The 72,089-nt window shown below is 41.2% G+C and overlaps 1 protein-coding gene across 1 annotated transcript; it reads left to right on the forward strand.

Annotated features, from left to right (window-relative positions):
* Positions 1 to 18,677: 18,677 nt before the first annotated feature.
* BUB1 (BUB1 mitotic checkpoint serine/threonine kinase) lies at positions 18,678 to 55,960 on the forward strand. Its single transcript, XM_007537507.2, has 25 exons — positions 18,678 to 18,770; positions 23,461 to 23,520; positions 23,600 to 23,738; positions 24,544 to 24,740; positions 25,368 to 25,411; positions 26,631 to 26,731; positions 31,474 to 31,526; positions 31,616 to 31,800; positions 33,914 to 34,065; positions 36,171 to 36,412; positions 37,950 to 38,008; positions 38,953 to 39,081; positions 39,189 to 39,299; positions 40,768 to 40,867; positions 42,296 to 42,377; positions 43,033 to 43,207; positions 44,592 to 44,676; positions 46,918 to 47,153; positions 48,633 to 48,776; positions 50,192 to 50,307; positions 51,626 to 51,787; positions 51,933 to 52,090; positions 52,205 to 52,376; positions 53,114 to 53,220; positions 55,739 to 55,960. Exons 1-25 carry the CDS (start codon positions 18,745 to 18,747, stop codon positions 55,932 to 55,934), a joined length of 3,231 nt encoding a protein of 1,076 aa, XP_007537569.1. The 5' UTR covers positions 18,678 to 18,744; the 3' UTR covers positions 55,935 to 55,960.
* Positions 55,961 to 72,089: the final 16,129 nt, after the last annotated feature.

A 72,089-nucleotide genomic window follows, 5' to 3' on the forward strand; every position in this document is an offset into this window, starting at 1 on the left:
TCCAGCAGATTGTATGTAAAGATACATTTAAAAAATTGTTGAGGGGCCGGGTGGTGGCACACATGGTTGAGCGCACATGTTACAACATGCAAGGACCTGGGTTCGAGCCCCAAGTCCCCACCTGCAAAGGGGAAGCTTCGTAAGTGGTGAAGCAGTACTGCTGGTGTCTCTCTGTCTTTCTTCCTCTCTATCTCCCCCTTCCCTCTTGATTTCTGTCTCTATCCAATAAATAAATAAAGATAATAAAAATATTAAGAACACTTCTTTTGAGTTAAATTACAAGGCAGTAGTTTAATCTCTCAAGAAGCTTTAGAGTAAATCTGATAGCTGTTAAATGTTTAAAAAAAAAGAGTAAATCTGATAGTTGTTTAAATGTTTTTAAAAAATAACCCTTTAATTTTATGCCACTTTTTTCCTTTATATTCATGAAACTATCATGTATGAACGCATCATTGTCAGAGGGAAGTTCAGGTGGCAGGGGTGGAAACTATAAAATGAGAGGATCAGAAGGAATTAAAGGAGGAGGCAGAAAAGGAGGTGGTGGAGGAGGAAGTGGGAGGGTTGGGAAGGAGTGTCTGCTGTAGCACAGGAGGCTTTTGAAAGTCTGGAACTACAGGCACAATGGGGTGAAGGATGCTCCCAGTTGGCAGGGAAGAGGGTAGAGCAGTGGCGGTGTGGAGAGAACATCTGACTTCCACAATTCTCACAAACGGGCAAGGGAACTGGGGGGGGGGGGGGGGGGCCTCCACTGTGGTGGCACAGTAGTGGAGGTGAGAGAAGGGCTGAAGTCTCAGAGAATCCTCCTGAGCAGCTGCAAGTTGCAAAGCCCACAGTGGGAGATAATGGGCATTAGGACCCAGAGGAGGAGTATAAGCAGTTTCAGAAGTGAAGCAGGTAGTTTGGATCTTGAGTTTGGTGACCTTTGGGAGCTTGTCGTGAAAGGAAGGGTTGTATTGGTCTGAGAGCCAGAGGATAAAGATTCTAGGTGTGAAGGTGTGAAATCCATGAAACAAAGGAAAAGATAAATAAAGGAAAGGCCACTAGGAGTGGTGGATTTTGAATGCAGGCACAGTGCCCTCACTGAGCCCCAGCACTAACCTTGGAGATAAAATAAAATAATAAAATAAAATAAAAACCTTGCAGTCCTCCATCCAATTCCAGAATGATTTACAGGAATACTCCTAGAATAGGAAGGCTCTAACTTGCCAATAGGTGCCCTCTGCCCTGTCCCAGTCATGACCTTCCTCTCCGAAACCTTGACACAGAAGCTGAACCCTGGCCCAGGGAAGAGCCCTTCACTTGCAACTTGGTTTCCCACTGTGCCGGCCCCACTGCTCCTGTGAAGGTTCACATTAGCTTCCCCTTTCTCCATCAATATGAGGGTTAGCCTTATTCTGGAAAAGTCAGACTGAGGACAGTACAAGAGACACAGAGGAAGCCAGAGCAGCTTGCAGCCCCGCTGGGTGTAGAGGTGGTAAACAAGGGACCCAGAGTTCTCTGCGCTCACTGTTGCTTGACCAGTCCCACCTGCCACTCTCAAGCCCTTGGCAAAATAAATAGACCTTGATAAATGCTCAAGTCAGGATGTACACATGCACAGAGGGGACAACGCAGACTGCTTCCCTGAAATGCTGGGAGAGAGACTAGCACACGCTTTGGTTTACCTTGAGCTCTAGATGCATAGAGACAGGAAGAGCAGAGAGCAGAGATCCTCATCTCTCAGGCTACATTTCTGCTGTCTTGGGGGCTGGGGATTGGTAACCTTGCACTTGGTTGTGAAGACCAAATCTCAAACCTAGATAGTATAAATAAGCAAAGTCACTCCGATGTCTTCATTGAACAGGTAACTGGATTTTTTTTTTTTTTAACAAGGATTTGCTTCTTCTTGCCCTTAAATAACAAACATCCAGGCTCAGTGCTTGGAGCTTGGAAAGTCCAAAGTCAACATGCTAGTAGACTTGGTGTCTGAGGAGAATCTGCTGCCTCCTCCGCAGGCGGCTATCTTCCTCTGGGCCTTCCGCTGGAGGAAAGGGTCAACTTCTTATTAAGATGGATCCCACCCCTGAACCTGTTTGTTGACAACTGTGACCTTTGTCTTTCCTACAGTTACTGGTGAGGTGACCGTGACAGTCACTACACTGAGGAAACAAGTGCATACAGTTACCAGTAAGTGTACTAACCTCCACTCCGCTTAGCAGCTATGCTTGTCTGATGTGTCTATGACTCGGTTTTAGAAGCTTATTTATTAGCAGATTTTACAAGGTGAGAGAGAGTGGCAAGAGAGAGAGAGAGAAAGACAGAGAGAGAGAGAGAATCAGGCACAAAGCCCAGATCAGACAACAGTCTGAGCTTCTGATTTGCAGGCTGAATTCTAGCACTGAGCGATCCTAGTAAGCGAATTTCTTACCTTACTATCTTTCCTTCATTAATACATCTCCACTAGTGAGAGGGAGAGAGAATACCACACTGGCATATGGGATCCCAGGGATTGAATTTGGGACCTCATGCTTGAGAGTCCAACACTTCATATACTATCTGGATTTCTCCTTAATTACCTCATTATTTTTGGTTGTTTTACCAGAGCACTGCTCAGCTCTGGTTTATGGTGGTGCAGGGGATTGAACCTTGGACTTTGGAGCTTCAGGCATGAGAGTTTCTCTGTATAACCATTATGCTATTTACCCCCACATTTAACTCATTTTTAATAATAAAAAAAATTGCAACCATAATCCAATTCCAGGGAAATTTTTATGAAAATCCCTGATTTAGGCAGGTATAATGAAGCACAATGCCTTTGAGGGCTTGAGACTTGCAAATGGGTCCCTCCCCCCTGCCCTGAGGTACACAAGTCTCTTTGAAATATTGAAGCAGAGGCTGAGCCTGGCCCAAGAGACAGCCACTTGGTTTCCCATGTGACTGGGGGCACCTGCTCCAGGGTGGCCTCCTGCACTAACACTAACTTCCCCCTTTCTCTTTGACCTAAGAGGGTTAGTTTTATTCTGGAGGAGAGGAGCGAGACAGAGGACAACACAGGAAACAAAGAAGCCAGAGCAGTGCTGTAGCGCCTGTCATTGTGGCAGATGCAGTGGGCCTAGAATCTGAGGTTTCCAGCACGCACGCCCTGTACTCTGCTGCTTAAGCTGTTTCAGCTGTCACTCTTGAACCCCTGACACAAATAAAATTTTGAAAAAATACTCAGGGCAATAGGTGAATACATAACAGAATAATGAACAGCTGAGCATGTCCTGGGCCCATCCCGCCTGCAACAGCTGGGATTGTGATGTTATGTCACCACCTTGTGGCCATGCAATAGAATGCACCTGAGCAGAGAAGCCTTGTGCTCCGCAGCTTGAACTGTTTTCACCTGCCACTCTCGACAACTTGACATGAATGCAAGCTTGAAAAAATATTTAAGGGATTGGTTTAAACACCATCGAACAAATGGACAACTGAGCAAAAAACAGCAAGCCATTCCATTGAAGGAAGGTCATGTAAAGTGTGTGGATTATAGTGTTGTGTCTCCCTCTTGTGGACAGGAAGTATAATGCACCTTAGCAGAGAAGACTTCAAAGGCCGCAGGCTGTGGTGCACCAGGTACCAAGTTGCAGGGATCCTGGCTCCCCACTAGCAGGAGGTCCGCTTCACGTGTCTCTCCCTCTCCCTCTCTCCCTCTCTCCCCTCTCCTCTCTCCATTTCTTTCTGTCCTACCTAGTAAAAATTAGGAAAAAGAGTAAGAGAGAGAGAGAGAGAGAACTTCATCAAATTTAAACGCTGACTTTAGATGTATTTAGTAGGCATGAAAATCCACCAAAACAAAAAGACAGTAAGGAGGAAGCTCAGTGGTGGACAAGACTTGCTTGTATGAGATTCTAGCTTTATTCCTACTCTACTGTAGATTTTTCTGCTCCTTTTCTGCTCTTTCCTAACTACATAAGAATCTTTCTAAACTTGAATATGTTTGGTGTGGGAAACAATGCCTTTCGGTCCCTCTCTCTACTACCACTGGGTCGCTTCAACAGCCTTTTGTGGGCCCTCTCAGGACCTTGGCTCTACCATAAAGTAATGATGGTAGTGATAACCCCAGTCTCTGAAGGGAGGCTGGCGATATCCTGCCCTGCCACTTGAAAACAACTGGTCCACTTGAAAACAACTGGTCCTGAAATGAGTGCAGCCTGCAATGTTCCTCAGATGTGACCATAAGCTCAGACCAACAGGGACTTAGAGGTTACACAGGCTCTGACGCTAAATATAAATATGTGTTTACATATGGGCCCTGAAGCAGATGGACAGAGGTAAATAGTTACTTTTAGCCACAAAAAAAATTTTTTATTAGAATGGGAGCTACTCCCTTTCCCTAATCCAACTTTCTAGCCCTTTTTTCCCAGTCTGACACCATTCTCTCAGACAATATTCTCATCCAACCTCAGGTTAGCTACCAAACTCAAGCAAAACTACCATAGTTGTATGCCCCCAGGAACATATCTAAAATGGTTCTCCTAGCTTTCTTTTACCCTAAAATCCCTAATCTCAACTGCTCTGATCCTACTTTCTGGTTCCTGTTCATTAGCATCTTGTCTAAACTTAGGTCATGCCACCTTCCAGACACCAAGCTACAGATGCTACCATCACTCCACCCCGACTTCTCTGGGCAGACAATACCTCACCAATGTGTCCTGGACCCTCACATCTCCAGAACTCTGGTCCACTAGAGAAAGATAGAAACAGGCTGGGGGTATGAATTGACCTGTCAATACTCATACTCAGCAAAGAAGCAGCTACAGAAGCCAGAACTCCTCCCTTCTGCTCCCCAGAAACAACCTTGATCCATACTCCCAGCGGGGGAGTAGCGATAGGATGAAGATAAGAGGACTGTGCACTCCAGCTCCATCAGCACCCAGAGAGAGAGAAGGAAAAGGAGAGGGGCATATGGAGGTAGCTACAATGTTATGAGTGCCTCAGAGGGGAAGAGAGGATGGAATCAGAAAAAGAAGGGGCAACTATGAATAAATGTGGACAGACAGTTGCAGAGAAGATGGTTGGCCCATGTCTACAACTTTAGGGGACCTGTGGTGGATAACAATGGGGAGAGTGAAGATTCAGAACTTTGGTGGTGGGAATGGTGTGGATTCAAACCCCTGTCAACATGTAATTCTGTAATATAAAAAATTAAAAAACTAGCATAATAAAAATGAAGAAGAAAAAAAAGAAATAAAATGATGCCTTCCTCCCAAGGAAAACAGAAAGAAAGGACAACACAGCACACCTCACTTTGCTGGGTTCTAGATAAAGAGATCCCAGGCAAGGAGATAAAAATCAGAGTACAGAAGTCCTAATATTTCAAGCTATTTTTCTTTTCTTTTTTTTTTTACTGGATATGACAGAAATTGAAAGAGGGGTAAATAGGGGGAGAGAGAGAGAGAGAGAGAGAGAGAGAGAGACCTGCAGGCCTACTTCACCACTTGTGAAATGACGCCCCCTGTAGGTGGGGAGCAGGGGGCTCAAACTGGGATGCTTAAACCGGTTCTTGTGCTTTGCGTTACATGCACTTAATGCAGTGCACCACTGCCCAACCCGCTCAAGCCACTTTTCTGATGGGTGGGGAAATAACCTTGTACTTGGCTGCAGTAAGCACACCTCAAAGATAGAAGTATCAGAAGGTAGTATCACAGGCTGGGGAGTGCATAATGGTCATGCAAAACTTTCATGCCTAAGATTCTGAAGCTCCAGGTTCAATCCCTAACATCACCACAAGCCAGGACTGAGCAGTATTCTTATATGGGAAAAAAAAAAAAAAAGGAAGCAGTGTTACTCAAAAATCCTAAGTGAACAAGCAAGTGGAATTGCTTTAACCAGGCCTGTCTTTCTTCTTCCTTAAATAGCTGCATTTTATGGCTCATTGCTCAGGAGTCCTGAATCAAGATGCTAATCTAATTGGTGTCTGAGGAGGACCCCGTGCCTCCTTCACAGAGGCATGACTTCTCTGTACTTTAACCTTGAGGAAAAGTACCAGGAGTTTTCATTTCTATGGATGATGCCTTGCATTTGGGTGTTGTTTGGTAGAAGTACTGTTTGTCTTTTGCACAGCCACCAGTTAATGTCCAAATCTCCATTACGCAGTCTGCTCAGCTAGTGTTTACCTCAAATGATTTTTGAAGCCTCTCTTCAAAGAGTTTATTGGTGTACAGATTTTTAACTATGGACAAAGAGATAAACAGAAAGAGATGCTGAGAAGGAGACAGAAGTGAAGTCCAAATCAGGCTCATTGCTTTCTTGTAGATAACAATCTGTGACTTATGCAAATCCTGAGTTCTAGCACTGAGCAATCTCTGGTGGCTAAAATTCCTTCTCTTCTTTCATTTGTTCCTCCCCTTTTTAAAAAAGATTTATTTATTTCCTTTTGTTGCCCTTGTTTTATTGTTATAGTTATTGTTGTTGTTGTTGGATAGGAAAGAGGGAAATAGAGAGGAGGGGAAGACAGCCAGGGGGAGAGAAAGACAGACACCTGCAGACCTACTTCACTGCCTGAGAAGTGACTCCCCTGCAGGTGGGGAGCCGGGGGTTCGAACCAGTTACACCAGTCCTTGCACTTTGCGTGATCACCTCTGCTTAACCCACTGTGCTACCGCCCAACTCCCTCGTTCCCTTTTTTAATCTGCAACCATATATCCAATTCTATGATACATTTTTTTAATTTATTTACTTAATTTTACTTACCAGAGCACTGCTCAGCTCTGGTTTGTGGTGGTGCTGGAAACTGAACTGGAAACTTTTGGTGCCTCAGGCATGAAAGGTTTTTTTGCATAACCATTTGCTATCTTCCCAACCCCTAAGATATATTTTTTTAATATAGGCACACAGTTGCAGGGTGCTTACAGGGTCTCCAAACTGTAAATATGTGCTGGCCCCAGGCATTTTCTTCCTTTTGGAAACATTGAAGCAGAGGCTGAGCCTGACACAGCGAAGAGTCCTTCATTTGCAATCTGGTTCCCACTGTGCTCAGCAGCGCCTGCTCCTGTGCAGGGTCCAACACTAGTCCCCTGGCCCTTCCTTCTCCTAAGAGGTTTAATATTCTTCCGGAGGGGATTCAACTTCCGGAGGCGGAGCTACGAGCAGCAGATCGCTTTCTCTCCTCTCCTCTCCTCTCCCGGATCAACTAGGAATACCAAAGGAGACCACCCGGACAGAAACAAGACAGGACTAGAATGACCACAGAAACCCAGTAAATCACCCGTGAGTACAAACACGCGTGGCTGGTGACAGAGAGGAGAGAGGGGCCTAAGGAGAGATTAAGTGACTGCTAACAGTTCGACAGTTTGTCAGTGGAGACACCACCTCCAGTCTGCTCCACCAACAAGGGGACAGCTTAAGGGAGGAGAGGACTCCCCGGAGACTCACCAAGTGCAACTCTGAGTCTCCATTGCTACTACCCTCAGAATCTGGAGCAGCAACAGGGAGGGACACCAGGGCACAGAGATCTAACCGGGAAACTCAGGAGAAGACCTATACCTCGGTGGCATAGCTGAAGGGCTGTGAAAGTCTCTTTGCATAACCACTGGATTATCTCTGCCACACCCTGCTTTATCTCTTGGTCAGGAGTCATTGATTAAGCCAAGAAGCCTATTGATAGTTTAAAAGCCCTCAGGCTACCATAGCCTACAGGGGAAAAAAAAAAGGCTTTTACACCACTGAACTCCAACTCAGGGATTGAAAAAACTGTTAACTTATATAAAATGGTTAAAACAACAAGAAAAAATAATGGAGACTCGAACCAGGACAAGAGTCCAGCTAAAAGTCCTCCAGAGGGCGAAGCACAAAACAACGAGTTCAACATCCAAACATTAGCTAAGGAAATAATAACAGGAGTGAGTAAATAATTTGAAAAAATTGTAATCAGAACTGCAGGAACAACAAATGAGAATATGGAAGAAAATTCTAATAATCTCATGGTTATTAGAGAGCTGAAAGCTGAAATTGCTGAGCTAAGAAGGCAACTAGCTGAACAAGCTAAAACAGTATCAGAGCAGGGCAACAAAATAGATGAACTCCAGAAAACAGTAGAGGGCAGAGAGAATAGAATCAATGAGGCTGAAGACAGAATTAGCAAGATTGAGGATGAATTAGAGACAACTAAAGAAGAAGTAAGAGATCTCAAAAAGAGACATACCAGCTGGGGCCGTAATCGGGGACTCCTGAGATTCCCAAACAGACTTGATGGGCCTTTATGCTGAGGGATTATTCTGATGCAGTCTCTGCCCCCAGGTTTTACCACGCCCCGCGAAATCCTAGCAGTGCCCCCTTCAACCAATCCTGCCCCCACACGTCACCCCTGGTTGTTGCCCAATAAAAGCTCTCTCACTCCCCCCCCACTCTCTCTCAGTGCTCTCTCTCTCTCTCTCTCTCTCTCTCTCTCTCGCTCTTGCCCAGTGGCAAGGTAGTGGGGACGGCCATTGTCGGCTGACTCCACGTGGCCTGAGCCACCCCCCCCAACCCAATAATAAAGATTTGTGTACCCCACTTGCTCCAGACCTCCTCTCTCTCTTCTCCGCGGTGCAGCCCGACAACTGGGCCACAGAGGCGGGCGGATGCCACTTACCTGTGTCTGGGCGGCTTTTGGGGACCTCAGGCTGGGCCACCCAGCGGGGCGTGAGTGCGGGACACAGGCCTAAAACTCGAATAAATCCCTCTCTCCATTATTACCGGTCATTTCCATCAGGAACAACAAAATAGACCCCTTTGTGGGTTCCCATAGGACCTTGCCCTCAACTTGGATCAACAATGGTAGTGAATGTTCCATCCTATGAAGGGAGGCTGGACAACATACTCTATGATACACCTGAGGAAGATGGGTCGATACTGGAGCAGCTTAGAACATTCCTACTCATGACCACAGAATGTGAGCTCAGATCTACAGGGATACAGAGGTCACATAGGCTCCTAAGCTGAATATGGACCCCAGATCACATCAAATTGATGGGGTTTACAGTCAACAATATTTGTACCCCTTTCCCATATTAGGGAGCTACTCTCTTCGTTGATCCATCTGTCAGGTCTTTTCCCAGCCATGACATCATCTCCCCAGACAATAACTAGGATCTACCTGCATATCAGATTTTAGGCTCAGGCAAAAACAAACAAACAAAAAAACCAAACAAACAAACAAAAAAAAACTACTAGTATAGCTACAGGCCCTTTGAAATATAACTAAAATATGCCTACTAACTATCTACAGAATGGAGGACCCCCCAACCCTTCATCTGCACTATTCCAGACTTTAGGTCCATGATTGTTCAACAATTTGTTTGGCTTTGTATGTTAACTCTCTTTTCAGCCACCAGGTTCCAGATGCTAGCAGGATGCAACCAGACTTCCCTGGGCAGACAACCCCACCAATGTGCCTTGCAGCTCCGCTTCCCCAGAGCCCTTCCCCACTAGGGAAAGAGAGAGACAAGCTGGGAGTATGGATCGACCTGTCAACACCCATGTTCATTAGGGAAGCAATTACAGAAGCCAGACCTTCAACCTTCTGCATCCCACAATGACCTTGGGTCCATACTCCCAGTGGGTTAAAGAATAGGAAAGCTATCAGGGGAGGCGATGGGATACGGGGATCTGGTGGTGGGAATTGTGCTGAGTTCTAGCACTGAGCAATTCCTATGCCCAGTTCCTTCTCTTATTGTGTTCCTTCAATCCTTCTGAGTGTGTATGTCTGTGTGTGTGTGTGTGTGTGTGTGTGTGTGTGTGTGTGTGTGTTTAAGAATCTACTGTTCCTGTGGCTATCCCTCCCCTACACTTTTTTCCTTTTTATTTTATTCGATAGCACAGAAATTGAAAAGGGAGGGGGAGATAGAGAGGGGGAGAGAAAGACACCTGCATACCTGCTTCACCGCTTGTAAACCAGGGTCCTTGCCCCTGAAAATGTGTGTGATCAACCAAGAGAGCCACCATCCAGCCCCCACAAAAATACTGTATTTCTGTTTGCTTATTAATGAGAGAGGGTGGAGAGGAGTGAGAGAGACCAAAGCATTACCTGGAACCTCATACTTGAGAGTCCAACATTTTATCCAACCCCTGGGTCCCTCATTAATTACATATTAAAACAAAAATTGACCAGTTCAGACAATAGTACTCTGGTTAGAAAACAAATGTTACACTGGTTTGGAAACAGTAAATGAAGCTCAACCCTTCAACAACTGGGAGAAAGCCTAACCTCCTTAGGTGAAAAATTACAAAGGGCAAAAAAGGGCAGTAGACCGGCTCACTTAATGATGGCCTTCTTGGTCACTGCCAGGCCACCCCATCACCTGGGGCTCTGGTCAAGGAATCCTTGGCCTCCCCCATAGATACAATGGGCCTAGACCTCTAATAGACCCCTCTCTCCACTATCACTGGTCACTTCAATCAGGAACATCATCATAAGCCCTGTTGTGGGCTTCTTCAGGACCATGCCTTCCCTATGAGGGTACTGCCCCACTATCTGAAGGGATGCTGGGTCATCCTTCTCTGCCACTCAAGGACAACTGGTACTGCAATGAATGGAGCTTAGTGTTCCCGACTGTGCCCATGGATTGTAAGCTCAGACTGACAGGGACTTGGAGGTTATACAGGCTCCTGTGCTAAATATGAACAGATATGGGCCCTGGGTCAGATAGATGGGGTGAATAGCTCGTTTATTTATATACTTTCCTCATGTTTAGAAACTAGTCTCTACCATAATCCTGCTTTCTAGTCCTATTCTCAACTCTGACACCATCTTCCCAGACAATGTTTTCAGTCCACCTGCAGGTTAGCTCTCAAGCTCCAGCAAAAATTACCACAGTCATGGGCCTCTAAGAATACACCTAAAATAGGCTTCCAAGCTTCAATCCACCCTAAAGTCCCTATTTCATCTGCTTTATTCCTACCTTTGGGCTCCTGTTTACCAGACAATTTGTCCTGCTTTATATCTTACTGAATTTCAGCCCCCAAGTTGCAGATGCTACTATGATTTCATCCTGAACTCCCTGAGTAGATGGCCTCACCAATGTGTCCCAGAACTTCACCTCCCCAGAGCTCTCCCTCTCTAGGAAAAGACAGAAACAGGCTGGGGGTATAGGTCAACCTGCCAACACCCATATCCAGTAGAGAAGCAATTGCAGAAGCCAGACCTTCCACCTTCTGCACTCCATGAAGAATTGTGGTCCATACTTTTGGGGGGAGGGGATAAATGATAAGGGGCGATGACCAGAGGGTAGGGGGCTCTGAGCAACTCCAATTCCATCAGGCATCCGGACCTGGAGAGAGAAGGGGGGGGTGGGGAAGAAAGGAAGGACACTCAGAAGTAGAAGTAGTAGGTTCAACTTAGAAAGGAAGAGAAGGCAGAACCATGGGAAAAAAAATGGGCAAATATATAGATAGACAGTTATAGAAATAATAGTCAACCCATTACTATAATCTTGGGAAAACTTATACAGTTTCCAATGGAGGGAATGGGAAAACAGAACTCTGGTGGTGAGAAAGGTGTGGAATTATACCCATTATCTTATAATTTTGTAAATCAATATTAAATCACTAATAAAAAAAAAATAGTGGTCCAGGAGGTGGTGCAGAGGCTAAGGCACTAGACTCTCAAGCATGAGGTCTTGAGCTCAACCCCGGCAGCACATGTACCAGAGTGATGTCTGGTTCCCAATCTCTCTCTCTCCCTCTCTCTCTCTCTCCCCTATCTTTCTCATTAATAAATAAATAAAAATCTTTTTTTAAAAATGAAAAAAATAAAGTAAGTTAATGCAGGGATATATATGTAGTTAACCCATACGTATTACCTTGGGACAACGAATACAATTTTCACTGGAGGGGATGAGGACACAGCACTCTGGTGGTGAGAATGGTGTGTAGTTACACCCCTACAATTTTATAATTTTGTAAATCACTAATAATAAAAGCATTGAATTTAATTTAAAAAAAGAGAGTCGGGTGGTAGCACAGCGGGTTAAGCACACGTGGCGCAAAGCGCAAGGATCCTGGTTCAAAACCCCCCACACACACACCTGCAGGCTGCAGGGGAGTCGCTTCACAGGCAGTGAAGCAGGTCTGCAGGTGTGTCTTTCTCTCCCCCTCTCTGTCTCCCCGTCCTCTCTCCATTTCTCTCTGTCCTATCCAACAACAATGACATCAACAACAATAATAACTACAACAGTGGAAACAACAAGGGCAACAAAAAGGAAATAAATAAGTAAAAAGAAAGAAAGAAAGAAAGAAAGAGAAAAATGAAAAGCTACTGAGAGAGCCCTGGATTCGTTCTGCAACTCCTTAGAGCTAGAGATAATTCTGGTGGCATATATGTATATATTTTTTTCCTGTAACCATAATCTTATTAGAGGGCTTTTTTTTTTCAAGTGAAGAATGGTATTTATTGCAAAATACAGAGATCTCACAAAATCAAAGGACATGAAATCAAATGCAGCTGATCATCAGGGGAGTTGCGAAGAGCAGAACCAGCGGGCTGCCACCTTCATTTCCCTCTCTCGGTCCACAGGCTCTTCTGTCTGATTCTTGTCAGCTCCATTTTCCTGTCTCTGCAGAACAGCTTCCACCTTATGCTCATCAACTTGTAGATGGTTGCCATGACTTTCAAATTATGGGGCCTTCTCACCACCAACTGTCAGCAATTTTCTGTCTTATTTCTAAGTTCTCAGGATAGGATCTGTTCAGCCTTGCTCATCTAGAGCGTGATTTCTTTCTTTCTTCCTTTCTTTTTTTTAGTTTTCACCAATCCATTTTTTATTTTTTTAATTTATTTTAATTTCTTTATTGGGAGATTAATGTTTTACATTCGACAGTAAATACAATAGTTTGTACATGCATAACATTTTTCAGTTTCCATATAACAACAGAACCCCCACTAGGTCCTCTGTCATCCTTTTTGGACCTGTATAGAGGGTTTTGTTTTGTTTTTTTATGAAAAGCTCTGATTTAGCCAGGTGTGCAGAAGCAGGATGCTCCCAAGGGCTTCAAACTTGAAATGAGCATTGTCCATCCTGCCCCCAGGTGCTACATTCCTCTTTGATACATGGAAATAGAGGCTGAGCTCTGGCCTCAGAAAGAGCCTTTGGTTCCCCAATGTGATCACCAGCTCCCCTGCAGGTTACTAAACTAGCATGCTCATGCTCGCTCTCTCAGAGAGAAGCCAGAGCAGTTCTGTGGCAGTGACTGTGGGCCTGAAACTGGGGGCCTCTGGCATGCACCTGCATTCTGCTGCTTGTGCAGATAAGCCTGCAACTCTTGAGCCCTTGACAGGATGGAAAGATTGAAAAAAAAAATCCAGAACTACGGGGGGTGGGGTGGGGGAATACAACATAGAAAATGAACAGCTGAGCAAGTAACATGGGGAGGTCATGTTGGAGAAACTGGCATGCAAACAGCTGGAACTACAGCACTACGTTGCCACCTTGTGGATACACAGTAGATTACATGTGAGCAGAAAAGCCCTGAACTCTGCTGCTTGAATTGTTTGACCTGTCGCTCTAGAACCCTTGATAGATGATAAACTTGAAAAAAAAATGTTGAGGACAATTGGCTTCCTACACTATGGAACAATGGACAACTGAACAAAAAAAAAAGCAGGGCATTCCGTTGGAGGGAAGCATGCATATTGCGTGGATTGTAGTGTCTTATGTTGCCCTCTTGTGGACATGCAGTAGAATGCACACCTCAGCAGAGAAGACAAATCCAAATGCCAGAGAGGTGGTTCAGTGATAGACATCAAGTCTCACCTATGTGAGATCCCAGGTTCCAGCCCATCCCTCTCCTGCTTCAGATTCTCTCTGGCCCTGATATAAATACATAAAGATCACGCTAAAAATGAATGTGCAGTGTGAAAAATGGAGCCTTCCCCCTAAATGTAGACAGGGGAAAGTATATCACAACTCCCTTTTCCCTAGACCATAGAGATGCATATATCCAGGGCAAGGAGTCAGGTGAACAGAAAGCAGTGGCCTTCATGTCTAAGTTGGCTTTTCTGCTCCCTGGATGGGAGGAGCGGAGGTAGAACTGGTGCAGATACCCTTGCACTTGGCTGCAAAGACCACACCCCAAACCTAAATAGTATAAAAAAGCAATGTCAGGACTGGGTGGTGGTGGACTTGGTTAAGCACACATTACCATGCACAAGGTCCCTGGGTTCAAGATTCTGGTCTTCATATACAGGAGGGAAGTTTCACAAGCAGCGAAACAGTGTGTCTCTATTCCTCTCTCTCTCTCTCCCCCATTCCTCTGAATGTCTCTGCCCTATCAAGTAAAAATATACATTTTAAAAAAACAATGGCATTCCAATGTTCAGAGTGAAAAGGCAACCGGAATTGTTTTCAAAGGGCCTGTTCCTTTTTAGACCTTAATTAATAACTGTGTAACATTCAGTGCTTTGGAGCATGTGAAGCTCTGTATGAAGATGCTATTGGGGAGTCGGGCGGTAGCGCAGTGGGTAAAGTGCAGGTGGCTAAAAGCACAAGGACTGGCATAAGGATCCAGGTTCGAGCCCCCAGCTCCGCACCTGCAGGGGAGTCGCTTCACAAGCGGTGAAGCAGGTCTGCAGGTGTCTATCTTTCTCTTCCCCTCTCTGTCTTCCCCTCCTCTCTCCATTTCTCTCTGTCCTATCCAACAATGACAACATCAATAATAACTACAACAATAAAACAACAAGGGTAACAAAAGGGAATAAATAAATATTTTTTAAAAAGATGCTATTGAAAATAGAAATACCCACACCTATGGACATCTAATCTTTGATAAGGGGGCCCAAAGCATTAAATGGAAGAAGGAGGCTCTCTTCAATAAATGGTGCTGGGAAAACTGGGTTGTAACATGCAGAAGAATGAAATTGAACCACTTTATCTCACCAGAAACAAAAATCAACTCCAAATGGATCAAAGACCTGGATGTTAGACCAGAAACAATCAAATACTTAGAGGAAAACATTGGTAAAACACTTTCCTACCTACACCTCAAGGACATCTTTGATGAAATAAACCCAATTGCAAGAAAGACTAAAGCAGAAACAAACCAATGGGACTACATCAAATTGAAAAGCTTCTGCAGGGGTCGGGCGGTGGCGCAGTGGGTTAAGCGCATGTGCCGCAAAGCGCAGGGACCGGCGTAAGGATCCCGGTTTGAGCCCCCGGCTCCCCACCTGCAGGGGAGTCGCTTCACAGGCGGTGAAGCAGGTCTGCAGGTGTCTATCTTTCTCTCCCCTTCTCTGTCTTCCCCTCCTCTCTCCATTCTCTCTGTCCTATCCAACAACGAATTGTGTCAACAAGGGCAATAATAATAATAACCACAACGAAGCTACAACAAGGGCAACAAAAGGTGGGAAAAATGGCCTCCAGGAGCGGTGGATTCATGGTGCAGGCACCGAGCCCAGCAATAACCCTGGAGGAGGGAAAAAAAAGAAAAAGAAAGAAAAGCTTCTGCACATCCAAAGAAACTATTAAACAAACAGAGAGACCCCTCACAGAATGGGAGAAGATCTTCACATGCCATACATCAGACAAGAAACTAATCACCAAAATATATAAAGAGCTCAGCAAACTGAGCACCAAAAAAGCAAATGATCCCATCCAAAAATGGGCAGAGGATATGAACAAAATATTCACTTCAGAGGAGATCCAAAAGGCTAACAAACATATGAAAAACTGCTCTAGGTCACTGATTGTCAGAGAAATGCAAATTAAGACAACATTGAGATACCACCTCACTCCTGTAAGAATGGCATACATCAAAAAGGACAGCAGCAACAAATGCTGGAGAGGCTGTGGGGACAGAGGAACCCTTTTGCATTGCTGGTGGGAATGTAAATTGGTACAGCCTCTGTGGAGAGCAGTCTGGAGAACTCTCACAAGGCTAGACATGGACCTTCCATATGATCTAGTAATTCCTCTCCTGGGGATATACCCCAAGGACTCCATAATACCCAACCAAAAAAAGGTGTGTATTCCTATGTTCATAGCAGCACAATTCATAATAGCTAAAACCTGGAAGCAACCCAGGTGCCCAACAACAGATGAGTGGCTGAGAAAGCTGTGGTATATATACACAATGGAATACTATGCAGCTATTAAGAACAATGAACCCACCTTCTCTGACCCATCTTGGACAGAGCAAGAAGGAATTATGTTAAGTGAGCTAAGTCAGAAAGATAAAGATGAGTATGGGATGATCCCACTCATCAACAGAAGTTGAGTAAGAAGATCTGAAAGGGAAACTAAAAGCAGGATCTGACTAAATTGTAAGTAGGGCACCAAAGTCAAAACCCTGTGGTGAGGGGTAGACATGCAGCTTCCTGGGTCGGTGGGGGGTAGGGGTGGGTAGGTGGGATGGGACATAGTCTTTTGGTGGTGGGAATGGTGTTTATGTACACTCCTAGTAAAGTGTAGTCATATAAATCACTAGTTAATTAATATGAGAGGGGGAAAATTAATTGTATGTCTCAAAGTTTTTAAAACACAGACTGAGTCTTTTTAATATATGGCTGTGTATTTGATATGCGGACTCTCTCAAAAGCCTAGACCAAGTAGATCAGAAGCAACCAATGGCACAGCTATATACAAGATACTGGGTACTATACAGCAAACCCTAACAAAAGGACTTTTCAAAGTTAACCCAATTACCAAATAATGTGATGATAACATTAACTATCCATTGTCTTTTTGAACCCTAAGACAACAGGAACCTCATATCTCCACTATAAAGCCTATATTTCCCCCAGTCCTGGAACCTTAGGATAGGGCCCACTTTCCCGCATGCCTCTTCCAATCCATATCAAATAATATTGCATCTGCCGATCGCAACCTAATCAACACAATGATTGCCACCTCAACATGCTTCAGCTCAGACTGTGTCCAGAGACTTCACGTGTGGAATGACAACCCTTCAGCTTCATTACTCGGGTGAGACCTTTCCTTTCATAGTATTCTCTAATTCCATCCCAGGTGGTTCACTTTCTAACAAAGTCCCAAAACCTAGATATAGACCAGGTTCTGTGAGAGAGAGCATTATGTTCACACGTATCCATAAACTACTGCAAAATATATACCTGAAAGCAGAAGTACACTAGAGTTTGCAGTGATTACCCCCCCTCAACACTTCACCTGCACTATTCCAAGCTTTGGGTCCATGATTGCTCAACAATTTGTTTGGCTTTGTATGTTAACTCTCTTTTCAGTCACCAGGTTCCAGATGTCAACAGGATCCCGGCCATGCTTCCCTGGACTGAAGACCCCACCAATGTGTCCTGGAGCTCCGCTTCCCCAGAGACCCACCCTACTAGGGAAAGAGAGAGGCAGACTGAGAGTATGGACTGACCAGTCAACGCCCATGTTCAGCGGGGAAGCAATTACAGAAGCCAGACCTTCTACCTTCTGCAACCCACAATGACCCTGGGTCCATGCTCCCAGAGGGATAGAGAATTAGAAAGCTATCAGGGGAGGGGGTGGGATATGGAGATTGGGTGGTGGGAATTGTGTGGAGTTGTACCCCTCCTACCCTATGGTTTTGTTAATTTATCCTTTCTTTTTTTCTTCTTTTTTATTTAAGAAAGGATTAATTAGCAAAACCATAGGGTAGGAGGGGTACCATTCCACACAATTCCCACCACCCAATCTCCATATCCCATCAAATTTAACGCTATCTCCATCAAGATCCCAAGCACATTTTTTAGGAGAATAGAACAAACGCTACAAAAGTTTATTGGAACCAGAAAAGACCTGGAATTGCCAAAACAATCTTGAGAAGAAAAAAACAGAACTGGAGGCACCACACTCCCAGATCTCAAATTGTATTATTGTAATCAAAACTGCTTGGTACTGGAACAGGAATAGACACACTGACCAGTGGAATAGAACTGAGAGCCCAGAGGTAAGCCCCCACACCTATGGACATCTAATCTTTGACAAAGGTGCCCAGACTATTAAATGAGGGGAGGTGAGTCTCTTCAACAAATGATGTTGGAAACAATGGGTTGAAACATGCAGAAGAATGAAACTGAATCACTATATTTCACCAAACACAAAAATAAATTCCAAGTGGAATTATACATATACAATAACACGAACCTCCTGTGTTTCCCATTCATGTAGCTAGCCTGCATCAGTTTGTTGCACTATTGGTAAAAACAAACAAATAAATAAAATGTTTTCCTACTAAGAGTCCTCAAACTGGTTATTTTTCACCTATGTTGCCTTCCATAGCATGATACCTTAATTGTGTAGCTATGTAAGTCAGTTACATGTCAGAAGACTGGAAAAAGGAAGGGAGGAAGGGAGGGAGAGAAAGAGAGAGGGAAAGAGAGAGAGAGAGAGAAAGGAAGGAAGGAAGAAAAAGAAAGACAGAGAGAGAGGGAGAGGGAGAGAAAGAAAGGCAGGCAGGCAGAGAGAGAGAGAGAGAGAGAGAGAGAGAGAGAGAAAGGGACCTAGTCACCTAAACCTACCTGGGTGCCCCATATGCCTTCTCACCCCTAAACTCTCCGGTAAGAGCAAGATCAGAGATCCGCTCCAAGCGGTGGAAGTCTCCAAACCTGCAAGCTCGAGAGGGAGGCGGGGCTTTTTGTAGCCTAGCAACGCTCTTGCTGATTGGCTGGTGTATCCTTAGTTGAGACCAATGACCGGGCGCCCTGCAAAGCCTCCTCCAGCCACTGCGGCTGCGCGAAAGATTCGAATCCCGGCGGCACCCAAGCTCGTTGAGTGGAGCGGCTGATGCTGCGGGTATCCCGCCGCCATGGAGAGCCCAGAAAACGTCTTCCAGTAAGTGCCGCCCGGCGGGGAGAGGCGAGAGGCGGTCTGTGCCGCAGGGAAGCTGGGAGGCTCAGATTCGGGACTGGAGGGCAGCCGTTCACCGATTCCCGCCCCTCCCACCCCGCCCCCTTCGGCTTTGGGCCGCTTCCTTTGGCTGCAGGCCGAGTTCCCCCGCGACCCCTGAACCCCCGCTGACCCCCCCCCCCCGGAGCCCGCCGCCCTCGGCCCTTGCGGATATCGGGGCGCATCGTGAGACCCCGAGCTCTTGTTGTCTGTAAGGAACCGTTTCTGTGTTCGGTCCCCGCCGTGGGAGACACAAGGCCAACCCAGAATAAAAACAAACAAACAAAAACAGGTTTGTGTTGTAGGTCTCATGAGATAGCTTCACAAGCTACTTATTTAAGGAGGGAAAAAAAAACAAATGTCTGTTACGATCTGGAGGAAACGTGAGCGTGCTCTCTGAACCATAACCCAGCAGTGACATTTATTTTAAAGGTTTTGTTAGGAGAGAATGAGGAGGGGGGCGGGGAGACACACGCGGCTCCGGGCTGGCTCCTCGGCCGGCCCTCTGTCACGGTGGAAAGGCTTTAAATAGCGGAAAGGGGAAAAGAAGAAAAAAAAAGCTGTGCTGCGGCCGTCATTTGTGCCACCTGAGTGTGAGGCATTTCAAATGTCAAGGAGCTTGTGGGTCCCGCGCCTGCGCGCTGTGTTAGGCGACTAACCCCAGAGCGTGTCGGGGGGGCCTTGAAATCAGGAGAAATCACTGGCGATAGCAAGTAAAAACGGATTTTCCCCGAAATCCTAACTCATTGGGGGTCTGAAGAGGGAACTCTTTTTTTTTTAATTTTCTTTTTTTTTAATATTTATTTTATTTATTCCCTTTTGTTGCCCTTGTTGTTTTATTGTTGTAGTTATTATTGTTGTTGTCGTTGTTGGATAGGACAGAGAGAGAAACGGAGAGAGGAGGGGAAGACAGAGAGGAGGAGAGAAAGATAGACACCTGCAGACCTGCTTCACCGCCTGTGAAGCGACTCCCCTGCAGGTGGGGAGCCGGGGTTCGAACCGGGATCCTTATGCCGGTCCTTGTGCTTTGCGCCACCTGCGCTTAACCCACTGCGCTACAGCCCGACTCCCCCTATTTTTTTTTTAAGTGAATGTGGGATTTCTGACGTTTAATTTTCTGAAGACTAATTGGCTCTAGTGCCCTGGGTGTTTTATGGTAACAGTGTATTTGGACAACAGTGTATCAGAGAAACGTGATTGGCATTATAATATGAAATGTTTAGCCACTCTCTCTGTGTATGTGTAATTATTACCTATATATTCAGGAGAAAGATTCTGACGCTGTTGTTGGAATTTATTTGTTATCAAACAGGAGATTTAGGATTTAGAATTAATTTTACTTTTTTGAAAATCAGCAACACATTTGTGATTAAAAAGTTAGAAAAATATTTACGGAGCTTTATACCTATTTCTCCCACACCCCCTCAAATGAAACCTTCTCTAGTTATTCATTTGTTACTTTTTACAAATTTAAATGTTTATAGTAGTAATGCATATGCATGTCAACATTTTATAATGTATGCATGTGTATCTGTAAAATTCTTGTGGTTATCTTACATCAAATGTAACAGAATATATATACATTATTATTTTTTCCTTGCTTAACACTGCCCTGCCCTTTTTCTCCTTTCTTTTCTTTTTTTTTTTTTTACTACATAATATTTCCATGTACCTTAATTGATCTGAAGAATCTCCTGTTGGTAAGCTTTTGTTACTATAACACCACAGTGGAAAATGAGCATCTGGCATTTTGCACATATGGTGATATATCTACCTTCTAAATTCTCAGAAGTAGATTTGGTAGATCAAAGAAAATTTATCTGTAATTTTGCTATATAGTACCAGTTCCCTAGGGAGGCCTAATGTACTCATAAGTGATAATTCCTGTCTGTATCTTCACTTGTACTCTGCCATTGTTACATTCTTGCCAGTCTGGTCAGTAAATTATATTTTGGTGAATCAGTTTCCTTTATGTGTAGGTTGAATGTTTTCCTGTGGTATGACTTTTGTTCATTGAAAAAAAATGGTATTTACCCCTGTTTTTAGAAGCTCTGTTTTGTTATTCAGTTTATTATTAATTTATTGACTGCTTGGTGTTTTATTTGACATTTATAAACTTGTTTACGTATTATTTACTAGCTTTTTTCTCTTTTGGCTTCTGGATTTTGAATTAGAAGTATTGATTTCATTTGTATACTGAGATGATAGAAGAAAATATTACTTTTCTGTCTCTCTGCCATGCCCCCCCAAACATCATGCAGTTTCTCTGATAGAAAATCTAGTTTTCCTTAGCTTACCACTTCCAGTATCATGTCCTGTGATTTCTTTCTCCAAAATAACCCAGATTCCAGACTTGCATTGCTCCCATCCTGGTCCGACTCACCAACCTGGTGCTGGAACTTGGCCATAGCTTCCAAACATGTTTCCTTCTTCTATTATCATTCCCCACCCTCTTTTGTAGGAGAGAAAGAATGTAAATTTTAAAGCGCAAGTTAGAATATCACCTCCCCTTTTCCTAGCTCAACCCTCTAAGTCACTTGGCTCTTTGGCACTCATCAAATGGCGTGCACACACACACACCAAATGACACACACAGTACCCATCTTTAAATATCACACACACACACACACCACCCATCTTGACTGACCACTATCTAAAAATAATTATCTTCTTACACTCTTATCTTCTCTCCAGGTTTTTATCTTTGTCTATCACCTACCGTTTTGCATGATTTCTTTTATTTATTTACCCCACTACACCAGAATCCCCATGGAGGCAGTCCAAGGAAGGCACCCAGTTGATTTTTGTTATTTTGTTTTTTAAAAAAGTGCTGGGTGTGAGTATGTGACAGTAGGGTCAAGCAGTCCCCTGGGGCTGTTATTGCAGGTTTATGATGGATGCTGTCACAAGTTCTTTCTCAGGGAAGCAATGTTCCACTGAGATCCAGAGCAAACTCTTGAAATCCGGATTGATGGTACCCAAGGCTATCTCAACACACATTTACAAGTCCTCTTCAAGCAGCAAGGGGATGAGGTCTGAGTCAGTGCTTCACCTGGGTGAAGAAAGAAGAGCCGCAAACGTCTCTGATCTCTGCCCCCCCCTTCTGGTGGTAGTGGTAGTGACTCTGAGGATCAGTGAAAAAAGTTGACTTGGGTGGGGGGTGGGCAGTGGCGCAGTGGGTTAAGCACACATGGTGCGAAGTGAGAGGACCAGGACTGACATAGGGATCCCTGTTGGAGCCCCCGGCTCCCCACAGGCGGTGAAGCAGGTCTGCAGGTGTCTGTCTTTCCCCTCTCTGTCTTCCCCATCTCTCTCAATTTCTCTCTGTCCTATACAACAATGACAGCAATAGCAATAATAACAACAAGGGCAACAAAAATGGGGGGTGGAGATGGCCTCCAGGAGCAGTGGATTTGTAGTGCAGGCACTTCTTCTAGCGTTTGCTCTTCTTCCGTAGCCAGTCAACAGCGTCAGATTGAGCCTGATGTAAAGTTTCGAGACCTCCTTTGAATCTGGAGAGGTGGCAGTCATTGACTATGTGGGTCATAGTCTGTCTGTAGCCACAGGGGCAGTTCGGGTCGTCTCTGGCTCCCCAGCGATGGAACATAGCGGCGCACCGGCCATGGCCTGTTCGATAGCAATTGAGGAGGGCCCAATCATAACGTGCTAGGTCAAAGCCGGGTTGACGCTTGCAGGGGTCTGCGATGAGGTGTTTGTTCTTTACCTCAGCTGACTGCCAACTCTGTTTCCAAGAGTCTGGAACAGAGAAGTTCAGTGTAGGCGTAGGGGACCAGATTGGGTGACGAGTCGTCAAGCGTTGGACAGGCTGGACTCGAAGAGCAGGACCAACAGCTTGAAAGCTGTCAGGAGCTTGTTGCTGGCTTTGAAAGTGACTGGGATCCCTGTGGATTCAGTCGGCTAGGAAGGATCGTCAGTTTCCCCAAAGAATGGGTACTCACGGGATGCACCACGGGAAGGTCGATCCAATGCAGGCACTGAGCTTCAGCAATAACCTTGGAGGCAAAAAAGAGAGAGAGAGAGAGAGAGAGAGAGAGAGAGAGAGACTTGGGAATAATGTTGGGGGCCCTCTACAAACTACTGTTCTCTAGGCCTAAGCTCTAGAGTCTTGTCTTTTGGAAAAAGATTGCACTTGGTTTGTCAGACTACTTCTGAGTGAAAGCTCTTTTATCATTTGAATTGATCTTTAAACTTTCCATTTTAAGCAGCCTAGGAAGTAACTCAGTGGTAGAGTACAGGACTCCAAGGCAAGAGCTTACCAACCTATGAGTACCCGTGACACTCTGATCAAGAAACCCATTTTAAGATGTATGAATATTGGGGTGTGGCACACATGGTTAAGTGCACACGTTATAATGTGTAAGGACCCAGGTTTAAGCCCCTGTTCCCCACCTGCAGGGGCAAAACTTCATGAGTGGTGAAGCAGAGCTGCAGGTATCTCTCTGTCTCTCTCTATTTTCCCTTCCCCTCCCCTCTCGATTTCTGCCTGTCTCTATCTGGTGAATAAAGATAATAAAAATTATTTTTAAAAAAATATGTATAAATATTAATACTACATAAAAGAAAGCTTTTGCATCTAGAAATTCTAACACTTCTTGTACTTTTGTTGTTGTTCTAGAATGTTTGAAGCTCACATGCAAAACTACAAGGGTGATGATCCACTTGGTGAATGGGAAAGGTGAGCATTTAGTTTATTTTTTATCTTTTAATCATGTTATATATGGTTCCAAAAATTAATACCTTCCATATTTTTCCAGTTACATGCGGTGGGTAGAAGAGAACTTCCCTGAGAATAAAGAATTCTTTACAACTCTATTAGAACAATTAATGAAGGAATTTTTAGATAAGAAGAGATACCACAATGATCCAAGATTTATCAATTACTGCTTAAAATTTGTAAGTACACTTTTAGATATTTCACATCTATAGTAATATGCTTTTGTTCTATGCCCCTCTACCATGAGTCATTTCATATGCTTATAGTATACTTTTTTAAAAAAGTAAATAAATAAATATATATATTAGAGCCTTTTGTATTGTGAAGTCAGTTTAATTGGAAACCTTCTCTGTATATTAAATCAATAACTGCTATAACAGGAAAGTAGAAACAATTGAATGAATAGGTTATATGAGACATGTTAAGGAAGACACTGAGGTACTAAGTGCCTAGGTCCAAATACGGTTCCTGATGAATTCTTTCTGAATAATTAAAATGTCAGCCCTCATAAATTGAATTTAATATTAAGAAGGCTACCTCAAGTTAGACTTACAATTTGTTTTTGCTTTAATAAAATGTTTACTGATTTATCATTGATTTAAAATACATTGTGGTTGAGTTGGGCATATAAGTTCTATTAATAAAATCACGAATGAAGTGGTAGCTTTGTTCACTAAATTATACAGTACAAGGATATGGGGACTTTATGGAATCAGAGCAAATTCAACTAAAGCAAAAGTGAGGTTAAAGTAATGAGTAATATTAGAACCCACTGTCTTGGGAAAATAATATGAAAATTTGGGGGGACATTGACTATGAAGGAAAGGTACAAACTTAATTTGTACATTTGCTATCAGAGAATTGGAGTTCTTTGTATAGATACTGAACAGAGAGCCTGTACAGTATTTCTAGAAACTTTCAGGGAGGCTGACCCTTGAAGGCGAACTGGACTCTTTGTTCTCATATCTGCTTTGGTTTGTGTAGGCTGAGTGCAACAGTGACCTTCATCAGTTTTTCGAGTTTCTGTACAACCATGGGATTGGCACCCTGTCAGCCCCTCTGTATATTATGTGGGCTGAGCATCTGGAAGGCCAGGGAGAGCTCCAGCACGCCGCTGCGGTTTTCCGGAGAGGAATTCAGAACCAGGCTGAGCCGAAAGAGCTGCTGCAGCATCAGTACAGGTAGTTTGGAAATCAGCCTCCATGTAGCGTTCTCTTCTTTGTGTTATCTTGTCTGTACAGGAAATTCTTCTCATTGTGGACAATGTGAATAAAAACTAACAGTATAGGGAGTCGGGCGGTAGCTCAGGGGATTAAGCGCACGTGGGGCAAAGCACAAGGACCGACATCAGGATCCCGGTTCAAGCCCCCAGCTCCCCACCTGCAGGGGACTTCACAGGTGGTGAAGCAGGTCTGCAGGTGTCTGTCTTTCTCTCCCCCCTCTGTCTTCCCCTCCTCTCTCCATTTCTCTCTGTCCTATCCAACAACAAAGACATCAATAACAACAGCAATAATAACTACAAAAGTAAAACAAGGGCAACAAAAGGGAATAAATAAATATTTAAAAAAAAAACTAACAGTATAAAGTAAATGAAACTTGTACCCCCCTTACTACTTACTATAAAGAAGGCAAAAGAGGGAATTGTAATGTAACTGTGTTGAAGTATCCCTGAAATTCAACTTTATATTTTCTCTTGTCCTCGGTCTTTAATAGTTCCTAATCTCTTGTATTTCATTTTTGCTTTAGTACAAATATGTGTTAACCCTTAAGTTTTTAAATATACTGATATCTTTATGCCTGTTATTTAGGTTATTTCAGGCACGCCTCACTGAAACCCATTTGCCAACTCAAGGTAAAATAATGCTTTCTAAAATGTCTAAATTGCTAATAATTTCATCTCTAGCTTGCATTCCTCCCTTCCTTCCCTTAAAAAGCAAGTCCATCCAGTATTTATTATCTACTCTCGGATAGTGGAGACTTCCCACCCCTGACTATGTGTACTATTAGACTGCTTGCTAAATAGTCCTGGATAGCAGAAGGCTCTGCTTTAGCTCTCTGTATATTGTTATTTGTCATCACCAAGGGATTCACTGCTTCAGGTTGACATTTTTAGGGAGAGACAGAGAGAGAGAGAAAGATACCACAGCATCAAAACTTCCTCCACTGTTTTTGGGGGCTGGACTTGTAAATGTAAATAGGCCATAGTATCAGCAATGCAGGGTGGAGCAGGCGGAGCTGGCTTAGTGCCCCACACCTGGGTAAGTGTATGGCAAGGCAAATACACTATCCACATGAGCTAATTTTCCACCCATCTTAGCACTTTGCAAGTGGCAGTCACAAGAGAAACTGACTGACTTCATTGTATTTATAAAATTGAAAAAAAGAATTCAAAATTATATAAAATAGAGGACAATTCATAATTCTGGAGTCTGTCTGTTCTGAAATGAATCAAAGGTACTTAATGCAACTATAAAAATTTTTTTTAAAAAGGCTATTAGCAAGAAGGAGAGGGAGAGGGAGAGCACACCAGAGCATTACTCTAGCAAATAGGATCCCAGTGATCAAACTCAGGACATCTTGGTTCCAAGTTTAGCTCTCTCTATACTGTGCCACCTTCTGGGCTCTTAATGAAGCTTTCAGAGAAATGTAGTTAGTTTCTCCCCTTTTCGTAGGCAAAAGGAGACTTCATTGTGGGGCAGGTGGCTTAGTGGCTTGATACATTCACACATGTATTATATGTGTGAATGATGGAACATATGTACTCTATCTCACATAAAATAGTTTTTAATTAAAAATTACATATATGCTCTAAGAATTGTCTGTTTTATTTAATTTAAAGTAACATGTTAGATTTTGCATTTTCTCCTTTTGGGTATTTTGAGTTGGTCAGGAAATTGTCTCTATGTGGTCTAAGAGGTGGCACAAACAATTACTAGTTGTATTTTCTGAGGCTGCAAATTTTTTTTTTTTTGTATTGCTTTTTAAGAGATCAGGAGAATGGCTATGTAATCATTTTACTTAGTATGACCTTATCCTTATTTCTCTTTTTTCATCTTCTCCCTCTTTTATAGCTAGAACCTCAGAACCTCTGCATAATGCTCAGATCTTAAACCAAATGATGACATCGAAATTAAATCTAGAAAATAACTCAGCCAACGTTTCTAAGATTCAGGTAATATTAATGTCTCTAGGTTGTGTGGAAACTAAGGACAGTATTATATTGAATATTCGTCTGGCTGCCTCCCACATCCACTTCAACATCATATTTTCCACCTTATTTTCCATGACACTCATGGCTGTCAACCACCTGTGCATGTAGCAGTTCTGGACCATTCATCATCTACTACTGTTCACTTCAAATATTAAAAATAAATAGTTCTCCAGACCGTAACTTCCTGTATTTATATAAACTAGGAACCCCCTCCTGCACAACTTCCTGTCTTCACTTCCTCCCCCAGCAGCTTCTCATCTCTTTTGTTCTGGTGACCTCCATTACACAAACCTAGGAATTTCTACCTTGAGTCACATTCACCTAGAGGACCCTGAGCCCTGCTTTAAAACATTAATGGAACAACTGGATGTTGGTGGCTGTAACCTCAAGTAGAGCTTGGATAACCCTGGGCAATTATGTCTCCAGTTTTCTGGTGCACTGTTTGTTGTAGTCTCATATTCCCCATTTCACTCTCTAATGTCTTACATTGATTTAAAATTTTATTCTCCACATGTAGTTTCCTTTCCCTCAGGAGTTGGTGGGGCGGAGGGCACATAGATAGCTCACCTGCTGCGTGTTTTGAATCAAGGTTCCACATGTGACTATAAGACCATCTCCACTGACTGAAAATAGTTAGGACCAATAGGAACCAATCAGTTTGCAAGGAAGTGTAGAATGTAAATTGACATAGTTTGAGGATCTATCAAAGTTAAAAGTGCATATTCTACTTTTACAAATGGCACATTAATAAAACCTGTTAATGGCTTATGGGTTCATCATCTCTATGTGATAGGTGTCTCAGCTGTTTTTTTTTTCTCCACCATCATGCACCAGGACCCATCTCTCTTGCTGAGTATGTAGCCCTGGATTTAAATTTTGGTTCCACATGGGAGCACCATGGGGACCTAAGTACTATGGTGTCTCTCCCTCTGTCAGATAGATAAAAGAGTGATATGTGCGCTTAACTGGGTGTTCCACTGCCTATCCACCCTTCCCTCTGATAAATAGATAAGAATGAAAACATTTGCCCTGGGGAGTCTGTTCAGGAGACCCTGGATTTGTTGCCTGGTGCCTCATAAAAATAAAAAGGAGCTGGCAAATAGTCACTGAAATACTCATTGAGATACCCAAAAGCATCAGCTATTATTTGTCTGTTTTCTGCACCCAACTCATACAGACACTACATGTACTCGACAATACTTGCAGTGGGGAAAGGTGGCCTTCTGCCTGCTGATTTGTCATTCTCCTTGAGAATTTTGTTCTGAGGCAGTCTCTTGCCTTGGTGGCTTATTTAAAAAAGGGAGTTGGGGTAGTGGTGGTTGATGAAGAAATAGCTCACTTGAGTAGCATGCTTCTTTGCCACCTGTGCTACCCAGTTTCCAGCCCAGCTCATCTCACATTGAATGTGATTGCAAGACTTAGTGCTGTGGTCTCTCTCACTTTCTCTTTGACTCTCTGTCTCTAGCTAAATAGAAAAAAAAAAGTGAAAGTGCTCAAGTTATATCTTAGTACACATGTGCAGGTTTTACTGTAACATTTGTAAAAGTAGAATATGCATTCTTTTTTTAATATTTATTTATTTTCCCTTTTTGTTGCCCTTGTTGTTTTTCATTGTTGTTGTAGTTGTTGTTATTGATGTCGTCATTGTTGGATAGGACAGAGAGAAATGGAAAGAGATGGGGAGGACAGGGGGAGAGAATGATAGACACCTCCAGACCTGCTTCACTACCTGTGAAGTGACTCCCCTGCAGATGGGGAGCCGGGGGCTCAAACCAGGATCCTTACACCGGTCTTTGTGCTTTGCATCATGTGCACTTAACCGCTGTGCTACCGCCTGACTCCCAAAATATGCATTCTTAAGTGGGATAGATTCCCCAAACTTTCTCAATTTACATTCTGCACTTGCTTGCAACCTGATTGCTTCCTATTGGCCCTAATACTATCTGGTTTTAGTCAGTGGAGATGGTCTTATATATAGCCACATCCCCAGGGCATGACATATTGTACCTGGAGTTATAGTAGCACCAGAAAGGAAAATAAAATAATAATGATGCACATACGTTTCTAGGTATTAAATTCAGGACCTCATTGCTTAATCTATTGTATCACTTCCCAGGCTGTAGAAAAAATATATATGTTATCATTTTATTGGGAAGCTAATGACCTATTGTGCAGCTGTTGACACATGGGTATAATTTCTCATCTCCTTGTGATAAGTGTCTGCAGAACACACTTACCCCAAACATCTTTTTTTTTTTCTCACCATCATCAGGACCCAATATTCCCTCTACCCCCTTTTCCCCCAGAGTCCTTTACTTTGGCGCAGTTCACCAAATACTATCCAAGTCTCACTCTGTTTTCCCTTTTTTCCTTTTTTTTAAGTTCTATGTATAAGTGAGATCATTTAGTATTTATCCTTGTTAAGTGACATCTCAAGTAACATGATCCCTTCAAGTTCTATCTCAGATGAGGCAAAGAAGATGACTGCCAGTTTAACAGCTGAGTAGTATTTTATTGAACATATATACCACTATTTTTTAATTTATTTTATTTTTTTATTTATTCCATTTTATTGCCCTTGTTGTTTTTATTGTTGTAGTTATTGTTGTTGTCATTGCTGGACAGGACAGAGAAATGGAGAGAGGAGGGGAAGACAGAGAGGATGAGAGAAAGACAGACACCTACAGACCTGCTTCACCACCTGTGAAGCGACTCCCCTGCAGGTAGGGAGCCAGGGGCTTGAACCAGGATCCTTAATACCAGTCCTTTAGCTTTGCGCCAGATGCACTTAACCCTCACGGCTAACGCCTGACTCCCTACATTTTTATTTTTTTAATTTCAGACACATGTATTTATTTTTTTATTTGTGATTACTAGGTGACAAGATCGTAAGATTCACAAGTCTTAGAAACAGTTTGCTTCCTTCTGTTTTTTGCCACAACTTTCTTAACTATTCATCTGTCAGTGGGCATATTGGTTGCTTCCAAGTTTGGGCTATTACAAATTGAGCTGCTGTGAGCAAAGGTGTACATAGATCTCTCTAGATAGATGTCTTTGTATTCTTTGGATAAATCTCCAGGAGAAGAATTGTCGGGTCATAGGTAAGTCCATTCTAGATTTCTGAGTATCTTCAGTTTTCTACAGGGATTGACCCAATTTACTTTTTGACTAACAGTGCAGAAGATTCCCTTTTTCTCACATCCTTGCCACACTTGTTGTCCTTCAAAATGTACAATAAATATTCTCACAGGTGTAAAGTGGTTATCTCATTGTCATTTACCTTTTGTGAATAGTCAGCGACATTAAGCATTTTTCATATGTCTGTTGGCCCTCTGATCTTTTCTTTGGTTAAAATTCTGTCAGTGTTCTCTCTTTTTTGAAAGGTTTTCTTTTCATTTATTTTTAAGTTTATTTAAAAGTTCTTTATATATTTTGGTTGCTGGTCCTTTATCTTATGTATGATGTGTAAAGATCTTTTTCCGTTCTGTAGAGTGTTTTCCTGTTTTGGTGATGGTTCCCTTTGCTGTGCAAATTTTTTTTACTGTGATGTAGTCCCATTTTTTTTTTTATTTTGATATCCTTGCTGTTGGACTCTAGTCATTGAAGACATTCCTGAAGCATAGATCATAAAGTGTTTTCTGCCAGTATTTTCTTCTATATATTTGATAGTTTCTGGTTAAATGTCCATATCTTGGATCCACTTGGGGTTGAATTGTGTATGGTGACCTGTTTTATGTGGTTACCTGTTTCATTCTTCTGAGCACTTCAACCCAATTTTCTCACACTTTGTTGAAGAGACTTTTTTTTTTCCTCCATTGAATGTTTTTGGGCACCCTTTTCAAAACTAGTAGTCCATGAATGTGCTACAGATATATCTATATAGATATATATCTTTATATCTATATATATATATACAATATTTATTCCATTTTGTTGCCCTTGTTGTTTTATTGTTGTAGTTATTATTGATGTCATTGTTTGTTGGATAGGACAGAGAGAAATGGAGGGGCGAGGGGAAGACAGAGGGGGGAGAGAAAGACAGACACCTGCAGATCTGCTTCACTGCCCATGAAGCGACTCCCCTGCAGGTGGGGAGCCGGGGGCTTGAACCGGGATCCTGATGTCGGTCCTTGTGCTTTGCACCACATGCACTTAACCACTGCGCTACCACCCGACTCCCACTACAGATTTTTTTTTTGAGAGAGAGAGAGAGATACAGAGAGAGAGAGACAGAGAGAAACACCAAAGTACTGCAGCTCTGGCTTATTGGTGGTGCGGGGGATTGAACCTGGGACTTCGGAGCCTCAGGCATGAGAGTCTCTTTGCATAACCATTATGCTATCTACCCCCACCCTACAGATGTATTTTTAAAATCATTTTTTTACTGGATATTTTAACATAGTTGGGGGACAGTCCATGACAAAAAAGATGCTCACCCTGAACCTGGGTCTTCACATTTGGTCACATGTGCTCGATGTTGGGTAAGCCAACACCTGGCTTCCAATTTTTTTTTAATTACTTTCCTATTGGATTTTTTGGCCGCAAAGTTTTTCTTAATAATAATGATGAAATCTAAAGCTTCAAGTTTTGATTGTAGTTTAAAAGAACATACTTAAGTCTACTTGATAACTAAGCATTTTCATGTTGTTTTGTGAAGTAATTTTTAGGTAAGTATATACTTATATTTCTTTTCTCTTTTTTAGGGTCCAGTGCTTTCTGAAGGACAATCATCAGATTATAATAGAGAGTCAGAAAAGTAAGTACAGTCAGTGAATTCATCTCTTAGTTTCTTTCAAGAGCTGCTTTAATACATTTTAGCTAATAATATATTTTTCCCCATCACAGGGAACAAAGATTGATAATGATTTCTAAATCAGAAGTTTCTGCACACTCATCTTTAACAGCCAAAGCTGATGTTCAACAGGTTGTTATGTATTGCAAAGAGAAGCTTATTCGTGGAGAATCAGAGTTTTCTTTTGAAGAACTGAGAGCCCAGAAATATAGTCAACGGAAGAAGCATGAACAGTGGGGTACTTGTAGTCTTAACATATTTGAGATATTCTGACATCACTTAAAATTACCCACATACCTTGAGGAGTTATATTTTTAACAGATTATTGACTGTGCTTAAAGAATTTGCATTAAAGATTAAAAGCATCAGTTCATCTAATCTATATGGATTTAAACTATTTATAGCAATTCTAGCCCTCTTGATCAGTTATTTGTACTAAGAAAAAAAATAAGATCTATAACTGAGAAATACTTTTCTAAGGTTTGCAGCTATATAAATAAAGCACTCGGAAATAGCCTTCTTAATTAAATTCAGCATTTTTTTATGGCTGTATAGCTGGCTGAGTTTTGCTCCTTACTGGGAAACCTGAATGTTAAGACCAGCATATGTACTTAACTTTCTTTGCTGTAATGTGGACCTCAGAGGAAAATGAGCATTTTTTCTTTTTTCTTATTTTTTTTTAAAATTTTTTTATTAAAGCACTGCTCGGCTCTGGCTTATGGGGGGTGTGGATTGAGCCTGGGACCTTAGAGCCTCAGGCATGAAAATCTCTGCATAACCATCATGCCATCTACCCCCACCCCTTTTTCTTTTTAGTAATTTTCTATTGGGTGGGGATAGATAGCATAATGGTTATGCAGAGAGACTCTCGTGTCTTAGGCTCCAGAGTCCCAGGTTCAATCCCCCGCACCACTGTAAACCAGAGCTGAGCAGTGTTCTGGTAAAATAATAATAATAAATAATAATAATAATGAAACTATAAAAAAGAATTTGCTATTGTTTACACCTTTAGATATTTTTATTTATTATTGGATAGAGATAGAAATTGAGAGTGGTGGGGAGATAGAATGGGAGAGAGACAGAGACCTGGGGCTTGAACCCGAATCCTTGTGCACTGTAATGTGTGTGCTTAACCAGGTGCTCTACTACCTAGCCCCCCCCACACATTTTTTGTTTTGTATAAAGACAAATTGAGAGGGGTGGGGGAGAACACGGCACCAGGAGCATTGCTTCACTGCTTATGAAGCTGTCCCCCTGCAGTAGGCACTGGGGGCTTGAACACCAGCCTGTGAGCTTGTAATGTGTGCCCACAACCAGATGCGCCACCACCTGGCCCCCTTTTTAAATATTTTTAATTTTGTTTACTTTTTTTTTTTTTCCAGAACCAGGCCATCTCTCCTCAGGGGGCAGTCAACTTTCCTTAGTCTGCCTTGGGGGGATAAGGCTTCTGGTTTCCCATCTCCCAGGTGGGATCCCAGCAAGTGACGTGAGATCCCACAATGGGGGTCGCGAATTCAGTTCCAACTTCGGAGTTCCTCAAATTTGAAAAAACTCCAAAGGGGCAGGGCGGAGGTAGCAGCTGTCCCAGCTCACACCTTAAGCGGCGAACATTTCTTCTATTCAGGGCTCGGTGCCTGCACTACGAATCCACTGCTCCTGGTGGTCATTATTTTTCCATGGTTGCTGTTGCTGCGGTTGATGGATAGGACAGAGAGAAATTGAGAGGGGAGGGGAAGTTAGAGAGAGGGAGAGAAAGATAGACACCTGCAGACCTGCTTCACTGCTTGTGAAGTGACCCCTCCTGCTGTTGGGGAGCCAGAGGCTCAAACTGGAATCCTTGCATGGGTCCCTGCACTTTTCACTATGTGTGCTTAATCTGGTGCACTACCACCCGGTCCCCCTTTTTGTTTATTCTTATTCAGCCAACAACTGAGAGAACAGTACTCATTGGAGACCTATTTTGTGCCATGCACATATGGAACTTTCTTTTATACTCCTGGATCGTCTCTGTTTTATTGGTATGTGATGTGGTTTTATTAGCCAGTCACTGCAAGTGGGACTATCTACAGTATACTGAGCTTTTAGTGCATTTTACTTATGTTTCTGTCTTGCTTGAGGTTTGGAATTTATTTCTGGTTACTGTCAAGATCTTTTAAAAGATTCATTTATTTGTTGATTGTGAGAGAGACTGCAGCACTGCTCAGCTTTATTGGAAGGTGGTGCCAGCAATTGAAACTATGACCTCTAGAACCTCATGCCTGCAAGTTCTGTGCTCTGAGAGGAAGCATCTCCCAACTCTGATCACCTTGACTTAAACTTTGCATGCAAACCACTTTTTTTCATTCTTACAGTAAATGAAGACAAACATTATATGAAAAGGAAAGAAGCACATGCTTTCGAAGAACAACTACTAAAACAGAAAATGGATGAGCTTCATAAGAAATTACATCAAATTGTAGAGCCACCCCATGAGAACCAGTCTGCTTTCCAAGAAAGATCTAAGGTAGAAGGGTATATGGTGGTGTTGGGGATTGAACCTCAGACCTTTGGTGCCTCAGGCATGGAAGTCTTTATATAACCACTATGTTAGCTGTGCTGTGTTAGTGTTCTTTGCACTTATTTTCCATATTTTGTTGTTTTCATTTGTCTCTCCCTGCCCTATTTTCAAATTAATTTTGATATTTAGCTATTGGTTCCTGAATTTTTAAAATAATTTCACAAATATATTCAAAATGAGAAAAGGGAGGTACAGAATGGAATGTGTACTATGCTTTTACATATCTGCATGTACATATTCGCATGTTAACTATGTTGTCCTCTTATACAATTATACAATAAGATATGTGGGTAGTATATAATGGAATTTCTAACAATTTTATTAGTCATCTAGATATGTTTTGTTTGCCATTGTTTTATGTTGGAAGAGAGGCGATATGGTGAGTGTATTAGAACCATAAATATTTTAACATTACTAATGAATGGAAATTACTAATAAGTGGGTTAGACTTGAAGTAAGTTTATGCTACATTATGGTTGCTGAAATGTTTGTAGTATCTATCTGATTTGGGATACAATAAAGATCAAATATCACTAGGGGGAAAGTTACTACTGAGGACGTTTTATGGAAACACCGCCATAGGAGTATTTGATAACATTGATTATTGTTTCTTTCCCAAAATTAAGTGAAAGAAGAAATTCTTAAAATACTGATAAAGCTATAAGAACAGACTATTCAGTAATTTAGATGTATGAACTGCCAACTGTTCATACATCTTAAGAAGTTGCAAATGAGGGCCTGGATGGCTCAGTGCTACAGTATATACCTTGCAGATGTGATACCATGGATTCCATCTCTAGCCCTGCAAATAGTAGCAGTGCTCAGGTGTCTGTCAGTTATAATTTTATCTGTCAGCGTGACTCAGCGTATAAGTTTCTGCCTTTTATGTGAGACCCTGTGTCTAATTCTCTGACCAGCATAAGACAGAATGCAGAATGTTGATCTGATATTGTGTGTGTGTGTGTGTGTGTGTGTGTGTGTGTGTGTGTGTGTGTTTAAGCTAAAAATATAGCATGGTTGAGGGGGTCAGGCGGTGGCGCACCTAGTTGAGCACACACATTACTGTATACAGGGAGGTAGATTTGAGCCCCTGGTCTTCACCTGTAGGGAGGAGGCTTCACCAACAGGTCTGCAGGTTTCTGTCTATCTGTCTGTCTGTTTTTTTATATTTATTTACTTATTCCCTTTTGTTGCCTTTGTTTTATTATTGTAGTTATTGTTTTTGTTATTGATGTCACTGTTGTTAGATAGAACAGAGAGAAATGGAGAGAGGAGGGGAAGACAGAGAGGTAGAGAGAAAGATAGACACCTGCAGACCTGCTTCACCACCTGTGAAGTGACTCCCCTGCAGGTGGGGAGCTGGGGGCTCAAACCTTACTCTCTGGATCCTTACTCTGGTCCTTGCACTTAGCACCACCTGCACTTAACCCGCTGTGGTACCTACCACCCAACTCCCAAGTGTCTGTCTTTCTCTGTCCCTCTGTGTCTCCCCCTTCTCTCTTAGTTTCTTTGTCCTGCCTAATAAAAAAGGGGAAAAGGGGGGGCGGAAATGACTGCCAGGAGTGATGGAATCATCGCATAGGCACCAAGCCCCAGTGATAACCCTGGTGCCAATAAACAACAAAAAATATACCTTAGTTGATCTGTTTTTATTTTATTTATTTTTTTTGTACTGGATCCTCTGGGTATGCACAATTCCACTGTTCTCAGTGGATTTTTCGGTTTTCTTGGTCTTTGAATTTCAGACAGAAAGTGCCTGGAGAGACACCTCAGCACTGCTCCAGTGTTGATGGAGCTTCCCTTGGTGCTGTGTATGCAGTTCCTAGGTGGTATTGGTGATTGGGGTGTTCAGGTTACAATTGTGAGCTCCACTGCATGACCTTCCAGTCCCTGTGTTTGCTTCACTTCAGAATAGTTCAAGAGGTAAAGGGAAACCTCAAGGGAAAGGGATCTGCTAAAGGCAGATGCTAGTCTTTGAAAAGTTACTGTACCTAGTTAGTACTTTTCTAGACCTCCTGACTTTATTTTTGTTTGTTTCCTTGATGTGAAAGGTCAGTCCAGCATGTATGGAGCCAAGTGTAGGCTCCCACCAGGAACTGAGAGCTTCAGCCCTTCCAGTTGTCAGCCAGCAGACCTCAGAGAACATGGGAGAGGAAGCTCCTCTTGTTCCTCTTATGAAGGATGCTGTTTCTTCGGTGACCCCTGCCTTTAGCCAGAGTATAGCTCCTTCAGTTCCATTGACAATCCAACCAGTGACAGATTCCATGTTTGCAGTGGCTACGAAAGATGCCAGGTAAGTTGAAAGTAAGTCTCTAGATGACAGCCATGTGAATGGCACCAGTTAGATTCTTTCTATGACTGGCAGTAATATCAAGAGCAATATGTCAAAGATGAATGAGTGACTTCTGTTTTTAAAAAGAATTTTTAGGTGGACATGTGGTTGAAAATGAACTTACCAAAACAAAACCCCAGATTTTTCAGACTTACTTATTTCATCTTTCTTTAGGATACTAATTTACTTCATCCTTCTCTCAAGCATTTTCTTTACTTCTTGTTTTATTTTTAAACTTTTATTTTATGTGTAATACTTTGACATGAGAGAATCCAGAGCACCGTTTGGCATATGCAGCACTGTGGGTCAAGCTGTGAGCCTCACAAATGCAAAGTCCTGTGGTCCACCCACAGAACTACTATTCCCCAACTGCTAAATTTAATGACCTCCCCCCAAAATCAAATTTATAAACATGCATTTTCATTCACATTAGGATGATTATGCTGACCTGTATCCTGTATTTTACTGGGTATATAAGGACTATTGTAGTTATGACTGTTCTTCATAGTTAATTTACACAACTATAAAATATCTTTTAAAAAGAATCAACAGCCGTGATAAATCCTATAAAGGCAATACATGCCCAACTACCTGTAATGAGTCAGAGACAAAACAAAAAACAAAAAAAACAAACTACAGTATGATAGTAATGAATGTTTAATTAGAAGTTTTTTCAGTATTTTTTGTTAGAGGCATTTGCATAAACGGTGTGTTTAAAATAAGACTCCTTAGCCTTAAAAGCATTTAGATTTCAGTCAGAAGCACTTGAGATGAACCCTGGGCCTGTCAGGGACTAGTGAGCCCCCTGGCACTGGTAGTCTGAAACACTGGCTATGACAGAGAAAGGCTGCTTTTCTTTGGAAAACTCATTTTTCTTGACAGTTTAGTAGCTAATTATAACATCTGTCATTTGAACTCCATACTTTACAGAGTCCACTAAGGAAGTCATGGCATTATTAATTAGAAAGGGGAGATTTACCACCACAACTGTACTTAAACCATGAAAAATAAATACCTTTCTTGTTCTACTCTTTTGTTTCTTGATAACTGCTAAAGTCTAGAGAACAGTGCACTGTGGATATATTACAAAAAAAAAAAAAAAGTGGTCCAGACAGCTAATCCACATTGGAACTTTGCCATATTGTGACTCTGAATAGCTGTATTGGACACTCAGCCCTGGAGCTGAATGTCAGCTCTTTTGCCTATACAAGAAGAGGAACCATTTGGATTAGAGAAGCTCTGATATCCTCTTGTACCTCACAGAGAAATGATTATCATTGTGTTAAAATACAAAATCACTGTGTCAAGCAATTGTCTACTGCCTGGATGTAAGACTTCTTATCTTCAAAAGAAATACTCAATATAAGAAGTTAAAATTTAAAAAAATTTTAAATTAAACATCCTACTTTCTTAGTGCTATTTTAACAACAAATCTATATTTTGTAACGCCTGTTTACTGCTCTTTCTTGGTGGTTAGCGTTTCACAAAAGTTTTCCAGAGGTATAAATGAAAGCATCCATGAATTCAAGCCACAGAGCAAAAGCATGATAAAGGAAGGTAATGTTCATTTTCAATGTGTTTCTGACCTGCTTGCTAGCCTCTTGCTGATTACTTAGATATATACTTGATGTATTTGATTCTTGAATATTTTATCCCTTAATGGAACCTGGGTGTTAATTTTCCTGTTTTTAGAATGTAATGGTTAGATAAGCGTCAGTTCATTTTGAATAAAGGTAAAAATCCCCTTAGTGATACTTTATTAGTAAGAATCTTTTGAAAACTTGTTTAGAGATAACTTTTTAATTAAATTTCATACTGTATACTAAATAACCTGTAACTTGTTTTAAGAATAATCTAGTTGGGTGGTAGCACAGCAGGTTAAGTGCACATGGCACAAAGCTCAAGGACTGGTGTGTAAGGATCCCAGTTCGAACCCCTGGCTCCCCACCTGCAGGGGAGTCGTTTCACAGGCAGTGAAGCAGGTCTGCAGGTGTCTATCTTTCTCTCTCCCTCGCTGTCTTCCCCTCCTCTCTGATTTCTCTCTGTCCTATCCAACAACAATGACGAAATCAATAATAACAATAACTACAACGATAAAAAAGGGTAACATGTTTTAAAAAAGAATAATATATGCAAGTCATTTAATATTTAGTATGATAGTAAAGGAATGTTTCATTAGAAGTCTTTTCTATTCAGTATTTTTTGTTAGAGGCGCTTGCATAAAAAGATACGATTAAGTGAAAGGCTTCTTTATGCCAAAGCTGCTAATTTGCTCTGATCTTAGACCAAGTGATTGAATCTCATTCAACTTTTATTTCCTTTTCTATAAAGTGATCTTTGCCTTAACGTGTCTCATGGGATAAACCTGCAGCTTTGGGAGCACTACAGTTGTGGAAATACTTAGTGATCATTATCAACAATGAAAAAAAATTCAGTTGTAATGTTTAAATTATTTTGATCTCCCTACTGATACTTTATTTTTGTCCTTATCCTTTTCATAGTTTGTGAAACACATAAGCTTACTAACACAGGCTCTTTTCACACAACTCCAAACACTTCACTGGGAATGGCCCAGGCCACACCATCCAAAGTGCAGCCCTCACCGACCGTACACACAAAAGAAGCACTAGGTAAATCCTTTTGTTTAAACATGTAGCATCTGATAACAAATTAATGGAAACTCTTTTGTAGCTTTTTTTTTTTTTTCATTTTTTTTACCATTTTCTGTTCTTTCAAGGTTTCATCATGAATATGTTCCAGGCTCCTACATTGCCTGATATTTCTGATGACAAAGATGAATTGGCAGCTCTTGATCAAAGTGAAGATGCATTTGAAGCCCAATTCCAAAGTAATAACAATTTCTTTAAAGAATGCTAAGTATATAGCTTTAGTGTATTGCACCAAGGTAAAAGACTTTGGGGTTCGGGGGGTCAGGTCCTGGAACATGATAGTAGAAGAAGACCTAATTGGGGTTAGATTGTTATGTGGAAAACTGGGAAATGTTATACATGTACAAACTATTGTATTTTACTGCCACTATAAATCATTAATCCCCCAATAAAGAAATTTAAAAAAAAATTCCAAAGGGAAGCTTATAAAAAGAATGCTAAGTACATAGCTTTGTGAGTAGTTGCCATGGAAAATACAAAAGGTTGTACAAGTGTAGAAAGTTCTTTATTAGCTTGTCATATAGGAGCTGGGAATGCATTAAATAAAATGTGACAGTGTTTACCAAAATAAGTAATATGTGTAGTAGATTTGTTTCTTTAAAAAAGCAGATTCCCCAGCATAGAAATGACCCGAAAGAGCTGAGTATGTGAGGTATGACTTGAGCTTTGCCTGGCAGGAGAGTAGCTTGGAGTCCAGCAATTATCCTACACTTTCTTGGAGTTAGGAGATTTATTCTGGAGGCTGGAAAGAGTTCATGATTAAAGAAAACAATTAAAAATGTTTTGGTTAATATTGAGGGAGTGAGTCAGACAATAATACCAAAGGTTTTTGTTTTATAGAGACAGAGATTGAGGGGAAAAGAGGAGATGGAAAAGAAGAGCAAAAGACACTTGCAGGGAGTCGGGCAGTAGCGCAGCGGGTTAAATGTACGTGGCGCAAAGCACAAAGACCGGCATAAAGATCCCGGTTCGAGCCCCCGGCTCCCCACCTGCAGAGGAGTCCCTTCACAAGCAGTGAAGCAGGTCTGCAGGTGTCTTTCTCTCCCCCTCTCTGTCTTCCCCTCGTCTCTCCGTTTCTCTCTGTCCTGTTGAACAACAATGACATCAAAAACTACAACAACAATAAAAAGACAACAAGGGCAACAAAAGGGAAAATAAATAAAAAAATTTTTAAATTATAAAAAATAAAAGACACTTGCAGTACTGCTTCACCACCTGTGAAGCTTCCCCCTGTAGGTGGGGACTAGGGGCTTGAACTCAGGTATCTTGCACATGGTAACTTGTGTTCTACCTGGTGTGCCACTGCCTGACCCTACCAATAGCGACATTTTAAGAGAATGGTGAATACTGTGATTTATATATGGCAGAAAATGAAGACCATGAAGTTTGATTGCTCACCCCTGTAATCATAGTTAAGTCACTTCATCTCAATATAAGTTGGTTTAGTCACTTTATCTCATTAGTTAGTGTTTGAAAACAGTTATCAGTTCTTTTTCTGTAAGCTGCTATTCCTTAGTGTTTGAAAACAGCTATCAGTTCTTTTTCTGTAAGCTGCTATTCCATCTTATTTGTCGTTAGAATTTGTCATGAAGGATAGTTATTTTCCATAAAGCAATACTTCAATGCTTTCTTTTTGCTCTGTTGCAGAAAATGCCGGGTCATCCAGGGCTTGGGGTGTCAATCAGATTATCTCTTCTTTATCAACTGCTTTTCCTGTGTTTGAAGATGGAAACAAGGAAAATTATGGGTAAAGAAGTATCTAATTAATATAACACCAGGGACCCACATAATCACTCACTTGTGTAGTGCACTGCTTTGCCATGTGTGCAACCCAGGCTCAGACTTGGTCTCCACAGCGTTAGAGGAAGCTTCAGTGTTGTAGTCTCTCATATTCTTTCTCTGCCTCTTTGTCTCTATCTCTGTTTGCAAAAGTCATCCCAGCAAGGTAAAACCCTAGTGATAACAATATATATATATCGGCAGAGATTAATGTCACATTTTTTGTGAGGTGCTACACGGGTTCTGTATACTCAAAGAATTAAGGTGACAAGAGAATCAAATGACCTGGCTTCCAGTTCTGTTTGTATCTTCTAATGATTCTACTTAGTAATCAGTCTTGTAACCACATGAATAGAAAACTGTCATTAAAGTTTTACCAGATCTGCACTACGACATAGAAGTTAGGGGAAAAATGGGACTGGGCAGTGGTACACCCAGTTGAGCTTAAAAACCGGGGTTCAAGTGCCTGGTCACCACCTGCAGGGGGGAAGCTTCACAACTAGTAAAGCAGTGCTGCAGGTATCTCTCTATCCCTCTTTGTCTTTTCCTTCCCTCTCAGTTTCTCTCTGTCCTATCAAATACAGAAAAGAAATTTCAAAAATTAAAAAAGTCCTAAGAAAGCAGACCTTCAACGCATTGCAAAAGCATGCTTTAAAATGGAAATGGCATGATTATACATTATCAGAGAACTGAAAGATTCTGGTGATTTGAAATTATTAAATGTGAATTAATCCTCTAGTACTTGGATCCATACAAACTCTGTTTATATTTGCAAGACTGTTAAAGTAAGAAAGGAAGTAATTTATACTGGGTCATGTAGCACAGAGAGTATTTTAAGGTTGAAGGAAATTACATTAGTGAACACTTTCTAGGGGTTGGATAGTTTAGCTTAAGGAATTTTCACTGTGTAGCTTACACCAAAGAAAGAGGTCAATGCGAATTAAAGGTTTCAGGGTGTAGAAAAGATTTACATTGACAGAAAAGTGAAAAGGCCTGGCCAGCTGTCAAAAAAATCTATCACTGAGTCAAGTGTTGGAAATAAGGAATAAGGGTCAGGGTAGATAGCATAATGGTTATGCAAAGAGACTTTCATGCTTGAGGCTCCAAAGTTCCAGGTTCTATCTCCCACACCACCATAAGCCAGAGCTGAGCAGTTCTTTGGTTAAATAAGCAAATAAATAAGGGATAAAATTGTATAATATCCATGATCTTTTGTTGACCAAAAACCACTTTAGTCAACTCAATTCCTGCTCAGTTTCTGTAACTGCTGTGCAAATGCTAGATATTTAGTTAACTAGTAAGAAAAGTGGGGGGTGTTTCTGACACTTAGACTTAAGAGATAATTGTTATTCCTTATTACATTTGACCATTTGTAATTCTGAAAATTTTACCTTAGATTACCACAGCCTAAAAATAAAACCACAGGAGCCAGGACCTTTGGAGAACATTCTGTAAGCAGATTTCATTCAAAACCAAATGTAAGTTTCTGCTTCATCTGTGAAATAGGTTTTATAGATCTTTCCCTTTCATTTTAATAGTTGATTGCACCAAGCAGATGAGAGTGTATATGATGACCAACAAAGTACAAATGTTTATTATGTGCCGGATGTGTGTTAAGTTTAGAAACTAGAAAATGAATTTTGTATGATCCTTGTTCTCAAAGGACCTTTTTATACCTAAAAAGTAAGACCTGGGCCTGGTAGTGATGCACCTAGTTCTACTAGAGCAGCCTTTGTGCCCAGCCCATATTCCATGTCCACTCGGTCCCTGAATGTAGTTATGTTGTACTTGTCTCTCCATTCGTCATCTGACTGATGTTTCCGAGAATAGTGCTAAAAACTGCTAAATCCTGACTTGTTAATTTCACTATGTGTCTTTCTTTTTTTCTTTCTTTCTTTCCTTCTTTCCTTCTTTCTTTCTCTTTCTTTCTTTCTTTCTTTCTTTCTTTCTTTCTTTCTTTCTTTCTTTCTTTCTTTCTTTCTTTCTCTTTTTCTCCTTTGACCATCTCTGGGGCTTCATTGCTCTGGAGTGGCTTCTTTAACAGAGAGACAGAAAAATATTGCTGTGCTAAATTTCATGGATGAAATGAGATTGCCAGGATTTTTTTTTCTTCCTGTTTGTCTTTTATTGTAGGAAGTGTCTCATTCTGAAGAGTTTTTGGATGATTCAACTGTCTGGGGTGTCCGTTGCAACAAAACCCTAGCTCCCAGCCCCAAGAGTGCAGGAGACTTTACCTCTGCTGCACAGCTTGCATCTACACCCTTCCATAAACTTGCAGTGGATCCAGAGCTTGCTTTAGAAGACAAAGGTGTGTGTTGACAGTATTTACCTGCTGCCAGCCTCAGTTCTTTTGTCATTATAATTAAAAACAAAGACAAAAAAAAACTCCAGTGGGCACGCCACTGAATGCACATGTTACCACAGGATAAGAGGGATGCAACTCCACACAATTCCCACCACCAGAACTCCGTATTCCATCCCCTCCCCTGATAGCTTTCCTATTCTTTATCCCTCTGGGAGAATGGACCCAGGGTCATTACAGGGTGCAGAAGGTGGAAGGTCTGGCTTCTGTGATTGCTTCCCCGCTGAACATGAGAGTTGACGGGTCGGTCCATACTCCCAGCCTGTCTTTCTCTTTCCCTAATGGGGCAGGGCTCTGGGGAAGCAGGGCTTCAGGGCACCTGGTTCCTTGTACAGGCAACATGTGTGCTGTAGCAGGTGAGCCAACATCCAACCCCAGGTTCATTTTTATTTGTTCGTTTTTTGCCAGAGCACTGCTTTGCTCTGGTTTATGTTGGTGCTTGGGATTAAACCTGAGTCTGTTGGTCTCCTCCTCCTCTTTTTTTTTTTTTTTTTTTGCCTCCAGGGTCAGGTGCCTGCACTATGAATCCACTGCTCCAGGAAGCTATTTTTTCCCTTTTGTTGCCCTTGCTGTTTATCATTGTCATTGTTGTAATTATTGTTGTTATTGCTGTCATAGTTGGATAGGACAGAGAGAAATCAAGAGATGGGGAAGACAGAAAGGGGTAGAGACAGACAGACACCTACAGACCTGCTTCACCACCTGTGAAGCACCCCCTGCAGGTGGGGAGCTAGGGGCTCGAACCAGGATTCTTAACACCAGGATTCTTATGCCAGTGCTTGCACTTCACATCATGTGCACTTAACCCACTGCACTACCGCCCAGCCCCCAGGCGTGAAATTCTAATTGCATAACCATTATGCTATCTCCCCAGCCCTAGGGGTCTTTTTGACACAAACATTCTACCTCAGTTCAGTGAACTAAACTGACCGAATAAAGCATGTTAAACTGAAAGATAACTCAAATCTCTGCCCTGCAGAAGCATTCCAACTTTCTGCTCTCCATACCCTTGTCATCACGTTCTTTAATGCTGCAAACTTCCCATGGGCTGGACTTCTTGCTTGTAGTGTTCCTGCTACTTACTCTTCATCTGTTTTCTGCTAGAAAATTTTATGGGCTAAGTGTATATGGTTGAAATGGTTATATTTGTTAGTAATAGGATTTATGTGTTTTTCACTCTTTAAATCTTACAGCACATACTACCGCAAAACACTCTTTTGAAATTAATAATAAAATTGAGTGAAAAAAGGAAACCTGAATTTTCTGTCATATGGGATCATGTATGTATATGTGTATGTACATAATGTTTTTCTCTAATTTTCTTTTTCAGAAAATGTAGCAAAACCACGCACCAATGTCAGTTTGAATTCTTGTGAAGGAAACGTGCTGAGACCCTTAAGAGATAGGAAGTTCAGGTATTGTGAGTGTGTACTTGGTTTTGTCACTCTCCATTTTCACTCTGACTTTGCTTTTTAATCTCTGGTACAGTATCAAATCCCAACCCTTAAAAGCTAATAGATCTTCTGTTCACTTAAAGTCAAAAAAGCATTCTCTGTTGATAAAATTACAGTGGTTGGGGACCAGGTGGTGGCACACCTGGTTAAGTGCACATAGTACCAAGCACAAGGACCTTTTTTTTTCCCACCTGCAGCAGGTCCACTTCACAACTGGTGAAGCGGGTCTGCAGGTGTCTTTCAATCTCCCCCTCTTCTCAATTTCTCTGACCTATCCAATAAAATGGAAATAAAAGGCCACCAGGAGCAGTGGGTCTGTAATGCTGGCACCAAGCCCTAGCAATAACCTAGCAAAATACAAACAAACAAACAAAAAGGAAGTGTGATGCCTTCATAGGAAAACCTTTAAGAAAATAAGTTACAGTGGTTAACCTAAACATTTAGTGTATCAGGGCAGTGCTAGAAGTAGTGGGGTAGTGTGGGGTCATTTTCTGTCACCGAAAATTCCAGTGTTCTCATTTTGGGAACAGAATTGCAGATTCTCTTACCCACCAAAGACAGTGGCATACAGAAAGAATATTGCATAATTGAATAAACACATAATTGCTTTTTCATACTTATTATAGTTGGAAAGTCAATTATTTAACAAAAGAAGACATTGAATAAGTGTATGGATATAATAGCTTGAGAGAAAGAAAGCCTGCAGTGATGAAAAATAATTATCGGGAGTTGGGCGGTAGCGCAGCAGGTTAAGCACACGTGGCGGAAAGCGCAAGGACCGGCATAAGGGTCCCGGTTCGAACCCCCGTCTCCCCACCTGCGGGGAGTCGCTTCACAAGTGGTGAAGCAAGTCTGCAGTTGTCTGTCTTTCTCTCCTCTCGATTTCTCTCTGTCCTATCCAATAACGACATCAATAATAACTATCACAATAAAACAAGGGCAACGAAAGGGGATAAATAAATAAATATTTGAAAGAAAAATGATTATCTAACTTTTCTGAACTCTAACTTCTTTTAGTTTTTAAAAAATAAGATTTATATAAGGCCCTTTTAAGTCTCTTTTAGTCTATGTTTCATCTTACTTTGCTTTATAAATTATTTATTTCAAACAATTTGACCATTTATCTGTAGTTTCCCATAGCCAGCATGCTGTATTTGCATCCTAAGGTATACTGTGACATGGTCCTCTGTATTTCTTGAAATAGGGAGTTGGAATGAAATAAGAAAGCTTACCAGGAAAAAAAGAATATAGTAACTCACTGTTAATATGTATAATATAAAAAGATTTTTGCCTTTTAATTGAAAATTCTACCAAATGAGCACAACTCACTTGGAATCTTTCCTATGTGAAACTATCTCCGAATCATAAAAAATGCTATGTTTATTTTGGGGGTAAAGTTAAGACTTCAGGGACAGGGAGATAATCACTGAGTATGAACATTAATGCTTGAAACTTCAGGTTTGAGCACCATCACCTCATGGGAATAGTATAGCCCCAGGGGAAACTCCATGGATGGCGGAAGTTATGTTGTGATGTCTCTGTGTCTCTATCTGAATAAAATGTATGAGAAAATTTTCTCAGGAGTGGTGGAATAATGCATATGTAAGGTCTCAATGACACAAACAAAACAATCAAGTTAAATCTCCAGTCTTGATTATAATAGTAATGCTTAAGTGACAGCTTGAGGGAGCTGGCAGGTCATTTCTCTTGCCATTTTCTACTAAAGAATATCCACTGTAACTCCTCACCAGTTTTTCTACAACTTCCTTTTTATGCTCCAAGCTCCACTATTAAATATTATATTCTCTAATTTGCTACCATATCTGTAATTTCATTTCTGTGAGTGGTGTGCTGTGTATTTGCACATAATGCTGGAAGAAAATGCTTTGATTGATTCGTTGTCAAGCATTTCTTTTGTTTTGGATAGAGACAGAAGGAAAGGGATAATAGAGAAGGAGAAGAGACACTTGCAGCACTTCTTACATATCAAGTTTTTCCTCCTGCACTGGGGACCAGGCCCTTGAACCCAGGTCCTTGTGCATTATAATGTGTGTGCTTAACCAGGTGTGCCACCACTGGCCCCTTTCCAGGCAGTTTAATATGTCATTCTTAGAAACTGTCTTATGGGTATTTTGTGTGATTAAATCTAATTTAATTACCATGTGCTTAATTTTTACTTCTCTGCTTCTTGAACATATGCAGTCCAATTCAAGAGAAAAGCCCAGAACCATCACTTCACACAAGTATGTCTTCATCTTTGGTTCATATGAGCCAGCCTCTTGCCAGTGGTGTGCTGGCCAGTGAAGCACAGCAGAGCCTTGCAGTTTGTAAACCCATGGATTTAGACCTTGCCATTACAGAGGAGGCTCCAGATACCAAAACTGGGTTTCAACCAGAACAAATGCAAACTGATTCACTTGGGAGTGTCCATACTTCAGGTATGAACAGATGCTCAGTCTTAATTATATTTTGGGGTTAGAATACTAACCTGGTAAGAGCTATTACACAACAGAAGTTCAAAGAACAAGGACTTGAATGTCATTAAGTGTAAGACACAGAACTTCTCACACAGAACTTGCACAACTACCTTAATGTATAGAATAATAGTATTTGCAGTGCAAATCAATCTATTTCAGTTGTGTATGGTTTCAAAATAGCCAATGTTGGAAACATTAAAATTTGAGGGTATACTCTTGGTATAAAAACTATTGATATAACAGAATAGCAATTTCTAATGCTTTTATTCTGATTTTACAGAAAAGGCAACTGAGGTTTAGGGTTGAAGGAAATCTACCTCCAATATACATAGAAACAGTCTTGTTTCGTGCTAAAAATTACAAGAGCTGACCAGCTGGACATTAACTGGTTCTAGTTATACTTTCACTTCTTGAGCAGTTATGCACTCTTGACCAAGTTCATTTCAATTTTTGTGTGTGTGTGTGGCCCTCTTTTCTTTCTTTCTTTCTTTTTTTTTTTTTTAAGTGCAGCTAGTAGTGATGTTACTGAGGTGTTTTAATGTAAGGACCAAGGAGCTTATTAAACACATGGCACTAAGTATTAATCTTGCTGATTTAGTCTTTGATATCTTCCTCTAACAGAATTTTTAATAGCTGTTTTTTTTTAACTTTTTTATTTTCTTTATTTATTGACTAGAGATAGCCAGAAGTCGAGAGGAAGGGGGAGACAGAGAGGGAAAGAGACAGAGACAACTGCAGTGCTTCACCACTTGCAAAACTTTCCCCCTACAGGTGGGGGCTCGGGGCTCAAACCCAGGCTCTTGAGCGTTGCAACATGTGCTCTCAACCAGGTGCACCACCACCCACCTCCTTTAATAGCTTTCTAAATTGGAGGATTGACATTTTTAATTTTATTAGTAATAATTTCTCTTATAGATCCAAAGTGAATCTCATATATGCTTCTGCACATAGGTAGTAGAAGTGTTAAATAGCCATTTATTTTGATGGTAACAGTGGGAGCACAACTTAAAGAATATCTGAGCATGTGAAAACTAGCTAACTCCACATGTCCACATCAGCCTTGGGGGCCGGGTGGTGACGCACCCGGTTCAAAAAATATATTTCCAAGCCTGCCTTTAAGACAGACAGGAACTCAAAATTGAATTAAAGGCAGAATCTGATAGTTTAGGTGACTATAACAGATGTTGTTAATGTTTATTGCCTTTGTCACAGTTAAAATTAATTTAGCTAGTTGGACCTAAAATGTCAAATAATAAGTAGAACTACTCCTCATTTTGACATTTAAAAATGGTTATTATTTGATTAAATGCTCCTGAAAGATAAGGATTTTAAAGCTTATTTTAGCAAATGTTTACACTTTATTTATAATCTCTTTAGTAAAACTCTTGGGCACTGAATTGATTTCCTTTTTTTTGTTGTTGTTGTTTCCATTTTTTTAAGACTCTACTGTTGAGAATCCATGGGATGATTTATTGATCATCAAACTTTTATCTGGACTGTCTAAACCAGTGAGCTCCTATGCAAATACTTTTGAATGGCAATGTAAACTCCCAACCATCAAGCCAAAGACTGAATTTCAATTGGGTAAGAATTTAAAGAATTGGCTCATATAACTTGAAACTTGCTTCTCTCTGGGAAACTGATGGGAACTCCTGTGTGTGAGTCCCCTGGCATCGCTACCACCCCTAGCTCCCACCTATTTCTCAAATGAAGAGGGAATTATTCTTAATGTTTTTGCTTATGTATTGGATAAAGACAGAAATCAAGAGGGAAGGGTGATAAAGGGAGCAATAAAGACAGACACCTGCAGCACTGCTTCACAGTTCATGAAGCTTCCCCTGCACATGGCGTCTGAGAACTTGAACCTGGACCCTTGTGCACTGTTAGTGTGAGTGCCCTAGGGACTGCACCACTGCCTAACTCCCTCCAATAAGGAATTTTATCGTGAGTACTAAACAGAATATTTTGTTAAGCTGTGACTACAGGATTTTGACTAAAGAGAGAAATTTGGCAGTATCTGTCCATCAAAACAGAAAAGTTAGAGCTGAAGGGTTGTCTTTGGTGTAATGGAATGGCATAGGAATAAGTACATTCATGAACTCTTAAGACCCATCCATTCACTTTGAAGAACTTCTTATGGATATATTTGTATACATTTCCAAATGTCAAATCAGAAAGCAGGAATCTTACTTCTTAATATTTGGTTTAGAATTTGTGGCTTAAAAAAAGTAGTTTTAAAGGTAATTACAATTTTTTCTCTGTGATCTTACTCCTGAGTCAAATAGTAATTGCAGTACTGACAAATATCAAGACAGACCCAGTCTGACATTTCTTATACAATGTACTTGACCAGTACTCCTTGGAACTGTCTTGATCACTAAAAAGCAGAGCTTTGAGAGACATAATGAATGTCCCTTGGAGCAATAGGGGAAAACTAGTGAACTCTAAATAAAGTGAAGTGAAAATAGTAACAAAATGATAGTTTTCTAATTGTGTCCTTGTGTGATATATTTGTATTTTTCATAGCCATTGCTAGAACACCCTGCACAGGATTTTGCATGTTCATTGTAATGTCACAGTACTCTTGCCAAGCAGGTGACATAGATGTTGCCTCATTAGATATGGTGATGAGAGAATGCCTGCTCAATTTCCTGTCTCAAAGTGACAGGCCTGGTGCCTGGCTGTGCTGCTACTTTCCTATATCACATCATTATGTGATAGGTGTTAAACGTTTATCTAAGATGGGAAAACATTTCTTAAGGGAACTAAATGTATTTTTTAAAATTTATTTCTTTATTGGGGAATTAATGTTTTACATTCAACAGTAAATACAATAGTTTGTACATGCATAACATTCCCCAGTTTCCCATTTAACAATCTAAATACATTTTTTACTTACTAAAGCAATTCAGAAACCAGATACATTTTATGAATACTCCGTGTTGATAAAAACTTAATGTTTTGACTTTTTAAGTATTTTGACACATCTATCTTTAAAGGTTCCTTGCTGGTCTATGTGGATTGCCTTCTTGGAGAAGGGGCTTTTGCCCAAGTCTATGAAGTTACTCACGGAGCTGTGAATGATACCAAAAATAAAAAGAAATTTGCCTTAAAGGTAAATAATTGGATTAGGTTTTTAATTTTGTTATTATTATTATTATTTTAATTTTTATTGAAGGGTTAATGGTTTATAGTATAGTTGTAAAAACATCGGTATAATTATGCATTTCCTTCTGCATTGTGCAGTACGTCCTTGAGGTTCTGTCTGCTCTCTCTCCCACTCTTCCCAGAGTCTTTTGTTTTTGGCATAATATAGTAGCTAGTTCAAGTTTTGCTTTGCATTTTTCCCTCTCTGTCCTTTTTTTTGGGGGGGGGGGTTTCAAAGAAACTTTATTTTTTTTCTTCCCTTTCGTTGCTATTGTTGTTTATCATTGTTGTTGTTATTATTGTTATTGCTGTCATTGTTGGATAGGACAGAGAGAAATCGAGAGGAGGGGAAGACAGAGAGGGGGAGAGAAAAAGAGACACCTGTAGACCTGCTTCATCGCCTGTGAAGCAAACCCCCTGCAGGTGGGGAGCCGGGGGATCGAACCAGGATTCTTACGCTGGTCCTTGCACTTCGTGCCATGTGCGCTTAACCTGTTGCACCACCACCCAGCTCCCTGTCCTTACTTCTTAAGTTTCACCTATAAATGAGATTATTCAGTATTTGTCCTCTTTTTGGCTTATCTCACTTTACATGATGTAGTCAATTTGATTGGAGCATTTTTATGTATAGAATAGAAATTAATTCTAGAACATGATTATGCCAGCCTATTTTAAGTCTTACTGTCAATTGAGAATTAAAAGCTGGGAAGATAGCATAATGGTAATGCAAAAAGACATTCATGTCTGATTTTCAAAGGTCCCTGGTATACCATGAGACAGCTGAGCATTGCTCTGGTTAAAAAAAATAAATACCATCTACAAAGATTCAGAATTATATTTACATTAAAATTACCTTACAGCAAGTTCTCTATTTCAGCACCAGCTTTTTCTTTAATATTTATTTATTCCCTTTTGTTGCTCTGGTTGTTTTATTATTATAGTTATTATTGTTGTCGTCATTGTTGGATAGGACAGAAAGAAATGGAGAGAGGAGGGAAAGACAGAGCGGGGGAGAGAGACAGATACCTGCAGACCTGCTTCACCATTTGTGAAGCGACTCCCCTGCAGGTGGGGAACCGGGGGCTCGGGGCTTGAACTAGGATCCTTAGTCCGGTCCTTGTGCTTTGCACCACGTGTGCTTAACCTGTTGCACTACCGCCCAACTCCCACTTTTTCTTTTTAAGTAATTTTCTAGTCTATGTCCCTTATTGGGAAGAAAGTTGCTTTTTTGCTATGATTTTCTGCAACATGAGACTCTGTATGAATGACACATCTCTGATTTGCAGGTCCAGAAGCCTGCCAACACCTGGGAATTCTACATTGGAACTCAACTGATGGAGAGACTGAAGCCAAATATGCAACATATGTTTATCAAGTTCCATTCTGCCCATTTATTCCAGAATGGCAGTGTTTTAGTAGGAGACCTCTACAGCTATGGAACATTATTAGTAAGTATAGTTACTCCTGTGGTAGACATTAATTTGAAGTACATTTTTGGCTTATGCCAAAGCTTATATGAAAGTAGAACTCATAGTTTGAAATCTTAATGATCCTATATTTCAAACTCAGGATTTTACCTTCTCTTATTTCTAGAATGCCATTAACCTCTATAAAAACACCCCTGAAAAGGTGATGCCTCAAGCTCTAGTCCTGACTTTTGCTATGAGAATGCTCTACATGATTGAACAAGTTCATGACTGTAAAATCATTCATGGGGACATTAAGCCCGACAATTTCATACTTGGGAACAGGCAAGTGTTACCTTTGTAACAGGGCTCCTTTTATTTATTTATTTATTTTTTTAAATCATTTTCCCCATTTTAATTGTGTTCATGAAGCTTCAACCTTGTTTGTTTTTAATGCAGATTTTTGGAACAGGATGGTGAAGATGATTTGTCTGCTGGATTGGCATTGATTGATCTGGGTCAGAGTATAGATATGACACTTTTTCCAAAAGGAACTAAGTTTACAGCAAAATGTGAAACTTCTGGTTTTCAGTGTATTGAGATGCTCAGCAACAAACCATGGAACTACCAGGTATAGAACTAAAGTAAGAGATGAACAGTTAATGTGAGAATCTAGTTAGTCTGAACTGGTCTGATCTTTTGGATTTAGACCATAATCAAATGTTGTTCTACTTTTTCTTAAAGACTTATGTATTCATTTCACAAGAGAGGCCCATGCAGCACTCATGAGGTGTGGGGAATGGCACTGTAGCCGTTGCTAGACTACTTACCCATGTCGGAAAAAAGAACAGTGTTGTATTCACCCCTGTGTGATAAGATGAAGGGCTTGAGGTGGTCACAGTAGCTTCAAAATGGAGTTGTTCAATATGCTACCCCAGGAAGCAGTGGGTGATCGACTATTGATTAGAAACCTACAGCAAGGGGCCGGGTGGTGGCGCACCTGGTTGAGCATACATGTTACAGTGCTCGAGGACCTGGGTTCAAGCCCCCAGTCCCCACCTGCAAGGGGAAAGCTTTGTGAGTGGTGAAGTAGGGCTACAGGTGTCTCTCTCTTGTCTCTCTCTCTTCCTATCACCCCCTTCCCTCTCAATTTCTGGCTGTCTCTTTCCAATAAATAAATAAAGATAAAAAAATTAAAAAAAAAAACCTAGGTAGGCATATCAGTAGAACAGTTAAACAAACGACTTTTGGATTTCTTTAAAATTCCGTAGTTTTTTAGTTTGCTGCTAAAAGTCGTAAGTTAGCCTTCTAAATATAGTTATGTGTAAATTACTACTTCAGCCAAATATACCTGTGTTTTCTTTATAGGTTGATTACTTTGGAATTGCTGCAACAGTGTACTGCATGCTTTTTGGCACTTATATGAAAGTGAGAAATGAAGGAGGAGTCTGGAAGCCTGAAGGTCTTTTTAGAAGGTGGGTGTGGCATTGATACTGCAGTAAAAAAAAAAAAGAGTAATATTAACATTAGTAGTGCTGAGTTCCATATGGTGAGAATGGATCTCTGCCACTACATAGAAAGTCGTTGTCTTGGGAGATGTGGTAACTTAACATAGTTCTGGGTGCTGAGTGCAGTGAGCAAGCTAGACTGCTTCACTACACCTGTTCCCTTATTTGTAATCCCGGGGCACCGCTGCTGCCCTCATAGAGTCATTGACAACTCCTGGTCCAGTGATTGGGATCCTGGACATATGCAGATCTTTCTGTTGACCCCCTTAGAGAAATTACCTAGTGTCACTAAGCCTTGGGTTTTTTGTTGTTTTTTACCTATGTAAATGGCAGGAAAACTGACTCTCCTTTTCTCAGATGTTTTTTTTTATTATTATTTTTTTTAATATTTATTTTTTGTTGCCTTTGTTGTTTTTATTGTTGTAGTTATTATTGTTGTTGATTTTGTCATTGTTGGATAGGACAGAGAAATGGAGAGAGGAGGGGAAGACAGAAGGAGAGAGAAAAACAGACACCTGTAGACCTGCTTCACCGCCTGTGAAGTGACGCCCCTACAGGTGGGGAGCCAGGGGCTCAAACCGGGATCTTTATGCCGGTCCCTGCGCTTTGCGCCACGTGCGCTTAACCCGCTGCGCTATCGCCCGACTCCCCTCAGATGTTTCTTATAAGGAACCAGGGAAATAATGGAAGTGAAAGGGCTTTGTAAATGTCAAGTAATCAGGTGGAGCTAGCTGTTCTCTATCACAGGAATAGGACTGAAGTGTCCTCACTGTGTGACTTTAGTTTTTCTAATACTTTCTCACCTGTAAAATCAGTGAAAGTTGGGCTGGGTGGTGGTGCACCTGGCTTTTTTTACCTGATAAAGATAATAAAGAAATTTAAATAAATAAAATTAGTGAAAGTTAGTAACTAGACTAGAGCTTTTCCTGAGCCTTGTTAATGTAATGTATGAATAAAATATTAACTGAACATATTACAGTGCTCAAGGACTCAGGTTCAAGCCACTGGCCCCCACCTGCAGGGGGAAAACTTTGCAAGTGATGAAGCAGTGCTACAGGTGTCCCTTTCTCTCTCCCTCACTATCACCCCCTCCCCTCTCAATTTCTGGCTGTCTCTGTCCAATAAATAAATAATTTAAAAAATAGATATAAACTGAACTTTAAGCTAAGTATTTACTATCACATGTATGTTCATTTTATCATTTATATTTTCTCAATTTTTTGAGATGTAAAAACATGCTGAGGAGGCCATTGATCTTAAGTATACATCCTTTGATGTATTTCTTGAAAAGAAAAAAAAAATTGAAACTGGAACTCCCTTGCCCAGTTTTATGGCAACTGTTGGCAATAATTTTATAAAATGTAGCATTTCTATATAAATAAGGTTAGATTCAGGTTCTGAAAGAACTCACAACTACTGTGCCGTAGCAAATACTATATTTTTTTCTCCTGTGATGATCAAAGAACTGGATAGTTATTCAGAAACCATCTTTGACCACCAGTGTAGAAAAAGCCTGTGGCAGGCTTAATGATGGTTGTCTGAATCTCCTTTATGAAAGACACATTAGGGAGGCTTTCTTTCTTTCCTACTGCCTTATCTCCATGTTCTGAAATTAACTTTAACAATAAAGGATAGTTGGAACTCGAAATCTGGTTTCTATTCTGGGCAGTTCAGCCTGTTTCCTTGGTCCTGATCAGTTTGTCAGAATCATTCCCCAGTGGGTGAAGGTATTGGATTTTCAAGCATAAGCTGTCCAGAGTTCAGTCTCTAGCAATACATATGCCAGAACCTGTATTCAGGTTCTCTTTCCCTCTCCTATGTTACTATGTTAGTAAATATATAAATTTGGCTAAACAGAGTCTGACACATATATACATATGTATATGTGTGTAGCCAAATGCAAATTGATTTTCTTGTGCACCTCCCACCCAAAAAGAAAAAAAGAAACAGTTTTCTCTGAAGAGCTATTATTAAAAAGCTACTTATTGGATAGGTTGGGGAGATAGCATAATGGTTATGCAAAAGATTCTCATGCCTGAGGTTCTGAAGTCTCAGAGTCAATCCCTCTGCTTTGCCATAAACCAGAGCTGATCAGTGCTCTGGTAAAAACTAACAGACAAACAAAGATGCTTGCTTACGGGCCAGCAGATAGTTCACTCGGATACTTTGGTGCTTTACCATGTGCACAACCCAGGTTTGAGCCAGGCTCCCATTGTAGTGAAGAAAGCTTCAGTTCTGTGCTCTCTGTCTTCTTTTCTGCCTCTCTTTAGTACTTTCTTTTGGAATAGGGTATGTAGAGTTTTACTGACTTGATGTCTAGTCTTTCTTATTTATAATAGACCCAACATTTCATTTCTTGATGCATTAGGTTGCATTTCAGTTAAAGCTATCCTATTCTCTGTCCAAACCTGTGGATGTTAGATACAGGATGTGGTTGCCCTAAATGTTGATGCTACATTTTATCCTTTTTGCTTTGTCTCTTTAGGCTCCCTCATTTGGATATGTGGAGTGAATTTTTTCACATCATGTTAAATATACCAGATTGTGACCATCTACCATCTTTGGATTTATTAAGGCAAAAGCTAAGGAATACATTTCAACAACACTATGTAAACAAGATTAAGACCTTACATAATAGGCTAATTGTGCTACTCTTAGAATATAAACGTTCTAGAAAATAAAATGTGGAAATTCCCCCCAAAAGGAATATTTTGTAAATATTGGTTTGGTTGTTCTAGTCACATTGAACTTGAAAGTTTCCACATTGATGTTTTATTTAAATATTTCTTCACACAACAGAAAAATAACAGTAAAGTTTACATTGTAACAGTCTGGTTGGACTGCTCTTGGGATACAGATTTTTTATAAGAATAATTTGGATGGAAACTTTCTTTAAAATCACTTTTAAGCCACAAAAGAAGCAAATAAACATTTTCCTCTAAATTTTAGAGTTTTTATACATGTAAAATAAACGAACTTTTCTTAATTAAATCCAAGTCACTTCAAGTTATTATGAATAAATTGTACCTGCTCTATATTACTGTTACTAGAAAAAATTACAGACACAACTTTTAGAAGTACCACTCAACGTCATATCTTGAAAATAGTCACATAAACTGTATAAACTCGGTTTTGAGCTTGCATGTATGAGGTTCCAGATTCAATCACATATACAAGAGCAGAGTGATATTTTGGTCTCCCACAGAAGTAAAATATATATTTTTTTAATTTCCTTATTGGGAGATTAATGTTTTACAGTCGACAGTAAATATAGTAGTTTGTACATGCATAACATTTCTGTTTTCGACAACAATACAACCCCCCACTAGGTGTCATCCTTTTCCAGGACCTGTACTCTTCCCCCCCACCAACCCCCACCCACCCCCAGAGTCTATTACTTTGTGTAATACACCAAAAAGTAAAATATTTTGGATGGGTGAAATATCATAATGGTTATGAAAAAAGACTTTTATGCCTGAAACTCCAAAGTCCCAGGTTCAATACCCTGTACCACCATAAGCTTGAGCAGAGCAGTGCTCTGGTACGAAAAAAAGAAGTGGTTTTTGTTTGTTTGTTTGTTTTTAAGAAATTTGATTATTGGACTGGAGAGATAACATAGCATATGTAGAAGAGCAGATTCAGTCCCCAGCACCACTGTAAACCAGAGCAGTATTATGGCAAAAAAAAAGAAAAGCAGAGAGGGAAGGAAAGGAAGGAAGGAAGAAGAAAGATAAATAAATTGATCATGAAAGATGATATAGAGTGGTAGATAGCATAATGGTTATGTAAAAAGACTCCTGCATGAGGTTTCAAAGTCCCAGGCTCAGTCCCACATACCACCATAAATCAGAGCTAAGCAGTGTTCTCATAAATAAATAAATAAAAACAGAAATAATGTATTAGAAATATATATGCTTTCAGAAACAACACAATACACCCCTTTGTGGGCCCCTGTAGGACCTTGCCATCAACGTAAATCAACACCTGTAGAGAATGTCCCATCCTCCGAAGGGAGGATAGACAACATACTCTATGTTCCACCTGAGGAAGATGGGTCCTGAAATTGGGGCAGCTTGGAACGTTCCTACTCATGACCACAGAATGTGAGCGCAGATCTACAGGGATGCAGAGGTCACATAGGCTCCTAAGCTGAATATGGACCTCAGATCACATCAAATCGATGGGTTATACAGTCAACAATATTTATACCCCTTTCCCATATTTGGGAGCTACTCTCTTCCCTGATCCAGCTTTCTGGTCCTTTTTCCAGCCATGACGTTTCCCCAGACAATAACTTGGGTCCAACTGCATATCAGATGTCAGGCTCAGAAAAACAAACAAAAAACACTAGTATATTCATGGGCCCTTTGGAATATAACTAAAATAGGCCTATTAACTATCTACAAAACAGAGACACCTCCAACTCTTCATCTGAACTATTCTAGTCTTCAGGCTCATGATTAGTCAACAATTTGTTTGGCTTTATATGTTAACTCTTTTTTCAGCCACCAGGTTCCAGATGCTAGCATGATGCCAACCGGACTTCCCTGGGCAGACTACCCCACCAATATGTCCTAGAGCCCTGCTTCTCCGGAGCTCTCCCCCACTAAGGAAAGAGAGAGAGAGGCTGGGAGTATGGATCAGCCTGCCAATGCCCATGTGCAGCAGGGAAGCAATTACAGAAGCCAGACCTTCCACTTTCTGCACCCCCTAATGGTTCTGGGTCCATACTCCCAGAGGGATAAAGAATAGGAAAGGTATCTGGAGAGGGAATGGGATACAGAGTTCTGGTGGTGGGAATTGTGTGGATTGTCCCCTTCTTTTCCTATGTTTTTGTCAGTGTTTCCTTTTTATAAATAAAAATTTTTAAATGAAAATAAAAAAAGGAAATACATATATATGCTCAGTAGATGAGAAAGACCATGGGCACGTGATTACATAGCTAGCATTGATGTTTGCAAGCATTACAAAACTACATTACACCAACAAGTCACATCTATTTACTACATCTCACAAAAATAGTACATATAATTACTATGGATATATAAAACAAATATATTGTGGGCTGAGAAGGCAACATAATGGTTATGCAAAAATATTTTCATGCCTGAGGCTCAAAAGTTTAAGGTTCAATCCTCAGCACCATCATAAGCCAGAACTAAGTAGTGTTCTGGTCAAGAGCAAAACAAATGGGTCAGTTGGTACCACAGTGGATTAAGCACGCATGGCAGAAGTGCAAGGACCAGGGAGTCGGGCGGTGGCGCAGTGGGTTAAGCGCAAGTGGCGCAAAGCGCAGGGACCGGCGTAAGGATCCCGGTTCGAGCCCCCGGCTCCCACCTGCAGGGGAGTCGCTTCACGGGCGGTGAAGCAGGTCTGCAGGTGTCTATCTTTCTCTCCCCTCTCTCTCTGTCTTCCCCTCCTCTCCCCATTTCTCTCTGTCCTATCCAACAACAAAGCAACGTCAACAATGGCAATAATAACCGCAAGGAGGCTGCAACAACTAGGGCAACAAAAAGGGGAAAAAAATGGCCTCCAGGAGCGGTGGATTCATGGTGCAGGCACCGAGCCCAGCAATAACCCTGGAGGAAAAAAAAAAAAAAATGCAAGGACCAGCGTAAGGATCCAGGTTCGAGACCCCAGATCCCCACTTGCAGTGGGGGTTGCTTCACAATCGGTGAAGCAGGCCTGCAGGTGTTTGTCTTTTTCTCCCCCTCTGTCTTCCCCTCCTCTCTCCATTTCTCTCTGTCCTATCCAACAACAATATCAATAACAATAATAAAAACTACAACAAATGATACAACAAGAGCAATAAAAGGGGGAAAAGTAGCCTCCAGGAGCAGTGAATTTGTGGTGCAGGCACCGAGCCCCAGTAATAACCCTGGAGACAAAGGGGGAAAAAAAAGCAAAACAAACAGGTTTAAAAGTATAGTTTATGTCCAGGGAAGTCAGGTTTGCATCATGATAGCATCTGCAACTTGGTGACTGAAAAAAGCATTAAGGTATAAAGCAGAAAAAAAATGTAATAACCAGGAACCTAAAGGTAAGAATAAAGCAGATGAGATTTGGGGGTCTCCATTTTGGAAAAAGCTAGGAATCTATTTTAGGTGTATTCTAAGGGGCCCATAACCTCACCAATGTACCCTGGAACCCTACCTCTCCAGAGCCCTGCCCCACTACGGAAAGAGAGAGACAGGCTGGGAGTATGAATTGACCTGCCAACGCCAATGTTCAGTGGAGAAGCAATTACAGAAGCCAGACCTTCCACCTTCTGCACCCCATAATGATCCTGGGTCCATGCTTCCAGAGGGATAAAGAATAAGAAAACTTCCAATGGAAGGGATGGGATACATCCCTGGTGGTGGGAATTGTGTAGAATTGTACCCCTCTTACCCTATGGTCTTGTACCATCCACTTAACCCCTTTAAAAAAATCAATAATTATTTTTTTAAAGTATAGTTTCATATCTGTGTGTGTACACCTTACTGCCTCTGCCACTTATAGTCCTATACCATCCACTTAACCCCTTTGTCTCCATACCATTCCCTTTTGATAGCAGTCTTGATTTTCAGAGTCTCAGAGATAGCAGTCATGGTTTTCAGCTTAGCTGTTTTTTTTTTTTTTCCTGCAATTTGTTTTTAGCACTCTACTCCATATGAGTGAAATCATCAGTAGTTGGTTTTAACTAGCCGAATCATTTCACTTAGCATAATCACTTCCAGTTCCATCCACTTTACCCTGAATGGCACCCTGTCATCTTTTGCATAACCATTATGCTACCATCCCCGCCCATGATGTCATCTTTTTAAGTGGTCAATCACTATTCCATTGTGGATATAACCCATAATTTTTTCAGTTTTTGTCAGGCACTGTACAACTTTGGCTCACAGGGGTGTCTGGGATTGAAATTGGAATTTTGGATCCTTAGGCATGAAACTGTTGCATAACTATTAGGCCATCTCCCTAGACCATGTTCACCACATCTCAAATGAAAGTTCAGGAAAATGAGAGCTACGGGTACAGGTTAACCCAAGACATTGAATTCAGTTCTTTTCCTTTTTTGCTCTGAAAACACAAAGCTGTAGCTTCTCAGCTCTTAGATTAGGTGATATGAAACTTCTCATACATTTATTCTATAGATAGATATTAGTTCTGTTTCTTCCTCTTCTCTGTGCCTGTATGTACAGACATATATATACAAAATAATTACATATGTGCATATATGCTATATATTACAGAGGTAAAGATGATAGTATATTCACCACATTATATCAGCTTGCTACAAGGACTTTTGTGTTCATTGCCTGAGACAAAACATTCTTTGTCCTTTCTCCCAGACATCAAACAGAGCTAAAAAGAAACTGGAAATCCTAACAGTGACTGGTTATGTATTATGAGAAAAACTCTTGAGTTTTGCAAGCCATCAATAAGAATATACAAATATATACATGTATATATACATATGCATACTTTTAAATATGTATATGCATAAGCACAGATATATAAATATGTGTATATGTTTATACTCAATTATTCACACTATCCACTAAAGGATATTCTTTCTTTTAGAAATCTCTTTTAACAGCTTTGTAGTATCTGTTGTCATATAAGTATGACAGCTCACCATTAATAACTGGCTGTCAGGATTTTTCTATTCAGTGCCTCAGATATAAAATACATTGTCCTGTCTGTTAGCTTAAGCATTGCTTTACATCTCTATCTGTAAGATGACATTTAGGTCTCAGGGAAAGGCAGCTTCTAGTACTTATTAACCATATTAATACTATTGACTTGAAAACGCCACATACTAGAAAACTCTGGACTTCCTTATGTCCATTCTGAAACTTGGAGGCTGAAGATCACTACCAGAGCTGGGAGCTGTGCCATACAGAAGATTAACTTGGAAGGAACCAAACAAAATGGTCAGTCACCTACAGAAGATTGACTTGGACACATCTACATCTGATCAGAAAGGCATTAGTTTAAGAGACAGATGTAGATCCACCCATTTTTGTTTGTTTGTTTTTTCCATAACTCCAAATGAATCAGAAATGAATCCTTCCATTCAGGCAAGACCAATGTCTCTTGAGTTTTCCTTAACACAGTGGATGTGTTAGCACTTGGCTCACTTGAGAGCCCTTTCTCTCCTGGGCTCTTTCTACATTGATGTATGTATGGGTTGGGGGAAATTTGCATATGGTTCCCTGGGGAGAACCTTCCCATGAGAGTCTGAGAGAAAAGTCACCGCTGATCTTATGTGAGCTTATCAGAATTCTTAGTTGAACTTTTTAAAAAAAATTTTTATCTTTTTAAAAAATATTCCTTTTTTTGTTGCCCTTGTGTTTTTTTTTATTGTTATAGTTATTGTTGTTATTGATGTCGTCATTGTTGGATAGGACAGAGAGAAATGTAGAGAGGAGAGGAAGACAGAAAGGGGGAGAGAAAGACACCTGCAGACGTGCTTCACAACTTGTGAAGCGACTCCCCTGGAGGTGGAGAGCTGGGGGCTCCAACTGGGACCCTTATGCCGGTCCTTGCGCTTTGCGCCACGTGCGCATAACCCGCTGTGCTACCGCCCGACTCTCTCTCAGTTCAACTTCTAAACATGAGGTTCTCTGCTCAGCTCCTGGGGCTGCTGGTGCTCTGGGTCCCAAGTGAGGAGAGAAGGAGGTGAGGAAGGAGAGTAGGTTGGAAGGCTCGGGGTGGTGAATTTTGGGATCACCACATCCAGAAATTGAGAGGGAAGGGAGTAATAGAGAGGGAGAGAGACAGATGCCTGCAGCATTGCTTCACCAGTTGCGAAGCTTTCCCCCTGTAGGTGGAGACCAGGGACTGGAATCTGGGTCCTTGCACATTGTAACTTGTGCTCAACCAGGTGCGCCACCACCCAGCCCTGGCACATTTCCTCAATTCTTAGGATCCAGAGGGGATGTTGTGATGACCCAGAGCCCACTATCCCTGTACATCCACCCTAGAGAGTCAGTCTGCAGGTCCAGTCAGAGTGTTCTACGTAGGAATTCATACACCTACTTGGAGTGGTACTTCCAGAAGCCAGGCCAGCCACCACAGCCACTGATGTTTTTGGTTTCCAATAGGTTCTCTTGGTTCTTAAATAGGTTCAGTGGCAGTGGGTCAGGGACAGATTTCACACTTAGAATCAGCAGGGTGGAGGCCAAGGATGTTGGACTTATAATAGACTTATTACTGTGCGCAAACACATTCTCTCTTCTCACAATGATACAACTCTGAACATAAACCTCCCTCTGGGGAGAGGCCCAGCTGCCCGCATGCATGTCTGTCTAGGGACCAGGCACCGACAATTTTCTGTGTTTCCTTAAGAGGTGCATGATGGAAAACTGAGGGGAATAGGAGGAATCTGTGAACTGAGCGGTTTAGCTACACAACAGACATCATCCCTAAGTTCCAGGGGTCCACAGATGTAGTCAATGAACAGTTTCACACTTAAAATCAGCAGGGTGGAGACTATAGGATATACAACACCTACCAGGTCCTCCCGTAGTGAGTGACATGGTCCTGGAGCCCAGCTGCCCACATGCTTTTCTTCATAGTCAAGCACATTAGCTTCTCTGACTGTAAGAGGAAGACTTGGAGAATTAAGGGGAATTGGTAGCAGCTGAAGGCTCAGAACAATGAGTGCCTAGACTGCACCACAGACACCAGAGCAGCAAAGGGTCCTGTATCCTGTCAACAGTTATTTTTAAAAAGCTGTTTGAAAGTTCTAGTAAGTCTTTTCTGGCTTGCCTGTCCTTGTAAATTAGATGTAGTTACCCTAGTACCAGGGGTGGACACAGATACTTGGCAGGAAAATTGAATACTTTATTTTTTTTTTAAAAAAATTATATTTATTTATTCCCTTTTGTTGTCCTTATTGTTTTATTGTTGTAGTTATTATTGATGTCGTTGTTATTGGATAGGATAGAGAGAAATGGAGAGAGGAGGGGAAGACAGAGGGGGAGAGAAAGACACCTGCAGACCCGCTTCACTGCTTGTGAAGCAACTCCCCTGCAGGTGGGGAGCCGGGGGCTCGAACCGAGATCCTTATGCCGGTCCTTGTGCTTTGCGCCACATGCGCTTAACCTGCTGCGCTACCGCCTGACCCCCCTTTTATTATTATTTTTTAACAAATTTGGTATTTATTTTACAGGATGTGGTGTGGTTCTTATTTTCATATAGCTCCACTACTCGCAGGAATGGTTTGGGGAGCATTCTTTGTAAACTACTATCAATGAATGTAAATATGAGTATATGCTGCAAAAGTTTTTTTTTCTTTTTTTTTAAATAATTTATTTCTTTATTGGGGAATTAATGCTTTACATTCAACAGTAAATACAATAGTTTGTACATGCATAACATTCCCCAGATTCCCATTTAACAATACAACCCCCACTATGTCATTCATCATTTTTCATGAACCTGTATTCTCCCCACCCACCCACCCACCCACCCCAGAGTCTTTTACTTTGGTGTAATACTCCAATTCCATTTCAGGTTCGACTTGTGTTTTCTTTTCTAATCTTATTTTTCAACTTCGGGCTGAGAGTGAGATCATCCCATATTCATCCTTCACTTTCTGACTTATTTCACTCAACATGATTTTTTCAAGGTCCATCCAAGATCGGCTGAAAATGGTGAAGTCACCATTTTTTACAGCTGAGTAGTATTCCATTGTGTATATAGACCACAACTTGCTCAGCCACTCATCTGTTGTTGGACACCTGGGTTGCTTCCAAGTTTTGGCTATTACAAATTGTGCTGCCAAGAACATATGTGTACACAGATCTTTTTGGATGGATGTGTTGGGTTCCTTAGGATATATCCCCAGGAGGGGAATTGCAGGGTCATAGGGTAGGTCCATTTAATATATTGCTGTAGCTCTTTCAATAGAAGTTTGATGTATTTAGATGGCTTCTCATTGGGTGCATAGATATTAATAATTGTTAAGTCCTCTTGATTGACTAATCCTCTGAGCATTAAGTAGTGTCCATTCCTATATTTTTTAATCTTATCTATTTTAAAGTCTATCATGTCAGATATGAGAATAGCTGTTCCTGCCCTTTTTTGTGGGCCATTGGCTTGTATGATAGTTTTCCATCCTTTCACTTTAAGTCTGTGTTTGTCTTGTTGAGTTAGGTGAGTTTCCTGTAGACAACATATTGTTGGGCTGTGTTTTCTGATCCATCTTCCTACTCTGTGTCTTTTAATAGGTGAATTCAGGCCATTGACATTTATTGATATCAAAGATTGAAGATATTTTAACGCCATTCTTGTAGAGTTTTAGAGTGTTTTGATATATGTCCTATTTGTGGTGGTCTGTTTGTTTATAGGAGACCTTTCAGAACTTCTTTCAGGGCAGGCTTGGTGATGGTTGCTTCCTTCAACTGTTGCTTGTCTGAGAAGGTTTTGATGCTTCCATCTAGTCTGAATGACAGTCTAGCAGGATATAGTATTCTTGGCTGAAAGCCTTTCTCATTGAGCACTCGATAGATATCTTGCCATTCTCTTCTGGCCTGTAGTGTTTGTATGGAGAAGTCTGCTGCTGATCTTATGGGTTTTCCTTTGTAGGTGACTCTTTGTTTTTCTCTTGCAGCCTTGAGGATCCTTTCTTTATCCTTATTCCTTTCCAATCTAAGTATGACATGTCTTGGTGTCTTTAGGTCTGGGTTAATTCTGTTTGGGACCCTCTGGGCTTCTTGAATCTTTATGTCTTTGGTGTTGTCTAGACTAGGGAAATTTTCAGCTATTATGGCCTGGAGAATGCTTTCTTCCTCTCCTTCTCTTTCTTCCTCTGGTAAGCCAATAATGCATATATTGTTTCTTTTGAAGTCATCCCATAGGACTCTGTTGTTGTTTTCAGCATCTCTTAATCTCTTTTTGAGATCTCTTACTTCTTTTTTAGTTGTCTCTAATTCATCCTCAATCTTGCTAATTCTGTCTTCAGCCTCATAGATTCTATTCTCTCTGCCCTCTACTGCTTTCTGGAGTTCATCTATTTTGTTGCCTTGCTCTGATACTGTTTTAGCTTGTTCAGCTAGTTGCCTTCTTAGCTCAGCAATTTCAGCTTTCAGCTCTCTAATAACCATGAGATAATTAGAATTTTCTTCCATTTTCTCATTTGTTGTTCCTGCATTTCTGATTACAATTTTTTCAAATTCTTTACTCACTCCTGTTATTATTTCCTTAGCTAATGTTTGGATGTTGAACTCGTTGTTTTGTGCTTCACCCTCTGGAGGACTTTTAGCTGGACTCTTGTCCTGGTTCGAGTCTCCAATATTTTTTCTTGTTGTTTTAACCATTTTATATATGTTAACAGTTTTTTCAATCCCTGAGTTGGAGCTCAGTGGTGTAAAAGCCTCTTTTTTTTCTTCCCTGTAGGCTATGGGAGCCTGAGGGCTTTTAAACTATCAATAGGCTTCTTAGCTTAATCACTGACTCCTGACCAAGAGATAAAGCAGGGTGTGGCAGAGATAATCTAGTGGTTATGCAAAGAGACTTTCACAGCCCCTCAGCTATGCCACCGAGGTATAGGTCTTCTCCTGAGTTTCCCGGTTAGATCTCTGTCCCCTGGTGTCCCTCCCTGTCGCTGCTCCAGATTCTGAGGGTAGTAGCAATGGAGACTCAGAGTTGCACTTAGTGAGTCTCTGGGGAGTCCTTTCCTCCCTTCAGCTGTCCCCTTGTTGTGGAGCAGACTGGAGGTGGTGTCTCCACTGATAATCTGTTGAACTGTTAGCAGCCACTTAATCTCTCCTTAGGCCCCTCTCTCCTCTCTGTCACCAGCCACGCGTGTTTGTACTCACGAGTGATTTACTGGGTTCCTGTGGTCATTCTAGTCCTGTCTTGTTTCGGTCCGGGTGGTCTCCTTTGGTATTCCTAGTTGATCCAGTTTTTTTTTTTTTCTATTGAGGTAATTAAGTAAGCTTTTGTAAATTTATAGAAAAGTTTTCAGTGTCAGAGGACTTTTGATTCGCTTGTTACATTTTTCCCGGTGATGTCCTCAAAAGAAAGACTCAGATTTCTCACTGAAAGTTGGCTGGATCACTCTGGAAGAAGGAAGATTTGCCCAAGGAAGCATGGGAAGAACCAGAAAGTGAGATCTGAGACAGTGAATGGCAGAAGGTGTATGGGCTGGTGATCAATAGAAAGAAATACCAGGTAGCACTGGAATCACTGCGGGAGGCCCATCACTCACACTGACATGCTGCAGGTGTCAGGCGTTTCTACTTAGTGACGACCTGCAGCAGTTGCTCTCATAGTTTATGTGGGTCTAGGTTCCTCAGTCCTCAGACTGGCAGCATCACAGGTTAGCTTTGTCCCCATAACATGTAAAGCAGCATTGAGGCAGGTACCTTCTCACCTAGTAGCAGCAGAAATCTTAGGAAGCTCTCAGGCTGCTTATAGTTTCTACAGTTTTTCCTCCTGAATTGATGGAACTTCATCCAGGTTTTAGGAAACTGACTCTGGTGCTAACTTTCCCCTTAATATATGGAGCAAATATTGAAGATGTGCTTTCTGCTGTGGCTTATAGCCTCTATGTAGGATTCAAATAAATAACAACCCAAAGACAAGCCTGGAGTTTTGGGGTGGGGGGGTTCAGTATGATATACATCTCTTACTGTCCTTAGAGAAGACAGCAAACTGTGCAGCGCTGACCATAGGATACCCTTTTTTAAAAAAAATTTCTTTATTGGGTAGTTAATGTTTTACATTCAACAGTAAATACAATAGTTTGTACATGTATAACATTTCTCAGTTTTCCACATAACAATACAACCCCCACTAGGTACTCTGTCAGGATACCCTCTTTTTTATTAGTTACGCAATACATCAAAGGAACTCCAAAACAACTTCCATCAGCAAAAGGCATAATAGTTCATTAATAAGGGGAACAAAATGGAGAAGGGACATCTGCAAAAGGACTGCACCAGAGGTAACAAATAGCAAGGCCGTCAAATCTGTTCTAACAAGCTAATAATATTTCATGGTTTCTTCTAACTAGTACCCTTAATGGGATCTTAGCAGATATATGACTACAAGGGCCAACAAGTCACATAGCTCCTCATTCATCTTGGATTCCTATCATGCTATTTCAGGTGCTTTGGTGCAGAGCTCTGGCTCTATAGACATCTATTAGTGTTTGAGAAGTTACAGAAGTTGTCAGCCCTGCAAAGTAATTAGGTCATGAGCTATGCAAACCTGAAGCAGCCACAAGCCTGGCATGCTAACATACATTTCCTGGACTGCCTCAACATGTAGACATTGTGGTGTGTTACTAATAGCCCTTTTCATCCAATCTCTCATCATGATTGGAGCCCACAAAGATATGATGGGCATAGACTACTAATAGACCCCCCCCCCTTTTTCACCATCACTTGTCACTTCCATCAGGAACATCATCATAAGCCCTCTTGTGGGCCTCTCTATGACCTTGGCCTCAAAGCAGAGCAGCAATGGTTGGGACTGTCCCCCTCTCCGAAAAGAGGCTGGGTCAACCTAGTCTGCCACTCAAGGAAGATTGGTCTTGAAATGAGTACAGCCTAAAGTGTTCCTAGCTATGTCCATGGCCTGTGAACTCAGACTGACAGGGACATAGAGGTTATACAGGTTCCTTTGCTAAACATGAATATACAGGGACTTTAGGTTAGATTGGTAGGGTTAGTAGTTCATTATATATAGTTTTCTCATATTTAAGAGCTACTCTCTGCCCTAATCCAGCCTTCTAGACCTTTTCTAAACTCTGACACCATCTTTTCATACAATACCTTTAGTCCACCTGCATGTTAGCTATCAGGCTTGGGCAAAAATTAGTAAAGTCAGAGGCCTCTTGGAACATACCTAAAATAGACTTCCTACCATCTTCCCACATGAAGATCCATAGTTTCATCTTCTCTGTTCTAACTTCTTGATTCCTGTTTATTAAACAATCTATCCTGCTTTATATCTTACTGCCTTTCAGCCACCAAGTTGCAGATGCTACCATGATGCTATCCTGACTTCCCTGGGCAATATGACAACCTCGCCAATATGTCCTGGCATTTCACTTCTTCAGAGCCCTACTCCAACAGGGAAAGATAGAAACAGGCTGGGGTTATGGATTGACCTGCCAATACACATGCCAGTGGATAAACAATTACAGAAGCCAGACCTTCCACCTTCTGCAGCCCACAAAGAATAGTTGGTCCATTCATACTCCATACTGAGAGAGATAAAGATTAGGAAAGTTTCCAGTGGAGGGGATGGGACATGGAGCTCTGTGGTGGGAACTATGTGGAACTGTACCCCTGTTATCTTACAATCTTGTTAATCATTATTAAATCACTAATAAAGTTTTTAAGAAAGGAAAGAAAATGTCTTGGACTGGGAGGTAGTGAAGCTGGTGGAGCATACATGATGCAATGTTCACGGACCTGGCTTTAAGCTTCCCATCCCCATCTTGCAAGCAAGCAGTGAAGCAGTGCCGCAAATGTCTCTCTTCCTCTCTTCCTGTTGATTTTCCCTTTCCCTATCAGTTTCTTTACATATAGATATCCAAAAATAATAAATATCTTTTTTTTAATTTTTTTAAATTTTTTTTATTTAAGAAAGGATTAATTAACAAAACCATAGGGTAGGAGGGGTACAACTCCACACAATTCCCACCGCCCAATCTCCATATCCCACCCCCTCCCCAGTAGCTTTCCCATTCTCTATCCCTCTGGGAGCATGGACCCAGGGTCATTGTGGGTTGCAGAAGGTAGAAGGTCTGGCTTCTGTAATTGCTTCCCCGCTGAACATGGGCGTTGACTGGTCGGTCCATACTCCCAGTCTGCCTCTCTCTTTCCCTAGTAGGGTGGGTCTCTGGGGAAGCTGAGCTCCAGGACACATTGGTGGGGTCTTCAATCCAGGGAAGCCTGGCCGGCATCTTGATGACACCTGGAACCTGGTGACTGAAAAGAGAGTTAACATACAAAGCCAAACAAATTGTTGAGCAATCATGGACCCAAAGCTTGGAATAGTGGAGAGGAAGTGTTAGGGGGATACTCACTGCAAACTCTAGTGTACTTCTGCTTTCTTACTTTGGTGCCATACTCCAAACTCAGTCAATTTCTGCTTTGCGTTTCTACTTCTTTTTTTTTTTTTACATGCATAACATTCCCCAGATTCCCATTTAACAATACAACCCCCACTATTTCATTCATCATTTTTCATGGACCTGTATTCTCCCCACCCACCCACCCACCCCAGAGTCTTTTACTTTGGTGTAGTACTCCAATTCCATTTCAGGTTCGACTTGTGTTTTCTTTTCTAATCTTATTTTTCAACTTCGGCCTGAGAATGAGATCATCCCGTATTCATCCTTCTGTTTCTGACTTATTTCACTCAACATGATTTTTTCAAGGTCCATCCAAGATCGGCTGAAAACAGTGAAGTCACCATTTTTTACAGCTGAGTAGTATTCCATTGTGTATATATACCACAACTTGCTCAGCCACTCATCTGTTGTTGGACACCTGGGTTGCTTCCAGGTTTTGGCTATTACAAATTGTGCTGCCAAGAACATATGTGTACACAGATCTTTTTGGATCGATGTGTTGGGTTCCTTAGGATATATCCCCAGGAGGGGAATTGCAGGGTCATAGGGTAGGTCCATTTCTAGCCTTCTGAGAGTTCTCCAGACTGTTCTCCACAGAGGTTGGACCAATTGACATTCCTACCAGCAGTGTAGGAGGGTTCCTTTGACCCCACACCCTCTCCAGCATTTGCTGCTGTTACCTTTTCTGATGTGTGACATTCTCACAGGAGTGAAGTGATATCTCATTGTTGTCTTGATTTGCATTTCTCTGACAATCAGAGACTTGGAGCATCTTTTCATGTGTTTCTCGGCCTTTTGGATCTCTTCTGTGGTGAATATTCTGTCCAAGTCCTCCCCCCATTTTTGGATGGGGTTATTTGTTGTCTTGTTGTTGAGTAAATAATAAATATCTTTTTAAGATCTGGATTCTTTTTTTTCTGTTTTTTTTATTTCTTTATTGGGGAATTAATGTTTTACATTTGACAGTAAATACAATAGTTTGTACATGCATAACATTTCTCAGTTTTCCATATAACAATACAACCCCCACTAGGTCCTCTGAAAGACCTGTATTCTTCCCCCCAACCACCCAGAGTCTTTTACTTTGGTGTAATACGCCAATTCCAGTTCAGGTTCTACTTGTGTTTCCTCTTCTCATCTTGTTTTTCAACTTCTACCTGAGAGTGAGATCATCCCATATTCATCCTTCTGTTTCTGACTTATTTCACTCAACATGAATTTTTCAAGGTCCATCCAAGATCGGCTGAAAACGGTGAAGTCACCATTTTTTATAGCTGAGTAGTATTCCATTGTGTATATATACCACAACTTGCTCAGCCACTCATCTGTTGTTGGGCACCTGGGTTGCTTCCAGGTTTTGGCTATTATAAATTGTGCTGCTAAGAACATATGTGTACACAGATCTTTTTGGATGGGTGTGTTGGGTTCCTTAGGATATATCCCCAGGAGAGGAACTGCAGAAGCATAGGGTAGGTCCGTTTCTAACCTCCCAAGAGCTCCAGTCTGTTCTCCACAGAGGATGGACCAATTGACATTCCTACCAGCAGTGTAGGAGGGTTCCTTTGACCCCACAACCTCTCCAGCATTTGCTGCTGTTACCTTTTCTGATGTATGACATTCTCACAGGAGTGAAGTGGTATCTCATTGTTGTCTTTATTTGCATTTCTCTGACAATCAAAGACTTGGAGCATTTTTTCATGTGTTTCTTGGGCTTTTGGGTCTCTTCTGTGGTGAATATTCTGTCCATGTCCCCTCCCTCCCATTTTTGGATGGGGTTATTTGTTTTCTTGTTTTTGAGTTTGGCAAGTTCTTTATATATTCTGGTTATTAGCCTCTTGTCTGATGTATAGCATGTAAAGATCTTCTCCCATTCTGTGAGGGGTCTCTTGTTTTGGAATAAATAAAAATTTAAAGAGAAGATGTCTTACACCAAAAATATTAGGGAATCAAAACAAATAAGAAATCTCTCTGGCTGCAATAATTGCCACATAAGTAAATACCTTGCAATTGTTTGAGTGTTGTACATTTAGTTCCTGTGTTGTAGAAAGCAAGCAAGAAAAGCATGTAGCATACTTTGAAGAAGGCAACAGAGATAGTAAAATGAAGAAAATGCTATTTTCTGGCTTCCCACTTCTACCTTTTATCACCTGAGGGAGAACTTGAGTGAGAACTCCTGTGCCACATGGAGGAGGCTGCAGGCTCACAAGCTTCCTCAGGTGCTGATACATTTCTCTTCCGCATCAATGGCATCCTCATCCACCTCTTACTGTCTCCTTCTTAAACAGAGAACAACAGGTCCTTTTTCCTTAAGGAGTGTTTCTCTAAATAAATAAATAGGTAAATAAATACAAAAAAGTAATGTTTCTCAAAGTCACACATTTAAATATAACAGGCTCTGTCTCAAAGGATATGACTATAACAGGAGGGCAAATTCACATTGGGAACAGTGGTACCCCAAAGCCTCCCCTCCCCACCACCCCTATGTGTGATTCAAGAGACAAATCAAGGGAACAGGTAGGGCAAACCTTAAATAATGCTTTAGTCTGTGTCTGAAGGTCTGAGGGTGCATGATCTATAGGCCCCTGGATGTGTGATTATGGCAAGGGTGTGGGAAACATCTCCCCAAAGTGGAAGCATCTGGCACTTTGGTCTTGAGCAAATGTAAGCACATATTTTGGGGAGATGTGAAACCGTACCCCTGAAGTAATAACAGTCTTGTAAAGCAACACTGCTTCAATGTAAACATTGACAA

This window comes from Erinaceus europaeus, chromosome 3 (genome assembly GCF_950295315.1).
Source record: "Erinaceus europaeus chromosome 3, mEriEur2.1, whole genome shotgun sequence".
NCBI classification, from domain to species: Eukaryota; Metazoa; Chordata; class Mammalia; order Eulipotyphla; family Erinaceidae; genus Erinaceus; species Erinaceus europaeus.

Bases quoted from the DNA above. Each gene is read 5' to 3' on its own strand.
- BUB1 (XM_007537507.2), top strand. From the start codon at position 18,745: ATGGAGAGCCCAGAAAACGTCTTCCA. The intron at 23,521-23,599 runs GTGAGCATTTAG...ATATTTTTCCAG, and splicing joins CCACTTGGTGAATGGGAAAG to TTACATGCGGTGGGTAGAAG. The intron at 31,527-31,615 runs GTAAGTACAGTC...TCCCCATCACAG, and splicing joins TATAATAGAGAGTCAGAAAA to GGAACAAAGATTGATAATGA.